The following is a 70,820-nucleotide window of genomic DNA, read 5'->3' on the forward strand; positions in this document are numbered from 1 at the left end:
TACAAGAAATAATATAATAGACCACCAAGGCAAAGCAACGAAAATAAACAACGGATCAAATAACTACCAAAGCAAGAAACATAATCTCAATTGTAAACAACATTTAAATTATAGCATTGAAATACGGCAATCCGCAATATTTGAGAATTTAAATGTCTTACATTGCTCTAGTTGCCAACTACTAAAGGTTCAAAGCACAAATGATTTAGCTAATTTATCAAAACATGTCTAAGCTCAAGGCATCACCATACATGAGGGCGTGTCAATGAGATTTAACTAGGCTCATAAACTATTGTTGTGGTATCATGACACCGTCGATTCACCTTTCTTCGATGCTAGTGGTTGACCTTATCGAGCTATGATACAAATCGCATTAGTTTCAGACATGTCATTGATGACAAGATATACGAAAACAATGACGAACACATAAACTAAAGGTTGTTAGGATATATTGAAAATCATGTTGTAGGTGCCATTAGGCAGCGGGCGGGGTAGATCCATATCCAAGGCAGCTAGGGTTTGGGTTGGCGCGATAGAAGATAGCCGGTCGCACCTTAGTATCTTTTAAAATTCATTTTCATTAATTACAAATTAAATCCACACTTATACGAGCAAATCGACAATGAGTTATTCTACAATCTATTGTAATTCTTCTGGTTTGGCAACATGTCGAATTCAAACAAATCGAATTAGATGCACCAAATTGCATGCCATTATCAACTCTAACGATGATATTAATAATTTAGAAAAAGAGATTAATATGAAGAAACTGATAGTAGTTAGATAGATTCGAATTAATTTGAAGTTCTAGGGGGCCTCTATTATTCTTGTTTCCACTTTGATTAACCAAAGCACGTGCTCATGTTTTAATAAACAATTTATGTGAAAGTTTAAACAATCGTCTGAGAAATTTCTGTCATGATTAAATATAACACCTCAATTTCAACATACATTGTATTTGAAATTTTTTCCCTCGAGAATCTTGAATTAGTTATTAATAATACTACGAAATAAAAGGCTCTCAAACGCAAATAAGGGGCGCAGTGAGAAAGAGATTTAATTTAAGTGCTGAAATATAAATGACAATATTGGATCGAACTAAATATGAATAAGAGTTGAATTAGTTATCATCTAAGGATTCTTAATCGAATCATTTAAAAGAATAATTTTTGAGGCAATTTAGTAGTAGCATTTAAAAGATATGGCATTTTTACTTTTTTGTGCCACTTGCGCGCATCATGTAATTAAAATTAATTTGTGAGGTAATTAGTACTGTATTTGAAAGTATAATTTAAGAATATTTACTATTGTTTTACCTCCTCTACCATTGCCTAACCGGAATAACTTTTAACCAATATAAATACTAGTTGTGCTGTAGTAATAGATTGAATTACAAAAATGGTCCATGGACTATGAGTTTATCTCGCCAATGGTCCATGGACTTTAAAAATATCACCAGACATCCATGGACTAAGGGGTTATCTCGAAAATGGTCCCTTTTCATTGTTTTCGGTCGAAAATACCCTTTTGGGGGATTAGGCCAATTTGGTCTTTTTACACTTTTAACATTTTAAATCTGATATTATTTCAATTATGTACTAAATCTGATATTATTTCAAAATTATCATTCTTCTTCCCTTTTGTCATCCTTCACTTTGTTTCTTTATTTCAATATTAGATTTAATTTTACAAAATTAAATTTTAAATTTCAATTTTTAAATATCAATAAATTTTTTTAATTATAAAAATTATTAAATAACAAAAGTTAATAGTCATAATCAATATTTGATAGTGTCTAATATTTAATCAATAAGGTATGACAACGCCTTAGTTTTAATCAATATTTAATAGCTTTAATTATAAAGAGATCATATAACACGATTTATTCTTAAATAAATATGCATTTAATGTAAGACTAATATAATTTTCGTTTATTAATTTGAAAACAATCCAAATTTACTAGAAAATTTCAACAAAAATATTCCTATATAAAATTTTTAGTAGGATTAAATTTTTAGTCCAACTTGATAATATTCAATCACAAGCAATTATAACAGCCGAACGAAGGCTAATTAGAATAACTCTTATTTTTCCTTCATGATAAATATTATTTTTCTGTGCTTCTTCAATTCAGCTAAATATTATATTAAATAACAAAAATTTATAGTTTTAATCAATATTTATAGTGTCCATGAATTAATTGTTTTAATTAAAAAATTTATTGATATTTAAAATTAAAATTCAAAATTTAATTTTATAAAATTAAATCTAATATTGAAATAAAGAAACAGAGTGAAGGATGACAAAATGGAAGAAGAATGATAATTTTGAAATAATATCAGATTTAGTACATAACTGAAATAATATCATATTTAAAATGTTAAAAGTGTAAAAAGACCAAATTGCCCAAACCCCAAAACCCCCGAAAGGGGTATTTTCGACCGAAAACAGTGAAAATGACCATTTTCAAAATAAACTCTTAGTCCAGGGATGCCTCGCGATATTTTTAAAGTCCAGGAACTATGGACGAGATAAAACCATAGTGAATGGACCATTTTTATAGTTCACACTAGATTGAAATAGATTAGTACTTTGATGTGTTTATTAGTACATACTAATATGGAGTCCTACCACATAATCTTTGACACATGTCGATATGATCACTCAAATAAACCTACCCCTACATGTCCTCAAAGCTTCATTTTCCACACATTATTAAACTATATTCAATGTAATCGGAAATAAAATACTGACACATTTTCGTACTATTATTCATCAATTCAAATATATGCTAATTTCAAACATATATTATGTTCAGCTATATTGTTGAAAATGATGGTTTAGACTATGCTTTTATATATGAAGTATTCTTAATGAAATAAGAGACTATTTATAAAATGTATGGAGAAAAAAAAAGTAAAGTCAAGGATATATATATTTATTTATTTTCCCTCATTTATTATGGGTAAGCGGTCCACATAAGATCATCAATTTTCTTATATCAAATTGTCAATCTCCATCTCCTCTATCAACATCAAAATTTGGTCATATCTCAATCTTCTGCGTATTATTTTCTTTATTAGTGACACATAAGTAACATTTACCACATTTTTAGGTCGCCATGTACAACTTTGATCAAGAACAATAATATTATTCGAAAACACAATATACATAACTATCACTTACAATATATGTATAGCACACAATCACAAACTCAACCTCTCATTACATTCCCTTCACCATAATGTACTTCGATTTTGAGTTGCTACCACAACTCATTCGACTACTTCAAAAACTTCGACCTTTGATCCTCGATTCCTGCAGATGCCAACAGCTTCCGATAATCGGAAATCAAACGGCATATATACGAATAATCTGATCAATCCTGGATCGACACACAGGACAACCCCAGCTCTTTGCCTTAATTTCGTTCAAACACCTCATGCATCCGGCCATGTGGCCACACGGGACGCATGCTCCCTCGAGCGGGGCGTCGAGGCATATAGTACAAGACGAATTCGTTTCCTCGCCTTCCTTTGCATTGGCTTCAACAGTCGAGGCATCCACAGTGGACGAAGATAGATCAATTGGGCTAGTGTCGATAGACGGGTAAATAATGGGACCGGTGCCTATATCAGCATCTGAAGCGGGAGGAGCTGATGGAACAGCAACGGACAACGGAGCCTCGGGAGTTGGTTGGACAACAGATGGGCCACTGTGGTCGTTTTCTAGGACGTGAGATGGACCAGCTATAGATCCAGCTTGCTGAGTTTCTGATTTGACCCTGCTTGCTGCTCCCTTGTTGTGAGGCTCAATATGGTTGGAGCTATTGCTTGAGCTGGCTGTGCTTGTGCATTGACTGGCTTCGGATCCAAGATATGTGTCAGCATTTGATGCCCCCTCGTGTGTGACCGACTGAAGAGAAGCACTGATTGCCATAGCCAGTAGCTCGTCGTCTTCTGCACTTGATGCAGCTGCAGTCGGTGGAGCAGTGGGGGGTTGGTTGCCAAAAGGAAATGACGGGTGCATCACCTGATTTTCAATCCATTCATTCAGTTCAAGAATTCAATAACAACACATGAATGTGTGAGAGAGAATGTGAATACCTGAGGAATTCCTTTACAGGCATTGCAAAACCTTTGCAATTGGTGCTTTTCACTTTCAATAGCAGGTGCCAGTTTGATTCGAGTACCTGAAAATGCAGGAGACACAAAAATGATTCCGCCTTCAACGACACATGTTTGCAACTATTTTCATGAAGAACGACATAAATCCCTGACACCGAGGATTAGTTCAAACTTTAAAGTATCAATAACACATTTTAGCAGCACTTCCTCAACTCTGTGTCATAATTTTAGATTCCCTTATCGAAAGTGAGAGTGAACGAATTAAAGCAGTAAGTATACAAAATTTCGCACCACTGGTTGGCCAAGGAATAGAAACAAGGGCAAAAATCCATTAACATGGGTAATCATAAAAAAGAATAAATGTAAAAACTTACTTTTAGATATATCAGATATGACTGCTGCTGGATCTGGCTGGTTGAAATTTGGTTCTTCTAAGTTGGCCTTCCATAGTTGAATAGTCATGCTTGGTTGAGCATCCTGATAATTACCACGACAACACATCACCAGGTTGTTGCAAAGTACTAGTACTATATTCTTACCAATGAAACTATCTGTAACCTCTCTAAACCCTTGAGTTTGTTCGTGTATGAGATATGAACTTGTGGAAAGCATCTACGACAGATAAGCACACACTACAGTTGATTGGCACAGAAGAAATATAATAAGGTACCTGTGGACCGGCATATATAGCAAGCTCCAACTTGAAAGGCCTTGCAAGATTACGGGAACCGCATGGCAAGACAACCACCCATCTGCAAAGATATTAGAGAAAGAAGTCAAGGTAGGTGTTAACAAGAACATAAATCTATGTAACTTGAAAAGCAAATTGGAAGGCAAAGAAGACCATTTTCGAGTCAAAGGGACAGATCATAAGAAAGTTAATGGCTCCTACTTCTTAATCAAATCAAATGATATGTGGTATATGAACATTGGTCTGTAATCCAGCAAGAGAATTGAATGAAATGAGAGCCAAGCTATATTCGAGAGGTATCATCCGAAGGACCAACTCCAACATGAATACTCTACACTAAACAATATAAACAGAAATACCAATTTTATACTCACACTTTTCTTGAGAGCAGTTGAGGCGCAAAACGTTCCAGAAATCCAGGTCCGTAATGTTCCCGCAGCCAACCAGCGAACAAGCAAAGATGGCTCTGAGCAGCATACGGAAAGAGGTGAGCTATCAGAATCACCATTAGCAAAGAAACTAAACCAGAATGAGTTACGAGTATACCTCAATAGCTCGTACAACATTGCCAAACCCTTTGGCTCTAGCAAGATCAAGTGGGGTATTACAATCGTCATTCATTATTAGGGCATTTGCTGAAGTTTCAATGGAAAATCAAAATAAGAAGATATAATAAACACGTTTAATCTACTCGACTATAAAATCATGGCAAATTGAGGGTGTGGGAATGCTCACCTCCGTGTGAAAGAAGTAATTTAACAGTCTGATCCAGCCCTCTTTTGGCAGCATGATGTAAAGGAGTTCCTGCATGGCGACCTTCAAGAGAAAAAGAAAATTTTGGAAGATAAAGAAACATGCTAGAGATTCAAATAAAAACTGGGATAGACAATGATAATTTGAATCACAAGGTTCCATAGCATGTACTTGAAGCGCAAAATCATGTTTTGCCATCCGAGAAACAGAGAGAAGCTAATGATGATTTATGTGATTATAGTAGCATGAACACAATCAACTGACAATCAATTTTCTTTTCTAAATGAATTAACAACCAATAATTTATTGACAATTTCCAGTTTCGCGCATTGCAGTTGCAGATAGGGATAGGCACTATCAGAAACGAGAAGGTAGGCAGGTTAAATCATGAACACTACATATAATGGAATGGAAGGAAGAAACAAACTCAAATACCTGGACGGTATACATTGACATTGGCACCCAATTCAATCAAAGTTTTTGCTACGTTATAAAGCTGTGGGTTCATGCAAGCTACAATCAACGCAGTCTTGCCCTCGCTGTCAATCCACTGCCACCATAAGAAGAATTCAGCACACAAAAAGTAAATTCATGGGACTCGGATATTATATATATATATATATATATATATATATATATATATATATATATATATATAGATACGGATTTAGCATAATAACATCAAACAAACTACCCCATTCCCGACCCTGTGAACTATGGATTCATACTAGTTAAGCTTTTACTTGCAATCAAGTTTAATTCGTTACGATTCAAGCTTGGAGCATCATCAAGTGATATAGGATTAATGTGTATGATGCACCCATAAAACAACAGCATAAATAAAACACCAAACATCAATTTAGCTACTAAAACAAAATGAATTATTTTGCTACCGATCACACTCAAAACTTGTTAAAACAAAAGCAACACAAACCCAGCTTCACATATAAGCCAATTGTGCCATTTAATATGTAATCGGATTGGGATAGGCATTGACTAACATCAACAGCATAAACACATAAAACCTATAAATATAAAACACGGGAAATTTTGCAAGAACAATTAGATGGGATACCTCAAGACCAGCACCTTGAGTTCTGAGAGCTTTGATGCCCTCAATATTCCCATAATTCACCTGCTGAAACAGCAATTGATCTTTAGATGTTTGCTGCCCCATTGATTTTCTTCCTTCTTGGAATAATCAAAAAGGAAGGAAAATACGAAGAAAAATTGATCGCCCAATTCGTTATCCCAAAAAAGGGATTAGAGAAAGAAAAATAAAAATGGAATTATATAATCGAAGAATTTGGTGAATTGGGGGCGACGCGGGTCTGGATATGGAGAAGAAGTTTCATGAGGTTGGTTCCTTACTCAATAAGAGATGAAAATCAAATGCAAGATTCACATTTCCATGATTTAATTTTAATCAAAGTGACCGAATTTTAATAATTTAGCCTCTTTAATTTCCACGAACTTACTTATTCCAAAACAATAATTGTTGTCTTCCTACGATAAATCAAAGAAAATTGCCGAACAAAAAAATAATAAAAATAGGCAATTTTTTTTTATAAAGATACAAATAATTTATGTAAAATATATTTCAACAAATATTGCGATAGTGAGGTCGTTACACTGTTTCAGTAAAAAGTTTTTTTTTTTTTAAATTTAACAGGTAATTTAATAGTAGTATATATTTATTCGAGACTAAGTTTAAATGGATGAAATTATAAATCCAGGCGCCGCTCGAAGCTAATCACCTTCCGATATTATTGTTTCTAATTAATTTGTGTAACTTTAGGTGGAGGGGTTACCAGTAGTAATTTATTGTCTTATTTACTCTTTTACCAATATAATAGTCGTCGTACTACATAGATTTCAAATTTATACGGAGTAGTTTAAAAAGGAAGACGAAACTTCACTACATCAATGGATGACATGTAGAGAAAAGTAGAAATAAGATGATATGTACATTGCCGGATAGTGGGATCTTCATCTTTGCACAAATGGATGACTGAGGGTCCGTGGTGGAAAACGTCGGGGCATCCTCCGGGTTAGGCCTATATGAGATCAGGTCCGACCCGGAGATGCATTGAAGGATTATCAAGGCCTACAATACCGCTACCTTTCAAGTTTTATACCGTTTTTCTTTTCTTTTTTCTTTTTAATTTAGTAAAGGCTTTGCCATTTTGGAACGATGAGGATCGAAGCATGAATCTCACTCTTTACACAAGATATTTACTATTTGGATGTCCCTGAACTGAACGAAGATATTATAGATACAGTTAATATTATTATACCGACAATACATATGAAAACTTTAATAATTCGGGGCAGGTGGTCTAGCCGTTGCTAATAATGGCATTATCTCAATTGCTAGATAGTGCTGGGGAATAATTTCATGCAACTTATAAGAAAAATACTTATTCAAGGTCACTTCAAGGGTACTGCTCTTATTTTATAGTAGTTGTATATGTCACATTTACGTATAAAAATATAGAGTAACACAAAAAAAGTATCTCACATTTTGAAGGTTCCCTCAAAAAAGAAAAGAATCTCAAGTCACACCCAATACATACAATCTTCTCTATTGTCTTCTCCCACATGTTGACATGCATACATGTGAATAGTGAAGATTATTGATGACAGTATTTTTTTTCACTAAAATCTGAGATAAAATATTCAGAGAAACACAAGGGGTTATAGTGTGGATTCACTAGCCTAATCAATTGCAGGATCTTTGAATTTTTTGAAAACAGATTCAATATCCTGTGTCACCTCAGGGGGCAGAGGCCTCTCAGTTGTCAAAAATGCATCCATATTTTCTCTTAGTTGGTCCATAGTAGTGGCGCCTATGATTGAGCTGGTTACAAATGGTCGGTCTCGTGCAAATGCAAGAGCTAACTCAACTAGACTCAGCCCATGTTTCTTTGCCACCTCTAGGTACTTGGTCGTAACTTCCTGGAGATTTATATTAGATACAGTTAGATCAGTGCCATCTCATAATGTCTGAGGGTATCTAGACTGATAGTACATGTGATAGAGTAAGTTTTTACAGGATTAGATGATCAAACAACTGAAATTGGACAGCATGTGGTGGATTAGCCTATATAAGTTTTATCTAACTTATCGCCCAAAGCAAACACTCCTTTACAGGATTCAATAGCATGAAATGCCAAATGTTTTTATTCATGTAGTATATGTGAAGGATGTAGACAATAATGATCTTGGAATAAAGTATTTGATGATAGTGCTCATAAAAAGTGGAGTAGCATCTTTCCTTACCTTAGCGAAAGACTTATTGTATCTTTCCATGTAGCCAGGAAATAGGTTAAACCTGCCTTTCTTTGCAGCTTCCGAGTTGATGTCTAGATACTTCCCGCTTAATGATCCACCGGCAAGGGGAGAATACGCAAGCAAACCAATGTTGTAATTTTTTGGATGGCACACTTCAACCAGGTCGACTGCACGTTATTACAGTATGTTAGTTTACTGACTCGACTTGCTGTATGGTAAAATTAGGACATGAGTGTCATGATAGAACTTTCTTCAAGTTCTTCTTGGGTGTGCTGAAGTATAACTTACTTTCGAATTTGCACCTAACCAGCATACTATAATTATTTTGGATGCTGACGATTTTTGGTAGTCCTTCAACTTTTGCAGCATGAACAAACTCCATGACTCCATATGATGTTTCATTGGAAACGCCAATGTACCTCACCTGTTTAAATTTCGGTAAGTGGCAACCATTATTGAGTTGTAGTTATAATAAACTGCTTGGCATTGACTTGTTCATTATTTACTTATTTATTTGAGAGAATTTGAGTTAAGCAATGTAATATCAGACTAAGCAATGTAATATCAGACCAAGCAATGTGTTCTCCTAGATAAAATTTTACATGAGATCTGTGGAAGCGTGTAATAATGCATCTTAACAAACAGACTCAAAAGAGCAGCCCAATCCGAACCACAGTCATTCAACTGATCAGAAACTCATGAATTTCATTTCCATAGAGTCAAGAAACGACATATACACCCAAAATCTGAATAGCTACGAGTCTTATCTGCTATCATCTTTTCACGGTGAGGTTTTTTTCTTGCTTTTGTGATATAGTAATTAAAAAATATCAAAACAAGTGTATTAGTAAACGGCCCTATAATGTGCTTGATATATGAGGTCTTTGTTCATACTATCCAGATTAGTGAGGTCATAATATTATTAGTATGATTATATCTTTGCGAAAAGAAACTTAGTAAATAAGGTATGCCATCAATGAATAAAATAATCTGAATCTGATCAATTTGGTCAACATATTCAGTTAATAAGGTAAAAATTTTCCGGAAACAACCTGTTCCCTTCTACTTTTGACTATTGCAAATGCCAAAAACATTACAGAAACAACAGAAGTGTACCTTCCCCTCATCAATGAGTTCTTGGAATCCCCTCAGCTGCTCAGCAAACGGTACACTTTCCCTCCACTTTGAAGAATCATACAGATATTCCCCAAATAATGGAACATACCGATCTGGCCTGGAATGTCAAGTAGTTGTTTATGAGCAGAGTTGCAAGGATACCTGGCTTAGTGTGTTCATGTGTAGACTGCAGAGTCTATGATGCCATTTCTTTGTTATCTCAATTGTTCTAAAAGCTAAACCGGCTACAGCTGCATCATTATCGATGAGGATATTTTGTGCAAATGAATGATATATAGACAAGACAAGTAGAATTTCCTAGCACAACAACTCCACACAAATACCTCCTTTGAGAGGAAGCTACAAGTCTCAAACCTATAAAGAGTCGAACCTATATCTTTAAAACAAAGTAAAAATTTCATTTACCCAGGATAACTGCTTCTATATGGAAGCTGATCTGATATTTATAAGCTTCTTTTTACAAGCAATGACCTAAACTTAAAATGTACAGTACTGCACCGAACAAGAAGAATAAATTTTGTATTACCAATCGAAGAATTATATGAACCACCAAAACCTGAACAAACAAATGGTAACGGTGGGCATTAATAGTTGAGGAGTCCATAATTAGTATCAGATGGCAAAACCAAATACCTTCAGGGACTTTTATGAGTCAACAAAATATTTTCTGAATAAATCAAGCAATGTTAAATTCAAGTAAACACATCCCCTTTACCCTAACATTCCAAAAAATAAGAACTGAATATGGTATAACTTATAAGATGTAATGGGTGTTACCAGTGAATCTGGAGTAAGTCGATGTAATCGGTATTAAGACGTTTAAGACTTTTCTCCACACTTTCCCTGATATTAGCAGCATCAACTCGCGGAGCCTCTCTACTGTCACGCAAATAACGGGATCGCTCTGAGTAACCAGACACTTTTGTTGCCAGAATAACCTAGTTTGAAGAAAAGAGATCTTGAGATGTCTCACAACTCTGCCATAATGCAAAACCATAAGAGGACTATTATATCTGATGCATTATATGTTGATGATCCAATGAAGGCATACGGAGTACATTATTTCTGTAAGTTCTATACCACACATTGTGACACAGTAATGACATTAAATCTTGGTCATTTGGAGTAAGCTGGGGGCTCCCACAAGTTACATTTCGGGAGACTTATCAGAAGGATCCACATTGAGTATGAAATTGAAAATTATATGAATTCTCACTATCACCAGTATAGCAGCAGAAAGAATGATCGAGCTATGGTTTAAGACAATGGATTTTGTAATTTGCGCCTGGATTGAGGTTCTACCTGGGGTATCTCATTAAGTTATGTGTTTTGTCATTGATTAATTTTGGTAGGATTGCATTAGGGTATAAATTAAGGCTGGTCACCATTAAATATGTTGTCTAGAGTTTCTAAATTTCAGCAGCCGTTAGCTTGGATGGCACTTCATGCTGAGGAAGTCATCTAGAGTTCATATTCAGTTTGATTTGTTTGTGGACAGTAATGCATTCCTCCTTCTTTTGTTGTTTCCATAAAAAAATGAACAACTTTCAACAATTAATGGAATAACAAATTCATTAGTATTTGACAGTCCGTAGCCTTATTTGTCAAGTTCTTTGGCCTAAAATTATCAAAAATATCTAGGCTACAGCCATGAGATTATCACAAGTAAGATTTACGAGTTACAGATGTGGCCATTGATATTGTAAAAAGTCTATGACAGTGACACCCCAAGAAATCCTGGATCATGGGTTATAGATAGATCGTACAAAAACATTAAATCCTTCTGACTCTCAAGGTTTTGCAACAGTGAGAAGAGGAAGGAAAAAATGGTCAAAACTCAATGAAGATACCAATCAAGCATGAAAGTGAAAGTCCAAAACAAAACTAGAGTTAATATAACTCCACACCTTGTCTCGGGGTTGAGTCTTCAGCCAGCTACTGATATACAGGTCTGTCCTCCCCTGGGTTTCTTCTCGCGGGGGTATTGGATACTTAAAAAGGGCAAGAAAAACAGAATCTCTTATTAACAAGAAATGGCAAACAAAAAATGTGCTTAGAAGATAGTACTGCTATTTTGCAGAAAATGTGAACCTTCCTAATCCGTCTGCTAAAACAGAAAAGCTGTTCAAACAGGCAGTTTTAAACTTATGCAACTTCAGTTGCGAAGCATCACAGCCAGACCAAAAAACTTGAAAATAATTAATAAAAAACAATGGACTTAACATGATTGATTCAATGTGCAAAGACAGTGCAGGAAAAATTGGTAGTCTCCATCCAAACATAACTAGCAAACCCATCCCATTGCAGGGTTATTTATAATAAATTCATCACATTCTAATTCGCAGTGGCACGTATAGTTTGGTGAATTGTGATTGAGCTTTACCATTTCCGCAGTGTCTAGAACATTAATTCCACGCCCAAACGCGTAGCTGAGCTGCTCGTGAGCCTCTTTCTCTGTGTTCTGCTGGCCGTAAGTCATCTGCAATATGCATAACCACACAATTCCATCACTCTATTAGCATAACTAAAACCTCCAGATACCCTAGGCATTACAAATTTACAATGTGACTGAAAATTCTGCCATAAAAATACGAATAATTTCAAAACGCAGCAATTCGAATCAAAATCGAGAGAGAACTCACAGTGCCGAGAGTGATTTCGCTGATTACGAGGTCGGAGTCCCCGAGCTTTCTGTACTGCAACGAGTTCTCCGGCTGCTTTTTGCTGAAAACAACGAAGCTGTTGCTGCTCTTCTTCTTCCTCTTCCACCTCCAAAGCACCGCGAGGTTCCTGCCGCCTACCGGCGGCGGCGCCTGGTGTAACGGGAAACAAGTCACGGCGGAAGTGGAACATCTAGCGTCGATGAGAGACGCGAGAATTACAGAGGAGTTGAGCGATGAAGCCATGGATTCGTTGATGACACGGTAGCTGCCTTTGAGCCTATATAGCTATTCTAACCAGTGCTCTAGATTATTACTACATTGCGCTTAGGCCCTCCATCTACTAGGTTATTATTTGTCACACCCTTTACTTTTTGAATGGGTGTCGTTGTAGTCACATTGCCTCATTTCCCAATATTGAATTTGCCAAAATTCATTTCTCGTGAAAGATTAAGATTCATTAAGTCAAGACTACTCTTATAGTATGTCATTATCCTTATTAAATATCGATTCATTATATTCACTCAACCTAATAAATAATACTAATATTCATATAATTCATCAAATCAATAATCCCTACCTAATTCCATTTAAATAGTAGTACTAGTAGTAGTAGCATGAAAAACAATTATCCCCATCTCTATCTCTATGCGCTCATGAAGCAACTATGCGCAAGGTAACACTAATATCATGCTAGATGCAACTATGGAAGTAAATATAGACAGTATTTATGTGACTTCAAAAAATTAATCGTCAATTTTCTGTAACATAAACATTTAAATTAATCGTCAATTTTCTGCAACATAAAAATTCAATCTGTGAAATTGGAAGCATGTAATAAAATGGTCTGAACCATATTCACTAGCATATTTTTTAAGCTGCATAATTTCCACATTTATGCAAAGTACTACTAACTCATGACATTCATCCTATTCCTATCATTATATTGAAAAGTTGATCAAGACTAACAACACCAGAGCACAAGAAAAACTAATAGGTCAAAAATATTTTATGTATGAAAGGTATGGATTTGCTCAACTCAAATCGGTCCTTTCATGTGAGTTACACTAGTCATTATCACATAGTCAAGAAGAAAAATCAATACATATGTTACAATATAATCTCTCGATGCCAAACAAATAAGCTCATGTCATTAGATTCATTAGGCTGAGACCAACACTATGATCTCTACTTATATTTGGCAAAACTTCAACACAACAGCACAAAGGCCATCCTATTCTCAAGCATGTCTTCTTGTCTCAGTGCCTCCTGATATCTCCTCGACTCAATGCTTTCTCTGTAAAAGAAGGCATTCACAGTGCTTTCTGTTGTTAGGAGATTTTCTAGGCAAAATAAATCAAATTAATGAGGTAAGAAAATGAGATTTGCTTTGAGCAGCAGCAGCAGTTTCAATCTCATGATATCAAGATCCTGTCCCTAGAATTGAATGGTGGATCCATAAAAAACCATATACGACAATTTTCAGCTAATTCGTGGGATGGCAACTAAGTAGAGATATAAGAATACAGAGCCATACCTTGCGCCTCTTAAATTTCCTATCTCCGCTGCCAGCATTGTTAAAACTGGTCATTTCTTCCGGGGCACTACCATCAAGGGGTAAACTTTTTATCTCGTCAAAGAAACTTTCAGTGAGACCAAGCAACCTGGCACAACAAAAAAGAAAGCAGCACTTGATTGATTAGAATAGCACAGGAGAAACAATATTGTCATGGCAGATGACTCATCCAATGCAGCTTTGGTCTATGGTCCCCAGGAACTTACCCGTTTCTAGACTTAGTTAAGTGTTTCATCTTCTGTTTCTCAGCCTTGGTTATAGGTGCACGAGTAAAGAGTTCCTCTTCTTGCCGTGCACGTTCTTCCATCTTTTCAATGTACCTCCTTGCTTCTCTACTCTCTGCTCCCACACTTTCTCTAATCTGCATTCAGTATGACCAACCACATATAATCCAATAATGAAAAAATGTATATATTGTTAATGGTTTACCATAAACTCACCTCTTCGGGTCTTCCCTCAAGATCATCCATTAACTCTCTAACATAAGCACTCTGTTTCGCTTGTCGCATCATTTGTTTTTCTTTCCTCAAAGCGTTTTTCTCTTGTTTTGACATCTTATCTTCCTCCATAGCAGTTGGGGCGAATTTGGGGGGACGATATACACCAGAACCATCCTGTAAAACAATCTCATTTTATTCTTTAAAGGAAATGATGGGAGGATAACCCACAAAGACTAGCAAGAAATAATTATACTAATAACTAATAGCTGCTGAATTATGGTACTATTAATCACCTCTGAAGTTGCTTTGGTTTTGCTGATAAGCAAATCTGGATTTGGGCGATATTTTAACAAGTCCTCCTGCTTCTCACTTTTAGCTGTTCCCTTCTGAGCAAGAGTTGGTTCTTCCGTTGTCGTAGTGGTATTTGTTAGCTTCTGAATTTGGTATTGCATTTTCCTGTCTACAGGGCGAATCTGCAAGAAAACCAAGAGATGTGGAAACGATTTCCTAAACGAACTGAATTGAATTGAAAACCACAGTGCACCACTACCAGTCATCTAAGCTTCAAATCTTTGATATACAAATGTGAGCATAGATTAACACGTGCTACCCTAAGTAATTGGTTCGCTATTTATTCTCGTCTCTTTTCATTCTATTTCTACAGTCAATGTGATGGGAGATATAAAGAGATACCTTCTCCAAGAATAATCTAATCTCAACAAGACTCCTCACAACTGGATGCCCCTGAATCGATAATCCTTTAGCCTTACGAAGCATAAAATAGACAAGAGACTGACAATAGTTGAACAGAAGCAAGTGCTTGGCCTCAAGATAGGTTATCCCATCTGATGTTGGGAAATTTCCTGCTTTCACCTGTAATTAAAACAGTTTAAGTGAACATTGAAACACTTCAATTTCATCATCCAATAATCATCACTATTATGCTAGAGATGAGAAGTTCATAACATAAATCGCATCAAATCAAATAACAGCTGATCCAAAAGATATCAAGACACACCTTAGAAGTCAAAACTTTGATTTTATTCGTCACATTATCCAAACCTTCCTTCATTTCCTTCAACAGAGCTACCAACTGTGGAGATTCCCTGGACCGTTCATTTCATATAAAATTAAGTTTTTTTTTGACAAAATGGAAAAAAAAAATCGCATGATAACAAAAATAATACTGATAACCTTACCTACTAATTCGTTCATCGCTAGGCATAGAACTAAGTACCTCGGTCATTCTTTCTGCTGCTCAATTGATTTCACAAACTATCAATGTTTATGGCTTCCTGAGCATATAAGAAGTAGAGATTCAATAAATTTACACTTTGCATTCACTCAAAATGCAGAATTTGGTTGAATTGACTAACAAAAGAAATATTATGCACAACAAAGTACAAATAAAACTTACTCGTTATGATAAATTTACTCTGGCGGCAAGGCGGTGAGGCAGGCGCGGCGATTGAAACTGGCTGGGCGGGTTTCGCCGGTGAGGGGAAGAGAGAAGGATATGTAGGGTTTGAGGAAATATATTGGTGTATGTATGTATACCGTTTGGACTAACTAGTTTGGGCTTTTAATTTGTTGACTTATTATACGATGTTAAAATTAAATTCTTTTTTATATCAGTAAATAACTTTTAAGTATGTATAAATTAATTCACTTTTTATTATTCTTAGTATTCTGCATATTGAAATTATTTAAGGTTTGTGTTTATAAATAAATTTAGTTATTTATGTTTGATATTCAAGTTGTATAATTTATAAAAATATTTATATTTAAATTACTAAATGGTGTATACTTGATTTTGATCTCTAATATTGAAATGTGTAAATATATTATTACGTGTTGAAATTAATTACACAAAAGTGAATATATTAATTGTGAAAATTTATAGTATATTTTGGTATTTGCTTGATAATCTCAATATTTTCTGCTAACAATTTAAGAGAAAATTGAATGTTGAATATCTCTCCACATTATCCTAAGATTGAGACATTTCACTTAAAAGATTTAACAAAGACTCATCCATTCATAACTAAAAGTAGATGGATTGATCATTAACTTTGGATAAGCAATTTTAAAATCCTTATGAATGTCCTAATTTATAATTATTTTATGATTTTGGTCCTAGACTTTATCTTTTGAACATATGAAAAACTTTGGTTTATTATTCACTTCTATCTCTCAAACCAAAACTTTTTCTTATCAAAGATGCTTATAGTTCTACCTGTATCAAGGTTCCTAGAAAATTTTGATTTACAATTAATATAAATTATAAACAATACTATTTCGATTGTTGTCAAATTCCATCTATTTAACTCAAAATAATTAAACTCTCGTGTCGTGTGAATGATATCCAGGAGGACTACCCAGTATACACTGCTTTACATGTTCATTGTTCAAGTCTTTAAAAAAAATTTAATGAAACTAGTTGAATCAGCGTTTGGTTTATTCGCATGCAATTGTGATAGTCGAATTTGAAATGCACAAAATGATTAATACTACTATACAATGTACGCAATTTCTTTTTATGGAAGTTATGAAAACGAATATCATTATAGAAGAGGCCAATGCCATTATTAATGCTGCAACTAGATCAAAACTATTGAAGGCAAGAATACGCCAAAGATTTCTCCTCACTCAGTTCTTGAGCAGTTGCATCCAACTTCTTCCGCGAAAACTCATCAATTGACAGACCTAAACACGCAAATAAATTAGTGACGCGAAACTAAGATGATATGTCCGAAAACTCATATGCAGTAAGATAGTAAGAAGCAGAAATATAATGGAGTAATTGTATTCTAACCTTGAACAATTGACCACTCTTCATTCTTGCAGGTAACTGGAAATGAATAGATGAGACCAGCTGGGACATGGTATGATCCATCAGAGTATACACCCATTGAAACCCAACTACCCTATAAAATATCCAACAAAATATAATATAAAATATAAAATCCACATAAAAGGAAGCTGAATCAACAAGTAAGCAAAAACAACCTCCGGAGTGCCAAGGACCCAGTCGCGGATATGATCACAAGCAGAACTCGCAGCAGATAGCGCACTAGAAAACTTTCTAGCTTTGATTATAGCAGCCCCGCGCTGCTGCAAAGTTGTAATGAACTCCCCTTTCAGCCTGACAATATACAAAAGAATTTAAATTTCTAAGACGATGATAAGTTTTATTTGTCTTTGTTTGTTCAACCAAACTAACTCATGTAGTACCATTCATCATTGGCAACGAGCTCGCGCACAGGCTTTGCTCCGGATGAAGTCTTGACGGATGCATGGTTGACATCGGGATACTGTGTTGAGGAGTGATTCCCCCAAATGATCACATTCTTGACATCTGCTACTTGCACCTTCAATCTCTCTGAAACCTGCCCGAGGGCCCTGTTGTGGTCCAATCTAGTCAAGCAAGTAATGTTCTTCTGAGGAATTGATGGAGCAAATTCCTTAAGAATTAACGCGTTTGTATTGGCAGGATTAGCAACAACCAGAACCTGCAAGTGCAAACTAAACACAGTAAGAATGAAAGAGGTAAAAGGTTTATTGTATGTAAACACACAAACTATGACTAAATTTTGGTTTCTAACTAGTGATCACTGAAACCAGAAAACTAATTTAACCTTGCAGTTAGGTGCAGCATGCTTTTCAAGAGCAGAGGCTTGAGACTTGTAGATGGACACATTCTTTGACATCACATCTTTCCTCTCCATGCCCTCTTTCCTTGGGAAGCCACCAACCATGACAGCAACGTTGACACCGGTGCAAGCTTCAACTACATCGGTGGTGGCTACAACGCCTGATTTTCAACAGCATAATCAAACATGTCTCAGTTAATAAGCATACATACAGGTAGTCAAGACAAGTATATATGCTACCTTTAAGAAGAGGGAATGCTGCATCGACCAATTCCATTTTGACGCCATTGAGCGCCTCAGCTGCAGGCGCAATGTCGAGCATGTGGAGGATCACAGGCTGATCAGGTCCCAACATAGCTCCACGAGCTACCATAGGCACTAAAGCATATCCAATTTGTCCTATAAAAAACGAACAAGCCCTTAGTAACAAGATGCTGCTGCTGCTAATAGTGAAATTTACAACCACTTAAAGCAAACTAAACAATCATGAAATTGTAGATCGAGTTCAGTTTAATTTCGAAATGCAGCGTTGTGGTTCAAACACCACAGGCACAGAAGCAATATCGCAGATCCAATCATGTTATAAGCCCTAGATTCCAGTGTCAAATGATAGAACTGAAACAATTAAAATTCAGGCTAATAACATAAATCTCATAAACCTCTGGAAATGACGATAAAAATTTCCACATTTTTAACACACAGCTGAGCTACTCCTTTCAATAAGCATCAATCGTTTAAACAGAAAAACCTCACTCACACAAGCATCCGTTAGAAAGCACTCACCACATAATATCAACGGATTTATCATCTACTATTTCGCTAATTAAAAACTGATCCAAAATCATTAGATTAAAAATAAAAAAATCTCACCTGCGGCGCCGGTGACGAGAACGCGTAGTGGTTCCTTCGCCATTGCTTCGTACTGAATTGTGATGTGAGATCGATTCTGCTTAAAATCTGCGGTGAAAGCGATGGTTTGGGTGCGTCAAGTATTTATATGCAAAAATTGTTGAGGAAAACTCGATTAGCATTAACAAACTACTGTGATTAGGAATGAGAAAAAAAACGAACCCGCTAAATATTTGTGTTCAAACCGTGGACTGCACTTGGTTTTCACTAATTAAATACAGTAGTTTGACTCGCTAAGTTGTGAGGACAAATGATGCCTTTAGAATACATGACAAATTAGGGGGGAAAATTGGTCAAATTCACGTGTTTAAATTTATGATGTATATGCGTTATTGAGTTTAGTCATTTTTTGAATATCACATTAGATACAATTTTATCTAAATTAGATTCAGTTGAAAATTAGATAAACATATTAAAATTAATTATTTATATGGTTGATTTTTTAAGTTGCATAATGAATCAGAATTTGACAAAAATACATGGTTTTTCTAACATAAAATAAACATTGGGTAATGTTTGTTTAATTATGAGATTGATGCTTTTTTCATTTTTGCTTGAGATATTTGTGTTTAGAATGGTAAAAAGAATTCATAGCCTTATCATTATTTAAAACCTGAAATAGACATAGGATAGGAATTAGGAATGGAGTAACATTTATTATAAATTACACCTTACTCCAACAGGAATGTAAGATGCAAACTGCTTTGCCACTTTGAATAGATTGGAATGTGACATTTATAGTGCTCCCTCCGTCCCAAGATAACTGAGCACAAACTTTTCGACATGAGATTTAAAAAAAATGAAGTTTTGTTAGTAAAGTGGAAAGTGAATAAAGTAAAAGAGTTAATAAAGTAGAGAGAAAAAATATCAAAAAAGCAAATGGCTCACTTATTTTGAAACGGAAGGAATATTAAATTCACAACTGATCACTCTGATGAATCCGCGAATTTCTGATGTTAGTAAATGCTGGTAGAGAATAAAGACTACGACACAATGAATTTACGTGGTTCGATTTACTGAAGTAAATCTACGTCCACGGGAAGAAGGGAAGGCAAGACTGTATTGCTTGATCTGGGATTACAGCTTACAACACAGACTTGCTATATGATATTTTATCTCTAGAGAGCCTAACCCTGTCTATCTGATCTAAGTCCTATTTATACATCGAATTAAGATCGTGGTTTGCAGCCCCACTAACTAGATCGTGGAAGGGTAATAACTGCTTAATAACTGCTTAACACCACTAAATAGATCGTGGGTGTAACGGAAGTCGTGGAGATCCTGCATGGGTCCATTATCTCCCAGTTCGGTCGAATACTGAGACCGAACTGCTGAACTATTGCCGAGCAGCTTTTGCCGATACTGAGACCGAACTGCTGAACTATTGCCGAGCAGCTTTTGCCGATCTAAAAGTAGAGCTTGATTGGTCGGCTTTTACCGAGCTGTAGGCTGGGGCCGAACTCTTTGGTAATGCCGAACTGATTGGTCGGCTTTTACCGAGCTGTAGGCTGGGGCCGAACTCTTTGGTAATGCCGAACTGATTGGTCGGCTTTTACCGAGCTGTAGGCTGGGGCCGAACTCTTTGGTAATGCCGAACTGATACTCTTCCTTGGGCTTTGGGCTGATGGGCTGTCACTGCTATTGGGCTTGTTTAGTCCGTACTCCATCACTACCCCCCCGAAAAGCGAAGTGAATCACTTCGGCGAAGCGAGTCACTTCGGCATTCTGGATAAAGGTACGGGGGAGGCTGACGTTAGAGGACGTGCCTTGCGCGTGACTGCATTAAATGCGACAGTAAAAACCGGCCGTTGAATCCTGAAAAGGTGGGATTCGAAACGGTGCGATGATTTTGAAATCTTCTCCGAATCTGATAAATACGTCTTTTCTTCATCAGTTGAACACTTTTGCTATTGCTTCTTCTGCAATCTCTTTTTTGCGTAAAAAATTTCCTTCCGCTTTCAAGAATTTCTTCAGAATTTCTTCAGATTTTGCAAAGAGTAAGAACCATGTCTTCTTCTTCTTCTTCTGAGTCGGGTAGCGGTAGGAGAGGCGGTAAGGGGTCTTCTGGCCGGAAAGAGTCCGGGGAGAAGACCGTAGAGTATTTCCATAGTATTTTGAGTAAGGATACTGTGATATCCCTACCCGAAAAATACTTTTTTCCTGGGGGGAAGGCGGTGGTACCTGACGGTGATCATAGGGCTGACTCCCCGCCGGAGGGTTACGCCACCGTGTACGAGGCCTGCTTAGAATGCGGGCTTCGTTTCCCCCTCCCTTCTGCCTTTATAGATTTACTAGATTTTTTTCAGCTTCCTTTAGGCCAGGTGACTCCGAACTCTTGGAGGCACTTGTCGGCCTTCGCTGCCGAACTCCGTAAGTTAGGAAGGGATTTGTCTTTGAAGGCGATCCTTAAATTCTTTCAATTTAAGAGGAAGGGGTCTTGGTTTTACTTGATCCCTGTACAGCCCTTTAGGGCCTTTTGTAAAACGAAGTGGCCGAAGTGGCAAAACCGCTTCTTCTACTATGATAGGACCGCGGCTCCCAGTTTTCCCTGGAGAGGGCCGAAGTCCGTTATCCGTCATCCTCGGCCTGAACCGTTGGACGAGCTCGATGGCGAGCTCAACAAGATTCCCATAGTTAGGAAACAATACACGGAGTCTGAGCTCGTCAAGGGCGACGTCGTGTTCGACATCTCGTCTTTGGACGAAGAGGCCGAGGGTGAGGATTTCTCTTTATCTTTATGCTCTACTGCTTTAACGAAGAAAATCTGACTTTGTTGTTTTTTTTTTTTTTTTTTTTTTTTTTTTTTTTTGACAGTGAACTTGCTGAATAAGGCTATCCGAAAGTCCTCCGAGCTTGTGGAGCCGGAGAGGCAGAGAGCCCCTCGCTCGGCGTCTGAAGCCGAGAAGAATCCGAAGAGGCAAAAAACCTCTTCTTCGGATCCGAAAGAGCCGGAGCCGTGTTCGGCTAAAGGGAAGGGGAAATTTCATGAGTCCCCAAGAGTGCCGGGGAAAGGCCTGGTCATCTCCGAGGTGGTTGCAGACATCCCGGAACACGTCCCTGAGCCTTTTCAATGGCCGACGAATTTTGTGGAGGTAAGCTTTCTGACTTGGCTTCTTTTCCACATTTTTTGATGGCCATTCTGTTGAGTTTTTTCCTTGTTCCTCTTCAGAGAGCCAAGCTCGTCTCCGTGGAGCTCTCCAAAGCATCCCACGACTACGAGGAGATGCAGAAGAAGTTGCATCTTGCTCGTAGTCTGGCCGAACAGGCTGAGGCCAAATTTGAGAGGGCCCGAGCTGCTAGGATCTCGGCTCAGGATGAAGCCCGGTCAGCCAAAAACCAGCTCATCATCCTGCAAGAGCAGACGAAGCACCGGGAGGCTCAGAAGGAGGCTGCCGCCGTGGCTGCCCAGGGGGAGGCTCTCCGTGTTTACACGGAGAAACTCTTTTTGAGCGGCCAGTTCTCGGCCTTTGTCGGTAGTCTGGTAAGGCTAATTACCGATAAGGGCGAGCAGGGGGCCGACGTCGTGCTGCCTCTGTACAGCCGAGAGATAGCAGCTCGGCTTCAGAATCTGCCGCTCCTTGAGGAGCTCGCTTCATCCTCGGTCCTGCTTTCTGCAGACCGAGTCCGGAGTTGTCGAGCTGATCGGGACGAGAACCTGGAGGCTATCTTTGCCTCCGTGGGACCCGTTTCACCCGCTTCGACTTACAACGGAGAGGGTGAGGCCGAGCCGCTGGAGCAGGAGACCGAAGTCGAGCGGGCCGGGCATCCGGAGAAGGAAGCCGATCAGGAGGCGGAGGCGAGGCCGGCAGGATGCGAGGCCGAGGCTGAGGTAGCTCAGGAGAAAGAAGCTGAACCAGACCGAGGAGCCGGAGACGAAGCTGGCGGAGTATGATTTCGTCTCCCTTCTCTTAGTCTAGTTTCTTCCTTGTAAAATGGCCTTGAAGCCCTCCTAGTGTAAAAAATTTTCCTTGTGAATGAAAAATTCTCTACACTTGTCTTCGTATAGCTTTTCGTACTCGCCTTTATTCCTGTTGTATTTTACTATCTGCTCGGTACAGCTGCCGAACTAATATAGCTGCTTTGTACTCAAGGAGATGGAGATACTTCACTGGAAACGGCTGTACTCTTCGGCTTTAGACGAAGCTGAGAAAAGAGCTATAGCCGATCAGACGAAGAATGACGAGCTTCTGGCTCGTTTAGTGAAGCTGGAGGCCGATAATAAGGACTTAGAGTCCGACAAGAAGGATCTGGAGGCCGAGCTGAATACGACCATTGCTGAGAGGACTGCGTACGAGGATTACATCCGTGTGCGCGGGGGAGTGACCATATCAGATGTTCAGAGTCGAGTTGACGAACTGTGGGAGGAATATCATGTACTCCGGAGGAACAATGCGCTGGAGAGCTCGGCTTGCCAACAAGTTGTGAAATCATTGCGGCGCTGGGCTTCTCGGTACGACATCATTCTTTCCCGGCGTCCCTCAATCGAGAGATTCCTTAGGCATTTCCCGTCAACAGATGGTCACACTCCAGCTCAAACCCCTGATTCACTTGCTCAAAACCTTACTCCAAGTCAGCAACGAACTCAGGAACAGCCGGAAACGTCAAGACAAGGACGGACTGAAGTTCGTAGAGGAGCTGTGATTATGAGTGAGCAAGATCAACAAATGCTTCGTGAAGAGACTCTTCGCCGCCGAGGTGCTAGAGCTTCCCGGGCTCAGGGAAGAGGTGGTAGGTCGATTAGAGCATCTCGTCGACCTGCTTATTCTTCAGCTGCCGAGAACGCCCGAACTCGGCTTCACGAGGATTTTGTGAATAGGTGGCTCAACTTTAGCAACCCCGGACAGTAGAAAAGTCCTTTGTAATAGCGTAACGCCATTTTGTAGGGTAGCGGAGTTGTATGCCGAACAAGATTTGAAAAATGAAATTTTGTTTTCGCTTCTAACACTGTATTTACAGCTTAGCGAAAAAATTTCATCGTACTTGTCCTCGGTCTTATGAAGTAAACTTCTTTGACCGGACTTGGTCCTTGGTCTTATGAAGTAAACTTCTTTGACCGGACTTGGTCCTTGGTCTGATGAAATAAACATCTTTGACCGGACTCGTCTTTGGTCTGATGAAATAAACATCTTTGACCGGACTCGTCTTTGGTCTGATGAAATAAACATCTTTGACCGGACTCGTCTTTGGTCCGATGAAATAAACATCTTTGACCGGACTCGTCTTTGGTCTGATGAAATAAACATCTTTGACCGGACTCGTCTTTGGTCTGATGAAATAAACATCTTTGACCGGACTCGTCTTTGGTCTGATGAAATAAACATCTTTGACCGGACTCGTCTTTGGTCTGATGAAATAAACATCTTTGACCGGACTCGTCTTTGGTCTGATGAAATAAACATCTTTGACCGGATTCATCTTTGGTCTGATGAAATAAACATCTTTGACCGGACTAAGCTTGTGTCCTAATTTGGCGAGTTTTATCGCTTGGATCGGACTTTCCCTTGTCCTAATTCGGCGAGTTTTATCGCGTGGATCGGACTTTCCCTTGTCCTAATTCAGGCAAGTTTTATCGCGTGAATCGGACTTTTGTTGCAGTTCGTTTCAGACGAAGTGCTTGATTCTTAAGCTGAATTGTGGTCTTGTATCCTCTTTAGAAGCTTGGACTTCACAATCGTTGGCTTATTGCAGTTCGTTTCAGACGAACTGCTTGTTTAAGCTGAATTGTGGTCTTGTATCCTCTTTAGAAGCTTTGACTTCACAATCGTTGGCTTATTGCAGTTCGTTTCAGACGAACTGCTTGTTTAAGCTGAATTGTGGTCTTGTATCCTCTTTAGAAGCTTTGACTCACAATCGTTGGCTTGTATATGTTCTAAAAAGGGGATCAGCCTTCGAAGAACAAGATACCTCAGCAACATTTGTAAGAGACGACACGCACATAGACAGACAAAACGCATATAGACAAACAAAACGCAAGTAAAAAACAAAGAAAGCACATACCCCTAGGACCGAACTAGACACAAGACTGACAGACCGGACTGTCTCTTACAAATGGAACTTTTTGAGGTTGGAAACGTACCATGTTCGGGGTACTTGTGCTCCTGACACGTGAGTCAATTTGTAAGACCCTTTGCCGAGGACTTCTGACACCCGATATGGACCTTCCCATGTGGGTTCGAGTTCGCCCAGCTTTTCTGCTCGGCTTACTTAGATCTCCCACTTGAAATTGCAGCTTTTTCACCCTTTGGTTATAATACCGGGCTACTTGCTCCTTGTACTTGGCTGCTTTTATGCAGGCCAATTCTCTTCTTTCTTCGGCAAGATCTAGTTCGGCTCTCAGTCCGTCACCATTCATTTCTGAGGAGAAATTGAGTTCGGGGACTGGGTATGCCGATCTCAACCGGAATCACGGCTTCAGTGCCGTACACCATCGAGTTCGGCTCCGGTGTGACTTCGGTCATTTCGCCTGCCTCTGACTCCGGCTGCTTTGATTGCTATGCTTGATGGTGCCGATCTGATTGCTCGGCACTTTTAAGCGCAATCTGCAGTCTTGCTCTTTTTTGATCACCTCGGATGACCGCTATCCCTCCTTTAGTGGGGAAGGAGTTCGGCGAGGAAGCCTCTGATCGCTATGATCGGGCTTCTTTTTGTCTTCTCTAGATGAGCTGTCTAAAGACCGTTTTCGACGGTCTGCCTCATCGGCACGAGAAAACTGGTCTGCAATGTCCCACATCTCTTGAGCTGTTTGCGGACTGCATTCCACGAGCTTTCTGTAGAGAGCTCCGGGCAGGATTCCATTTTGGAATGCCGAAATGACAAGTAGATCATTGAGATAATCTACTTGTAGGCATTCCTTGTGGAACCTTGTCATAAAGTCGCTGATCTTTTCGTCGCGACCTTGACGTGTAGAAAGCAGCTGAGCCGAAGTGATTCGGGCTTCCGCTTTCTGAAAGAAACTCCCGTCATAAGTCATTGACGGAGTTCGGTAGTTCTGTGGCAGGGGAGTTCGGGTGATATCGTCCGAGAACGGAGTCTTCAATGCTCTGTACATGGCGAACCCGACATCTCTTCGGTATGGAGGAGAAGGAGTTCTCCTGTGATTCCGGTACCGAGGAGGAACAGGAACATGTCGGGGTTGAGGATTCTTCTTCCTGGAAGACACGGCACTACTGCGGTAGTGACTTTCATGTCTGGATGAGGAAGGAGAATCCACCGCTTTCGTCTCCGGTTTTTGGCCTGTTTGCAGGAATGCTAAGAATTCATCCTGCTTCTCGGCCAAAAATAACTTGACAGCCTCGTTCAAATCGGGCTGCTGGGAAGACTCGGTGCGACGACTTCTGGAGTGGCTTGTTCCTTCACCGCGAGAACTGGAGACAGATTTCTCACGAGGCTGCTTTCCAGGCCTATGGGCTGCTGGATTAGCTTCCTCATGGTTATCACGGACGGAGGCACGGGTGTTATGTGATCTGATATGCATTTTTTTTTTTGTGGTGGAAAAAGGGTCAAAAATTCGCTTTATCACAGATTTGGTTCTCTGGTTCCCACAGACGGCGCCAGTGATGAATCCGCGAATTTCTGATGTTAGTAAATGCTGGTAGAGAATAAAGACTACGACACAATGAATTTACGTGGTTCGATTTACTGAAGTAAATCTACGTCCACGGGAAGAAGGGAAGGCAAGACTGTATTGCTTGATCTGGGATTACAGCTTACAACACAGACTTGCTATATGATATTTTATCTCTAGAGAGCCTAACCCTGTCTATCTGATCTAAGTCCTATTTATACATCGAATTAAGATCGTGGTTTGCAGCCCCACTAACTAGATCGTGGAAGGGTAATAACTGCTTAATAACTGCTTAACACCACTAAATAGATCGTGGGTGTAACGGAAGTCGTGGAGATCCTGCATGGGTCCATTATCTCCCAGTTCGGTCGAATACTGAGACCGAACTGCTGAACTATTGCCGAGCAGCTTTTGCCGATACTGAGACCGAACTGCTGAACTATTGCCGAGCAGCTTTTGCCGATACTGAGACCGAACTGCTGAACTATTGCCGAGCAGCTTTTGCCGATCTAAAAGTAGAGCTTGATTGGTCGGCTTTTACCGAGCTGTAGGCTGGGGCCGAACTCTTTGGTAATGCCGAACTGATTGGTCGGCTTTTACCGAGCTGTAGGCTGGGGCCGAACTCTTTGGTAATGCCGAACTGATACTCTTCCTTGGGCTTTGGGCTGATGGGCTGTCACTGCTATTGGGCTTGTTTAGTCCGTACTCCATCACACTCCAATAGGAATGTAGTAAGATGTAGCTTTGCCACTTTGAATAAATTTCTCTCGTCATAATATTATGACTATGTGGCTTACTTTGTTCGTTACGATACAACAAGTTGAATAAAAAACTAAAATAAACAACTATAAAGATCAACAAATGCGTAATTTCTCTATTATATTCGAAGTTTGATGAATGACTTAATTATACGAGCATGAACAATAATTTAAAGTTTAGTTTTTGATATGTAATGACAACAAAATCACCGAATAATCAATCCATCCAAATACGATGGAAATTTCTTCACATAACAGTAACGGATCGGGGAAGCAAAATTTGTCGGGTTGAAATTCGTTGGGTGAAGAAGAAGGTCGTCGCCTAAAAATATAACGTTTTAAAAAATCTTCAAATAAACAACCTTGAACAACAACGTATGCTCATCTTTTGAAGATGAACATATATTGGCTCATTATGTTCATTATGTCTCAACCATCTATGTTCGATAATATGTTTCCAAAATTGGGTCGTGGAGTCAAGAGTGTGTGTATCTTACTATGGTATCTCAATATCCTTTCACGAATTAGGGAAAATGTGGGGTTGTCGTGTGGTTGGAGCACAAAGTTTTATTGCAATACTTAAGGAGCAACAACAAAGTCGACCTCGACTCCATCTGAGATCGTACCTGATTATCAACATTAAAGTATTAAAGTAGATATCAACCAAAACATAAATTTCCTAACCATTTTTTTGAAATAAAGAAAAAGAAAATAGTTTCGACTTTAGACAAACAATCAATCCCCTTATCATTAAGGAAGAAGATAATGTTGTATAGCCCGCCAAGAATATAAAAATATTGTTATTATTTTTATGCATTTTTTATTTCGACACGAAAGGAATTGAACAAGTACTAATATGTACAAAAAGAATTCCAAGGAATAATTAAGAAATGTGAGCTGTCAAATAAGACATGCTAAGAAAAGTCTTCACGTCCCTATATATGTGTCGTTTATATTAACAATGAAATAATTAAATTGTTGTCTTTGTCTAGAAGAAATATTGTCACATTCAACTTTTTATTGTGATTGTTTTGTGTCTTGTATCTTCGAAATGTCTATATTTGAAAAAAAGTGGGGAAAAAATCTGATTTCCACATGGAAGTATGATCAACCCTTGCTTCCATTGAAAAGGCACTGAAATAAGCCCTCAAATTTACAAGTTGCGATATGTATGGTTGTGGAATGTACTTCATATTTCATATCTATATATTGATCTGAAGACCTTGAATTATAATTATTATATTTATATCAATATGCCATGAATAGTATTCTAATACACACACACACACACACATTCGGATATATATAATAAAGACAACTCAAATATATGGAGCATAAGATATCAACCATATAGGTAGGGGGTTACTCTCTCTCTCTCTCTCTCTCACACATCACATACACTAGTACTTATAAGTTATCAACCATAAGATCTGTCAAATGCACTAGCCTTTTCTATCATGATATTTTTCTCTGATTAATTATATATAGAATTATATCATATTGTATTCATTTTATAAAACATTACATTGCCACAAATTGCTTGAAAGAAAGAGTTGTCCATAATTAGCATAATTTTGATATCGATTTAAAACTTTAATGAGTAATTAATACTCATATAACTGATGATTTGATTTGATTTGATTTTTTTACTTTCGAGTTACACTGGATCTAAGTGATAAGTGAATATGCAAAGTATGTGACGTCTATAAAAGCCAGACTTATATTTTAGTACTAATCTTTTCATCTATGTTCTCTAACATTTGTTAAAGCTTATAGCTATCCTAATTGTGAACTGTGCTATTCAAACCAGACCTGATGATCAAAATTATAGTAACATTAGGCAATTTTCCACGAATGGAATCATGCAAATCATATAATACTCCATTATTCTTGGTAAAATAATGGTGTTGGATATATAGTCAGCCGCACTAAGAGTTGGGTGTTACAAAAGCAAACATTAATTTATAATAAACCAGCCATTCAGAGCAGCGAAGGGGCGTGGGTGGGCCTGTGCTGCTCGCCCATTGGGGTACACCACCCGCTTACTATAGACCCCATGTAGACAATAATAACCCGCCCCTATCTATAAATATGCGGATCATGATTCTTATCTGGATTCCAAATCCAACCGCCTACGTACGGAGTCGTCCCACTTGATTCCTAAGTTACGCCGTTTATTTTTTAAAGCAGATTCCATCTTGAAAAATCTATTACTATACCTAAGCATATACCCCTATTATTATTATTGTATACACAATAGTACAACTTCGAAGCTATAATTCAAGTTGCACAAAGACATTTTGCCTACGTGTGTTTGTTGGGACGACACTGAGAACTCTTTGACATGTGTTATAATATCATATTTGTCTTCGTACATCATAAGTTACGTAACTTATGTTGGATAAGTAGTAATTTTTTATAGCAAACAAATGAAAATTAGATTCCTAAGTCCTAATCGAACAAAAATAGAAGGAATATATTTGTTAGATTGACATATATGAAAATAAGTCATTGATTATCTAATTTTAACATGAGGGGAAAGTTTGTTCAACCAATATGACCGTTATGCTCACATTATAACTATACATATGATCAAATTCATGATGTTCCAAAATATAATTATATCCGACCTACTAGTGGTGATATCCCATCACAATATCTAAGATAGTATGTACACTACTTTATTAATTACTACCACGTCACTTGTGTTTCCTTGGATCAAGCAGCATGGTATTTATTTAAATCTTACTACTATATAGTATAATTGTATTGTTGATGTTTACATGAAATAGAGCAAATTTCCTATAGATATATCTTCTAGATATTTTGAGTTTTCTCGTTTTTAAAGTAATCGAATATCACATATATCCTATACCTTACATATCTCCTGATTAATATGAACTCCTTTTTACTAAAGTATTACTCCCTCTGTCCCAGATAATTCATCTCAATTTGACCGGACACGGGTTTTAAAAATGTAATAAAATGTGAGTTGAAAATTTTAGTGGAATATGAGTTCAACTTTTATATATTAGTTTTATAATAAAATGAGAGTATGAATAAGTTAGTGGAATATATGGTCCACTACTAAAAATGGTAAAAAGTGAAATGTGACAAATTATGTGGGACAGACTGAAATGGAAAAATGGAACAAATTATATGGGATGGAGGGAGTACAAATCTTATACTAGTACTCATATTACGATTACAATAATATAGTTGATATTAACATGAAATAGAGAAAATTCCCTGTATATATCTTCTAGATCTTTTAAGTTTTCTCTATTTTTAAAGTAATCGAATATCACAATTACCCTCTAGTTCTACGTATCTCATGATTAATATGAAATCCTTTAAATCTAACAACAAATTCCTGAATTGGAGTGATCTTATCCACATTATGTGTCTGTTCGGTATGTACTATTAATCAGTATTAAGTGTCACCCTTTAAATTGGTGTTCCGTTGAAAAAATTGGTGTCACCCTTTAAATTGAAGCCGGCATAACTAATGCAATTTGACTATTTTAATTAGACTATTCATCTAGCCTTACCCCCTCCTACTAAATCAATCCTAGATAAAGTCCATTCTATCAAAAAAGTCCATCTCTATTGTATCCTATATTGTTATCCACCATTATTTTATATGGTTAACCGAACGGGACCTATATGAGGTAAATCCCTTACCGATCATCTTAATATCTTGATTACCACATGAAGAACATTCCATCTTTAATACTTTACAGCAATCAACATGAATAAAAATTATTAAATGACGGTGTAGAAAAAACTTTTATTCATAAAAATACAATATCGTTTCATTAAAAAACATTAATAATAGTATGTTACATGTAGACAATCTGATATATTCGACATAGGATATTCGCAGCTAAATCCCAAATTCATGATTTTCCCACAATTAATCGTTATATTTACTTCTATCTATTCCTATAATGAAGGGATATTTCCTTGAGGAGGAGGAATTATTACAATTTTATATTTCAATTCTTATCTATAAATCCTAAATAGACTTGGAATCACGATTATAAATAGAGTATTTTAATCAATATAAGGTAAGTTATGTTGAAGCAAAAATAAAATATTCATCTATTACCACGCAACAAGGAAACACCTGATCGAAAACCGTCAAACCTCCGTCAACTCGCATAACACGTGTGCTCATCTAATTGGCTTCCTATTTTAACCGAATATTCCTCTCCGAAATTCCAACTACCAAACTCTCTCTCTCTCCTCTCTCATAAATATACCCCACCCACCGTACGAACAGTTTATCCTCTGTAGAGAAAAACAAAACAAAAAAGTGATGAGTGGAGAGCTAGAGAGAGACTACACAGTGGGCGACGAGATCGGTAGGGGCAGATACGGCGTCGTTTCGAGGTGTCACTCCGCCCTCACCGGAGAGTGCTTCGCCGTCAAGTCCATCGACAAGCGCCTCATCCAGGACGACGCCGTCGACAGCCTCTGCCTCCAAAACGAGGCCAAGCTCATGCAGCTCGTCTCCGGCCACCCCAATGTCGTCGGAGTTTTCGATGTGTACGAGGATGACGACTTCCTGCATGTTATTTTGGAGTATTGCGGTGGCGGCGATCTTTTCCAGCGGATCACGGCCCGCCCCGCTCTCGCCGAGTCGGAAGCCCGCCGATTCCTGGTTAGTTCTTCTTTTCTGTGACTTTGATTTTTTATTCTTCTACTGATTGCGATTTTGTTGGCACATTATGCTTAGCTTCTGGAATTTTGTTTTTTTTAAAAATAATTTAGAATGTTTTTTTATCCCCCAATTTGTTATGTTTTTGTGTTCTTTACCAGAAAACCTTTTTTTTTTGTTGAAGCTGTTAATAATCAGTTTCTCAAAAATTAAAAATCAGAGGAATTCTGGTAAAAATCATGGTTGAGCTTGAACATAACAATATCTTACTGCAATTTTTGGAGAAATTTGACAAGGTGTTCATTGTAGTTATAATCCGGTAATTTTTCTTATACAACCCTAAATTGAAGTTAGGAATTATATGATTATTATTTACTTGAAATGGACTGTGGACATTGGAAAGATTTACACGAGATTGTCATTGACCATTCTTGTGTTAAATAATGTGGGATTTGAGCACATGTAAAGTTTCTCCTTGTTTGAGATATGAATTAGGGAAATATCTGTTTTTGCAATCAATTTTCTTCATTAGTTGATAGGTGTAACTCTCTGTAGTAACGAATTCCCAACTATAGTAAAAGTAGAGGAGTTGCCTTCTTCAAAGATGGTTTTGTTGTATGATAATTATGCTAACTTACTTGATCATGACACACTTATGCAGTTGCCACTAATGGAGGCCATAGCACACTGCCACAACCACGGAATAGCCCATCGTGACATCAAACCCGACAACATTCTCTTCAACAGCTACAACGAGCTAAAGCTTGCAGATTTTGGTTCAGCTGAGTGTTTTGGCGGTGGAGGGCTGATGTCTGGGATTGTCGGGACCCCCTACTACGTTGCCCCGGAGGTAATAGCAGGCAGGGACTACAACGAAACGGTGGATGTGTGGAGTGCAGGTGTCATATTGTACATAATGCTAGCCGGGATCCCTCCTTTCTATGGAGAGTCAGCACAGGAGATTTTTGAGGCTGTGCTTAGGGCGAATCTGAGATTCCCGAGGAAGGTTTTCAGCTCAGTTTCAGCAGAAGCTAAGGATCTGCTGAGACGAATGCTTTGCAAGGATGTGTCTCGAAGGTTCTCAGCTGACCAAGTCTTGAGTAAGCATATATGCCAGCTAATAACTGTCTTGTTTTCTCTGTTTTGGTGAATACTATGCTGCAGTGACTGAATGATTGTCATGCTTGTTGTTTCTTAGTGAGTAGAAGCTGCATATCCTCTCCTTTTGCTTTTATATACAATCAACAATGTGATACTAAACTAGATTTCACAATCTGTTTGTGAAGGGCACCCGTGGATGACAAATGGTGGCGACTCCATAGACGTGGGTCTTCTTGCTTGAGTACGTTGTTTTTAATGCAGCCAAGAACCGAGTAAATGGATATGAACCCGTTTTATAGGCACCGTGTCCATAAACTTAGCTAGATATATAGTAGTAGAAGAATGTTCTGCACCGTGGTCTTGTACAAAGTTCGTGCAGAAATCGGAACTAGTAGCATCAAATGGCGAGTGCCTTCCTTTCAATGGAAGTGTTTGTATAAGCATTAGCCTTTGTTTTTCCCTTCTTTGATTCTCAATTTATTACTAGTATGTTGAAGAGAAATCACCTGTAAATTTGGCTGATGGAATCAAGTCTTCTTTTTATAAGATTTTGAACTTCCATTTGCATCAGGTTATGTTTGTCCATATAGTAATGCTATAAGTTCCAAATTTCACTTTCTACTTTTAAGTTTTGGTTAATTAATCTGAGATCAAGAACAAGGGCCAATGTTTTTGTAATAATTTATCTTCTAGTTCTTCAAGAAAACAATCTCCCACAGCTAGAACATGAAACTACCGAGTCTTATTGTATCGACACGATAAGGCTTAACACTCGCCCATCAGTTTCATTAAGTCTCAAGTGATTTAGTGTTGGTATCATGGTATGAAAATTATCACTTTTAAATATACATGACAGACAATCAACCAAACTATTGAGTAAAATTGTATACAGATCAGCCGAATATTATGGCAAAATTGTTGGAATGGTAGTGATTTGAATCTTCACAGTTGACTTCCGATTAGAATATTATCGATCTAGTTCTGGTCCTAGATCATCATCTTCCTCTTCTTCGATTTTATAACAAAAAATAAACAATGTTTCATAACTGGCTCCGACTTATTAGCAGAAAAAAAAGGAGTTGACCAATCAAATGTGCAAATTAAGCACATTTCCATGTCCTAGTTTGACATAGCAAAATGAGAGCCAGTTTGTATCATAATCTGTTGTTGGTTGATCAGAAAACGTTTTACGACTTAATCCATAATATTGGTTAATCAATTCCGTTATCGTACCACACACATCCAAAACCGACTCGTACAATACAAGATGGCTTAAAAATAGCAGTACTCCATCATCTCATCTAAGATATCGACCCCTTACACACACAACCATATCATATTACACAAACAAACTATGGCCAAATTCTATCTCAATCACACCGGCACTGTCCTCGAATCTCTCACACCCATTTCCGTAATCTCGTTTCCATTCCCATCTTCATTCTCATTCTCGTTCTCCCTCGCCATCTCCTCCAGCGACTTCCCATTCGACTCGGGCACCAAGAAAGTAAACAACACCCCCAATGCATTCACACACCCGAGCACCAGCAGCGAGTTCCTCACCCCAATCCCGGGCCGGTACCCCGCGTCCACCTTCGCCGGATCCTTCGACTGAGCCGCGTACAGGAACCCAAACGCCCCCACAATCGCCCCGGCCTTCCCCGCCGCCGACGAAATCCCGTGGCACGTCGACCGGAGCCTCGCCGGAAATATCTCCGCCGGGACTACAAACGTCGTCGCATTGGGGCCGAAATTCGCGAAGAAGAACGTTAGCGAGTACATGGCCACGAACCCGATCCGGTTGTCCCGGTGAGTCCAGTGGTCGTAGGGGATCGCTAAAGCGAACATGAAGATTGTCATCATTGTGAACCCCATGATTTGGATGAAAAACCTTCCGATTCTGTCGATGAAGAACACGGTGAACCAGTAGCCGGGGACGGTGCTGCATAGAGCGATCAGCGTTTGAGCCCTTGCAATTTTGTACACTTCTTCAAGAGCGTTCATCGTTTTGGCGGCCGGAATCCAGCCGATCGCGCTGAAGATGTCTTTCTGGAAGAGGTTCTGGCTGTAGAAGGCGATGTCGAGGAGGAACCACGTGCTCGTGGTCCCGAGGAGGTGGAGCCCGTGTCGCCGGAGGAATTCTTTCGAAAACAACCCGAATTGTTTTCGATTTTCCTCACTGACCCGCTCGGGCTCCGCTTCCAAATCCACTTGCAAAACCCGAGACATGTCGGCCGCCGCCTGTTTCGCGTTTTTCGCGATAAGGGCGGTGTACCGGGCGGTCTCGGGCATCTTCATCCGCCAGTAGTAGGTAAGGGCCGCAGGGAGCGCACCGAACATAACAATTAGCCGCCACACGTAGTCTGATGCGGGCGGGAGGGAGGCGGCAGCGTTGAACGCGTAGGCTGGGGCGGGGTAGGCCGCCTTAAATGCGGCCGACATAATGATTGCCACCATCCCGCCTGCCAGGATGCCAAATCCCTGCATGGCGAAAACCGCGGCGATAAATGCGCCGCGGGTTTTTTTATTGGCATACTCAGACATAATAGTGGCGGAGAGAGGGTAGTCACCGCCGATGCCAAAGCCAAGCCAGAAGCGGAAAAAGCAGAGGGTGGCCATGACCGCCTTCGGCTGGCTCCCCAGGGAGAGGCCGGAGGCGATGGAGCAGATGACCATCATCATGAGGGTCATGCCGTAGACTTTTTTGCGGCCGAGCTTGTCGCCGAGCCAGCCGAAGAAGAGCTGCCCGGTGAGGGTGCCGCAGAAGGCGACGCCGTTGACTGCGGCGGCCACGTTAGGGGGGAGGGTGCCGGGCTTCTCGGCGCCTGGGACGGTGTAGTAGAGGCGGCCGAGGAGCTTCGTGACGAGAGAGATGCAGAAGAGATCGTACGCGTCGGTGAAGAATCCCATTCCGGCGATCACGATCGCCGTGAAATGGTACCATTGTGTTTTGGCAACGTCTAGTGCGTTTAGCACTTCTAATTGTTTCTTAGCCATAACTACCTGAAAAATTAATCCAAGATACAATTAAATTAATGATGCGAATCAAGATAAACGTGTTTCAATTAAGATGCATTGTTTTGGAAGATTCTGACTATAAAAAAATATGTCAAATTTTGAAATGATTTTAAAGAATTTAGAAATATTATTCTTTTTCTGAATTAGTAGTAGTACATGAGATAAATCATATTGGAAAATGATATATTTCCAAGCATACTACTTCTATATATTTAAGATATTTATTGAACAGAAGAGTTGAATGGTTGTTTAGATAGGACATGGAAATGGGGAAAACTCTACTTCTGAAGTCAATAATGGTAGTATAAGTGAATATATGGATTAAAACCAAGGACCAGATTTTAGAATGAATGCCCACAGCTGTTTCTATATAGCACAGATCCCTATAGTTATTTTTATTGAATGTTGAAATTTCAATACTTATCGTTATCGAACATGCTCATTCCGCAATTTACGTATGTGCCCACGCCGTCAAATAGACAATATACATTTATTAATTATTATATAAATATTTTTATATATACCATTAAGTACAAGATTTTGAGTATGATAATTACATTAACCAAAGTTGTAAAATAAATTTTTATGTTGTATAATGAAATTTATTGGGTTCATAAGTATATCATAAATGTGTGGTTCACAATAACAAAAGGTTGGCAGTTGGCACTTTCCCAGAAACTTTGGAAAGGCCGTTTGAAAAGAGAGCAAACTAAATAATACTCCTACTACTACTACTCCTAATTTCATTATTAGAACTTACAAGCATAAAATAAGAAGGAATTGTAATAATCTACGTGATTCTTCAAACTCAAATTCACAATCAATTCAAGAGATATATAATTAGATGAAATTCTCTTTTAAATAAGGTGAAAAAAGTCCTCTATTCACATATTCATTCTTCAAGCAGCAAATGCATTTGAACCTCATATATAATCATGATGCGATTCAGATATAAACTAATAAAAGAAGAAAACATAAATATTTAAAAACACTGACCTCAGCTGTGCTTCAGAATCGAAGAGTCTTGATTTTATACTCTTCCTTCAAATATTTTTCAGTAGAAAAAAAGCAACACGAGGAGAGAGAGGGAAACAGTTTCGATGTGGAAGTAGTGAAAATACGAAGATGGTTTTGTTCGTATTTATATACGAGGTGAAGAATCTAAGTGGCATATTCGGGTTCGGGTCCCATATTCAAACAGCCTGCCTTTTTGGGTTTGACACGTGTGATCTTGGGTGGGCCTCCCTTTGAATGCAATTTGCCCTTGGTTAGACTTCATACTCTTTTGATCAATGGTTGGATAAGTTAAGCCATCCGCAACGCTATCTTTTATCCATTCTTAACCGTCTCATATCTTAACTATTTATGATCCCCACTGTACTTTTCATTCCATCTCTTAACTAAGAGACAATATCTGCAACCCTATATCTCTTAACCATCTCTTAATCATCTCATCTCTTAACTATTCATTCAATTTCATTTTTTATTTTTATTTCCAACAAATTTAATTAATAAAAACACACTTCATTAAATAACATAAAATTACAACTTAAAATTCAAAAAATAAAAAAAAACACTTAATTAAAATTCTAAAAAAATATTAAAAATATATAATTTAATTTCTTCCGCGCACTCTATTGGTTGCCAAAGTTTGCCCAAATGTGCTCCATTAGATCATCTTGGAGTTGGGCGTGGGCGGTAGAATCACGTGTCCTTGCCCGAATAGACAACCGATCTTGCATAGACGGATGCACTCCACTGCGAGGCGGACTACTTACGGTAGAGCTTCCCGGGGTTTCAGGGTCGAACCAATTTCCCGCCTCAGGTCCTTCGTCGTCGACAATCATGTTGTGCAAGATTATGCACGTATACATAATGTCGACCATATTCTCCATAAACCACGTACGAGCTGGGGCTTTGATAATGTTGAAGCGAGCTTGGAGAACCCCGAACGCTCTTTCGTTCACCGGCCCGTTGAACGTCTTCACGAAGGTTGGCCACTTCGGGTAGATGCCGTCGGCAAGATAGTACCCCATTTTATACTGCCAGTTGTTAGCGATGAAGTTGATGGTCGGCGCTTTACCATTCAAAACATCGGTGAAGAGGTCGGATTGGTTGAGCACGTTGATGTCGTTGTTCGATCCGGGGACCCCGAAATACGCATGCCAAATCCATAGCCGGTAGTCGGCAACGACCTCGAGTATAATGGTGGGGTGGGTGCCTTTGTGGCCGCTCGTGTATGACCCCCTCCATGCCACAGGGCAATTCTTCCATTGCCAATGCATGCAATCGACGCTGCCAAGCATCCCGGGGAATCCGTGCACTTCTTGGTGAAGTCGGAGTAGAAACTGACAATCTGCCGTGCTTGGCCTCCGGAGAAATCGTCGGTGAAGGCTGCTCGGATGCCTTTGCAGAAGATAATCAGACACATTCTCCCTGTGCTTTCCCTAATGTGCAGATATTCGTCGAACACATTCGCCGTTTGTCCAGTAGCAAGCTGACGGATTGCTGCAATACATTTCTGCAGAGTCGTGTGACTATGACAGCCAACGGCGTCGAACCCTTCTTGGAAAAACTCTTCCCGGGCTGCCAACGTATTTGCGATGTGCATAAATAGCCGTTTCCGCATGCGGAAATGGTGACGGAAGTAGGTCTCTCCCCATACCGGGTTGTCACAAAAGTAGTCGCGTACCAACCTTGAGGCGGCTTCCTCCTCCTCCCAACGTCGATCTTCTGCTAGCGACTCTTCCATTATGCGACGCATTTGCTCAAATGGATCCATAAATGATTTAAATTTGGGAGAAGAATAATGTTTTGAGATGAAGAATGTAGAGTGTTTGAGTGAGAATAGAGAGTTTTTTTTGGTGGATTAATTTGTGGGAATGATTTAATATTTATAGAAGTGATTGGAGGCTTAAAAAAATTTCAAAAAAAAAGTAAAAAAATTGTAAAAAACGGCTATAAATGGCTAGTATAATTTTGACCTTTTTTTCAAAAAAATTTTCTGAATTAAAAAAAACAATAAAAAATACATTTTCAATGGAAATAAACGACGCCCACTCGCGGGCCGGCGTGTGGGCGTCACGGACGAGCCGCGCCACGTCGCCAATGCGCGTGGCGAGACAGCTCGCCGAGTGTCTCTCCGAGACGAGTTACGGGACGGGATGGGGACGAGACGGAGCCCGCAAGGCTGTCTCGCTGCCGTCTTGTCTCTCCAAGACGAGATAGGGACCGCAACGAGACGCGTTGCGGATGCCCTTAAATATTTACTTTACCTTATGAGATTCTTTTCTCAAATCTATCTTTTCTTTGGAAAGGGTATTTTTAAAAGAATATCCTTGTTATCTAACATGGGAAAGGTATAATTCAGAGTATTAAGATGAGGTAGTAGTATTAGAGCATCCACAGTGGGGCGCTCTAAAGCCCGTTCTATGCACCGCCCTGTCCTCCTGCCATTCCACCTGCAGTGGGACGCCCTAAGCATTTTCTTCTATTTGAATATTCAAATAACTACAAAAATTTGGAAAAAACTTCATTTCATTTATAAAATTAATACATTAAAATACGAATTAAAAAAAATACGCAAGGCCGTCGCCTCCGCCTCCTCGCGTTGCATTATGGCTAAGCATTCCGCCATTGCGTCTTGCACGACTGCATTTAAGGCTCGAGTCAAGGTCGGACTACCGTCATCCGATGAACTCCGGTCGTCGCCGTGGTTCATTTTGGTTTGTGAGAGATGGAGAAACGTGAGAGATGAGAGAAATGAGAGATGCAAGAAATGTTCGTATGAAAAATAAAATGACAATTGAGGTTTAAATAGACAAATTTTGAAAAAAAAAATAAAAACGCGTTGCATCGTCCGCCCCATCGTCCGCGTCGCCCACAGTGGGCGGACGATGCCCTGTCGTCCGCGCTTCGTCCGCGGACTAATCTTAGGGCGCGGACGACGCATCGTCCGTCGTCCGCTCACCCACAGTAGCGGACGATGGCGCGCCCGAAGCATCGGGCGACTTATCGTTCGCCCCACTATGGATGCCCTTAGTATGCTATGCGTACCGAACATCAAATACAAATTGGTATTCACAAAAATTAAAAACTTTTGACAATTTTTGCCTGTTTATAATTTCGGTTAAATTTGAGAGCAAATTTGTGAATTTTCGTGACCAAGGAAAGGCAAATTTTGTATTCACAAAGGTGATGAACTTTAAACAATTTTTGCCTATTTGTAATTTCGTCTAAACTTGAGAGAAAATTTGTGTTTTAATTTTTGTGACCAAGGAAAATCAAATTTGATATTCGCAAAAATTATGAACTTTAAAGAATTTTTGCCTATTTGTAATTTCGGCTAAATTTGAGAGAAAATTAATTTTTGTTTTAATTTTCGTGACCAAGGAAAATCAAATTTTGTATTCACAAAAATTATGAACTTTAAAGAATTTTTGCCTGTTTGTAATTTCGGCTAAATTTGAAAGAAAACTTGTGTTTTAATTTTCGTGACCAAGGAAAGTCAAATGTGGTATTTATAAAAATTATGAACTGTAAACAATTGGGTAATAGAATCATTCTTATTCAATATATTCAATGTGTAGAGATTGTACAACTTATATAGGCTACACGAATACACAAAAAAGGTAAACCTAATTACATTGAATGCATTCTATAATTTGGTAAATATTCTCGCCTATCAATTCCATATATCCTCCTTGATTTCTTCCTTAATTCTCGTTAATCTTGCTAACACTCCCCCTCAAGTTAAGTAACGGGATTTCCGATACTCAACTTGCACAATACGTCTCGGAACGACTTTGAGTTCACGGCCTTTGTTAGAATGTCTGCCAGCTGATCTTCAGATTTGACAAATGGCATTTCCACCACCTTAGCTTCAATGTTCTCCTTGATGAAATGTCTATCAACTTCTACGTGCTTGGTTCGATCATGTTGGACGGGGTTCTCGGATATACTGATTGCCGCCTTGTTATCACAAAATAGCCTACACGGCTGTATCGGGCGCATGTCCAATTCTGTCATAAGTCTTCTCAGCCACAGTATCTCGGTCAACCCACTTTTAATTCCTCGGAACTCTGCCTCTGCACTGGACAATGCCACTACCTTCTGCTTCTTACTTCTCCATGTCACAAGGTTTCCCCCTACAAACGTAAAGTAGCCTGCAGTCGATTTTCTGTCATTCGGATTCCCAGCCCAATCAGCGTCAGTGAAACCATGGACCTCCATGTGACCATGTTTCTCGAACATAATCCCGTGCTCCGCTGTCCCTTTCAAGTATCGAACGATTCGGAGCACTGCCTCCCAATGCTCTTCTTGGGGTGCATGCATGAATTGACTTACCACTCCCACTGCATATGCTATATCTGGTCTAGTGTGTGAAAGATAGATCAATTTTCCGACTAACCTCTGATATCTCCCCCTGTCCGTTTGTTTTGCTCCTTTCTTTAACTGCAGCCCGTGATTTTGAATTATGGGGGTATCTGCTGGTTTGCAATCTATCATCCCAATTTCTGCCAATAGGTCTAATATGTACTTCCTTTGGTTAATGAAGATTCCCTTCTTCGACCGTAGCACCTCTATTCCCAAGAAGTACTTGAGCAGTCCCAAATCTTTCATCTCAAACTCTTTGAACAAGTTCTTCCTTAGTTCGCCAATTTCCTCTTCATCATCTCCTGTAATGATCATGTCATCCACATATATAATCAGACATGTAATCTTATCTTTTTTCTTCTTGAGAAACAAAGTGTGATCTGAGTTGCTCTGCTTGTATCCATATTTCTTCATTACTTCCGTAAATGTTCCAAACCAAGCCCGTGGAGACTGTTTTAATCCGTAGAGAGTTTTCTTCAACCGACAAACTTCACCATTCTGGAATTCTTGAGCAAATCCTGGAGGAGGTTCCATGAATACAGGTTTTGGCAACTCTCCATGGAGGAACGCATTAGTTACATCGAACTGATGAAGTGGCCAGTCCTTGTTAGCTGCAATGGAAAATAGGACCCTCACTGTGTTGATTTTGGCTACGGGGGAGAACGTCTCTGCATAATCTACACCATACGTCTGAGTATACCCCTTTGCCACGAGTCGAGCTTTGTACCTTTCTATCGATCCGTCCGGTCTTCTCTTGATTGTGAATACCCATCTGCATCCAACGGTTCTTGCCCCTGCAGGTAATTTACCTTTTTCCCACGTGTTGCTCTTCATCAGGGCCTTCATTTCGGTTAACATTGCTTCTCTCCAGTGTTTATGTTCCATTGCTTCTTCGGCCGTTCTAGGAATCTCTTCCTCCTGGTACAACGCAGCGGAAAAAGCCCTTGCCATTTTGGACAGATTTCCCTGCGCAAAATTTGCCACTCCATATCGGCTTTTCTTCCCTATCTTCTCGGGGGAATATCTTTTCGGCGGTATCCCCCTGGTACTCCGTTCAGGAAGTATATATCGTCCTGTGTCCCCGTCGATTACATTATCCTCCACTTGAGTTTCTGTATCAACTTGGTCAGTGGGAATAGGTATAGAAGATTGTTCTGAGTCGGGTGTTACCTCGGATATCGTCGGAGGGGGGTCTTGGGTTAGTGGTTGAGATGACTCTTGCGGCGAGACCTGCTCGGCGGTAGTGTCAACTGGTTCTGTTGAGTCCTCAATCGAAGAGCTTGACAATGGCACAACCCAACTTAGGTAGTCATTGTGACCTGGATCACTCTCCCCCTGGCTACGAAGGTGGGTTTGGTAAAAGAATTCGGTCTCCAAGAAGTTACAATTCATAGAAGTGATGACCTTTTTGGTGTGGGGATCAAAGCATCGGTACCCTGTTTGGTTTATCCCATACCCCACGAAGACACATTTAGTTGCATAGGGGGACAATTTAGTTCTTTCATATTTTGGAATGTGTACATAAACACTACAACCGAAGACTTTGGGTGCGAGGTTTAGGTGTTCTGGGATATTGGCAATTTTGGACAAGGTATCAAGTGGTGTTTTCATTCGGAGGATTTTGGTAGGGAGACGGTTCATGAGGAAAACAGAAGTGGAGATTGCCTCGGGCCAGAAAGAGGTCGGGACTTTGGATTCTATCATCAGGGCTCGGGTCATTTCAAGTATTGTTCTGTTTTTTCTTTCGGCTACTCCATTTTGTTCGGGAGTATAGGGACAGGAGGTTTGGTGGATAATGCCTTTTTCAGTGCAGAATTGGGTCATAACACTATTTACGAATTCCCTCCCATTGTCAGATCTAAGAGTTTTAATGGTAGTGTGGAACTGTGTTTGGATAAGTTTGAAAAAAGATGTGAACCTATCGAATACTTCAGACTTATGTTTCAGAAAATAAACCCACGTCATTCTAGTGCAATCATCAACAAATATCACGAAATACTTAAAACCATTTCCACCAATAATCGGTGCTGGACCCCATACATCAGAATGCACTAAGGAAAACATGGAATTCATTCTAGTATTCGTAGGTTTAAAAGACTGTCTGTGGCTCTTAGCCAAAACACAAGTTGCACAAGAAAAATCAACAGGAATAGAGAGTTTCGGAAAAAGTAGCTTAAAATAACCCGGGGAGGGGTGTCCCAGTCTTCGGTGCCAAAGCCAAGTTTCTTGTTTCGTGGACCCGTGAGCCAGCATCGCACTACCATGTTGAGCTATCTCGTCCACGTAGTAGAGTCCTTGCTTCTCAGTGCCACGCCCAAGAATCCTCCTCGTCTGAATATCCTGCAAGATACAAAAGTCGGGGTGCATCAGGAGGGTGCAGTTCAATTCCTTAGTAACATGACTAATAGACATCAGCCTCTGAGACAGTGTAGGGACATATAAGCAGTTCTTTAGACGAAGAGTAGGAGAAATCTCAATAGTTCCAGATCCCACTACAGTAATCAATTCCCCATTAGCCGTTCTGATATAAGATTTACCCACTTCACAACTTAGATCAACAAAATCATTTTTCTCGGGGGTCATTGTATCAGTTGCCCCACAGTCAAAAATCCACCCTTTCGCATGTGTATCAGTCATACTATCAACATGAAATGCAGCGGAAATTTTTTCAAGTGGTGAAAACGGGTTTTCAGAAATATAATCACACAAAACAGGGGTGGATTCGCGAATTCCGGAAGTATAGGGGTCCATATAACACTTATTACTACAGCTGGGGTCAGATTCGAATTTATATGGATCAGGAGGGGCAATATAAATTTTTCGGGGTCTATTCCGCAAATTCTGAAACTTATGTGGGTGAAATTGAGAATTAGGCAAATAACTAGGGTTTGGCTCGGTGCCAAACCCTTTACCTCCATTTGTGATTCCGCCTCTCTTCTCGTCCGATCCACCCGCCGATTCTGTGCGTCCGGCGAAATTGCCGCTCCCCCGCACGCTGCCGCCTCCAGGTTGAGCCCCTGAGCTCACGGCTTGTCCCTGTCCACCGTTTCCCCCTTGGTTGTTGGACCCGCCTTGCTTCGGTACTCCTTCATCGTTCACTCCGATGGCCAATTTGGCCTGAAATTGGGGGGTTCTGGCCTTCTGTCGTTCTTCCCACCACTCTGGATAGCCCAATCTTTTGAAGCACGTCTCGTACGTGTGCTTCTGCTTGCCACAGTGCGAGCACCACAGCTTTGACGTGTCTTGTCGGTGGCTCCCTGGTCGGCTGGTAGCGGTGGGTCTTGGTGGTGGTCCTTGTCGCGGACGTTGATTATGGGCAGCGAACCCACTTCCGATTCCCCCAGGTGATGCATCCCCGGTGTAATTGCCGATGGCTTCGGGTGGAGGGGACGATGCCGGTGGCATGAGATTTCTTCGAGCCGCCTCCGTCTTCACCCACCCGTAAGCAGCTTCGACTGATGGGTACGGGTCCTCCTTGAGGATTTCCCGTTTGATGGAATCATATTCCGGGTTTAGTCCGGTCAGAAATTTGATCAGCCTCTTCTCGTTTGAATGGATTCTGTATTGGTTTACACCCTTATCGCAGCAGGTGATGGGTTGTTTCTGGCATCGGTCAATGTTGATCCATAGCCCATTGATCCTTCGGTAATATGTTTCCAAATCAAGCTCTCCCTGCCTAATGGTTATTGCCTTTTCCTCCAAATCATATATTAGATACTTATCTGCTTTATTCTCGAATGTGATTGCGAGGCTGTCCCATAATGCTTTGGCTGTCAAGTGGTGTGCGAAGTCGGCAATTATCCCGTCTTCGATGTTGTCGACGATCCACGAAAACACCACCAAGTCGTCTTCCTCCCAATCGTCATAACCCTTGCTCCCGGGTTCTGGCGATTCGTTCCAGATATGTGGGTAGGCCCCTCGGCCTCCGATCTTGACTTTCATAAGTCGAGACCACAACGGGTAGTTCTTTCCATTGAGCTTGAATGCCACGGTGACATTCTTGCTGTTCTTTAATCTTCCTGGCTGATCTGGTTCCGGGTTCTTCTTCACGTCCTCTGTTTCTGACATGATTTGTTTGTAGGTTTCTGGTTCGGTTTCTTCTGGTTCGGGTAAGTTCGGTCTTATGCCGGGGTCGGGTTTGGTATATTGGCTATGATGAGGAAATTTCTGAGCCGCCTAAGAGCTTCTTCCTGCTCTGGTACCATGTAAACAATTGGGTAATAGAATCATTCTTATTCAATATATTCAATGTGTAGAGATTGTACAACTTATATAGGCTACACGAATACACAAAAAAGGTAAAACTAATTACATTGAATGCATTCTATAATTTGGTAAATATTCTCGCCTATCAATTCCATATATCCTCCTTGATTTCTTCCTTAATTCTCGTTAATCTTGCTAACATGAACCTTAAAGAATGTTTGCCAATTTGTAATTTCAGCTAAATTTGAAAGAAAATATGTGTTTTAATTTTCGTGACCATGGAAATTCTTGACTTACATCCTTTGTCACTTTATTTGGTTGATTTCCATGAAATTTCCATAGCAACGTAACCGACACACCGTCAGTAGAAATAAATACAGCATGGAAAAATTGCATAAAAAAGTCATTTTCTCTTTGTTTCAATAGATACGTCTTGATAAGTTCAATCCATACATTATATGAATGGATACGTCTTGATATGTTCAATCCATTATCCATACATACACTTAAAAAAGCTAATCTTTTAATAATACAAAAAAGTAATACAAGTATTACTTGTATTGAAAATTTTAAAAATTAACTGCAATTTAGGACACAAAAGAAAGTGTTCCAAAGGTGAGGACAAATTATCTTAATCTTTTATTTTACTAGAATGTTTTCATTTATGTCCCTTAAATTTTAGTTGAAATACTAAGAATTGAAACAACTTTAAAGCGTTGGTTATATAGTTAGAAACACAAATTAATATTTTTTTTGTGTTAAAAAAGTGTCTTTAGTAATTTTTTTCTAGTAGTAATATTAAGTGAGAAATTTATCAATTGCTTTTTATGTAGGAATAATAGTTAAATGGGTGCAGTTTTCTATAATTTGGACCTAACAACACGCCTTCATAAAATAATCGATTGCCGTTATTTTTATATATATAGTTAAATTTTTGTAATGATTTAGTATGTGCCTGAGACCCTAATGTAACCTTAATTCATTGTTAAGGTTTTTTATAGTACAAAAAATCACTCAAAGTTTAAACAACTTAATCATGCAATCGAGTTTATTTCCATATAATTAAGTTTTGTCATATTCAATCACAAAGTGGAGTACTTTTTCCACATAAAAATATAAAAACGAGGTCTTATTTTTTTGTTTGCAAGGCGATGTAATTCAGTAGGACATCAAAAGTCGACGATGAGTAAACGATGCTGGACCGTATGAAGTAATCACCAATAAATGATATGCACACAAATTACTCATTACATAAATATAGTAGTATAAATTTTAGGATAAGAAGTGGTGACGTGACTCCAATTTTACGACAAAAACAAATTTAAACTATGTGGTTGATTAAGATGACAGCGTACAAGCTGCTGAGTTTACATTGATCATATAATATACTCCTGAAAATATGAGATGGCGTTGGTTACACAAAAATTATTAAACCTACTGAATGATTACAACTAGATTAAAAATTTTGATATTAAATTGTTATTTGACGTTAGGAATTCTGCCCCCTATATGTATTCTTATATTAATTTCATGCATAGTAGTACTATTAAATTATTATTGTTCCCCAACTACATGCTTGCAGCTGGCCCATTCACACTTAATTATCATTTATTCAACTTTATTTTTTTTTGGCACATATGAGAAAAGTCCAAGTCAACTGTCACAGACACACTAGTAGTTATCATGAATTGAATACATCAATTGCAACGTTTTTATCTATAATACCAATACGTATGGTGTGCGTCATATAAACAAATATATTATTGTTCCGATTTTTTTGTGTGATCGATAGTAGTATATAATGATGATTAATGAGCTCCTAGGAAACTTCCGAATATAATTTGGAAAATTTAAAAATAGAATGATTGATTCCTGCAACAAATCCAAACACGAATGATGAGAATCATGGGATAGTAACTCTTTTAATATTTTTTACATGTGGAGGAATTATTTTGAGGAATATCCTCGCATGTGTTTGATCAGTCCTTACTTAAATTGCATCAATTCTTATGATTCAATGATGAATCCAACACTATAACTTATTTATCAAACTAATTAATCTCGTTTCTAAGCTAGTGGGTCGGTAAAATTTATTCCTATGTATATTTTGATAAGATTATTGAACATCTAGAATGGACTGAATGAAGCAATTAGAATTGGTTAAAGGCTCAATTTTACCAATTATTACAAGTTTGAAAGATATATGAGATCCTCTGTTTTATAATTTTGGCTGTCACACCAGTAATTTTTCTATATTTATAGATTTTATTAAAAATAAGTATTATCACAACACAAATCTTAACTGATTTTTATCACCAAAAAATAAATTATACTAGTAAAAGTAATATTTTATCTGGCTTCTTTTAGTTGGAAACTAGGCTAGCTTTCATCAAACTTACTCTCAATTCCAAAGAAACAATCATTTTCCAAACAAGTATAGTGAAAAAGCGGTTTAAATATGGTTGATCTTTTACATAGATACACTTTTTGAATTTATAATATTTTCTAAAAAAATAGTAAAAAGGAAAGAAAATGCATGTAGAAGAGAACCACTTATTACTTTAGAAGAATAAATGGAACTCCTAGTTTGACTTTAGTAATTAAATTATTCAGGTTTCGCGGCGTACAAGGTAGTCCAATTATTGTCTCAATCGATAATATTCTATATACGTTTACTTACAACTTAGATATATTATTTGATGAATCGGCGAATTTTTGATGATGATAAATGCTCGTAAAAATAAATTACGACACAGAGAATTTTACGTGGTTCGATTTACTGAGGTAAATCTACGTCCACGGGGAGAAATGGGGGCAGGTTTGTATTGCTTGATCTGCGAATTACAGCTTACAACACAGACTTGCTATGTGATTATTTCTCTAGAGAGATTCTAACCCTTTTCTACCAGATCTAAGTTCTATTTATACATTGAACTAAGATCGTGGCTTACATCATCACTCTAGGTCGTGGATGTCGTGTAGGTCATGGCCTAAGATCGTGGCCTGAGTTGACGCCACGTGGTAGTGGGTGTGTTGGAAGTTGTGGAAATCCTGCATGGGTCCACTAACTCCTTGTTCGGTCGAATACTGAGACCGAACTGCTTTGGTTGCCGATCTGAGAGTAGAGCTTGATGCCGACCTGAGAGCAGAGCTTGATTGGTTGGCTTTTACCGAGCTGTAGGCTGAGGCCGAACTCTTTGGTAATGCCGAACTCATCCGAACTCTTTGGTCATGCCGAACTCATACTCTTCCTTGGGCTTCGGGCTGATGGGCCGTCATTGCTGTTGGGCTTGTTTAGTCCGTACCCCATCACTACCCCCCCCCGAAAGACGAAGTGAATCACTTCGGCGAAGCGAGTCACTTCGGCATTCTGGATAAAGGTACGGGGGAGGCTGACGTCAGGGGACGTGCCTTGCATGTGACTGCATTAAATGCGACAGTAAAATCCGGCCGTTGAATCCTGAAAAGGTGGGATTCGAAACGGCGCGACGATTTTGAAATCTTCGCCGAATCTGATAAATATGCTCTTTCTTCCTCATTTGAACATCTTTGCTGTTGCGTCTTCTATACTCTCTCTTTCTCGAGAAATTTTCTTCCGCTTTCAAGAGCTTCTTCAGACTTTCTTCACTTTCAAAAAGTAAGAAAAATGTCTTCTTCTTCTTCTTCGGTGTCGGGTAGCGGTAGGAAAGGGGATAAGGGGTCTTCTAGCCGGAAAGAATCCGGGGAGAAGACCGTAGAGTATTTTCACAGTATCTTGAGTAAGGATACTGTGATATCCCTTCACGAGAAATATTTTTTTCCTGGGGGGAAGGCGGTGGTTCCCGACGATGATCATAGGGCTAACGACCCGCCGGAGGGTTATGCCACCGTTTACGAAGCCTGCTTAGAATGCGGGCTTCGTTTTCCTCTTCCCCCACCTTTTGTAGAGCTTCTTGATTTTTTTCAACTCCCTTTAGGTCAGGTGACTCCGAACTCTTGGAGGCACTTATCGGCTTTTGCTGCCGAACTGCGTAGGCTAGATAAGGATCTGTCTCTGAGGGCAATCCTTAATTTTTTCCAGTTTAAAAGGAAGGGATCTTGGTTCTACTTGATCCCCTTACAGCCTTTTAGGGCCTTCTGCAAAACCAAGTGGCCGAAATGGCAAAACCGTTTCTTTTTTTATAATAGGACTTCGGCTCCGGGCTTTCCTTGGAGAAGGCCGAAGTCCGTGATTCCCCATCCTCGGTTAGAACCGTTGGCCGAGCTCGAGGGCGAGCTCAATAAGATTCCTATGATTAGGAAACAGTATTCGGAAACTGAGCTCGTCAAGGGCGACCTCGTGTTCAATATCTCGTCTTCGGACGAAGAGGCCGAGGGTGAGGATTTCTCTTTATCTTTATGCTCTACTGCTTTAACGAAGAAAACTAACCTTGTTTTCTTGCTTTTTGGCAGTGTTCATGCTGAATAAGGCTATCCGAAAGTCCTCCGAGCTTGAGGAGCCGGAGAAAGAGAAGGCTACCAGCTCGGCGCCTGATGCCGAGAAGAATCCGAAGAGGCAAAAGACCTCTTCGGGTCCAAAGAAGCCGGAGTCGACTTCGGCAAGTAGGAAGGGGAGGACCCAGAAGCCCCCGAGAGCGCCAGAGAAAGACGTGGTCTTGGCGCCTCCTTCGGAGCATATCTGTGAGCCATTTTTATGGCCCACGGACTTCGCCGAGGTGAATTGTCTTCTTGATTCTTTGGCCTGGCTTCTGTCCTGTATTTTTGGTGCCCTCTGTTGACTTTTTTCCTTATCCATTTTCAGAGGAACGATATGCTCTCCAAGCTCGTCGCCGTCGAACTCTCCAAAGCGTCCAATGACTATGCCGAGATGCAGAGGAAGTTGGCGGCTGCTTGTCATCGGGCCGAACAGGCTGAGGCTAAATTTGAGAAGGCCAGAGCTGCTAGGATTTCGGCCCAGGATGAAGCTCAGTTTGCCAAAAACCAGCTCGTCATCCAGCGAGAGCAGGCGAAGCGGAGCGATGCTGCTGCCGTGGTTGCCCAAGGGGAGGCTCTCCGTGTTTACACGGAGAAACTCTTTTTGAGCAGCCAGTTCTCGGCCTTTGTCGGTAGCCTGGTAAGGCTAATTGCCGATAAGGGCGAGCAGGGGGCCGATGTCGTGCTGCCTCTGTACAGCCGAGAGATAGCAGCTCGGCTTCAGAATCTGCCGCTCCTTGAGGAGCTCGCTTCATCCTCGGTCCTGCTTTCTGCAGACCGAGTCCGGAGTTGTCGAGCTGATCGGGACGAGAACCTGGAGGCTATCTTTGCCTCCGTGGGACCCGTTTCACCCGCTTCGACTTACAACGGAGAGGGTGAGGCCGAGCCGCTGGAGCGGGAGGCCGAAGTCGAGCGAGCCGGGCATCTGGAGAAGGAAGCCGATCAGGAGACGCAGCAGATCGGCTACGGTGGCGCCGAGCAGGCTGAGGAGAGCAAGGAGGCAGAGGCTGAAGCTGAAGCAGATGAGAAGGAAGCTGAACCTCACCGAGAAGGTGGAGACGAAGCTAGCGAAGTATGATTTCGTCTCCCTTCTCTTAGTTTAGTTTCTTCCTTTATGTAAAATGGCCTTGAAGCCCTCCTTGTATAGAAAAATTTTTTTCTTATGAATGAAAAAATTCTTCTTTCTGCTCTTGTGTCTTCGTATAGCCTTTCGTACTCTCTTACTCCTGTTGTGGTTTACTACCTGCTCGGTAAGCTGAAATGCCGAACTGACGTAGCTGCTTTGTATTCTTAACTCTCAAGGAGCTGGAGATACTTCACTGGAAACGGCTGTACTCTTCGGCTTTAGACGAAGCTGAGAAAAGAGCTATAGCCGATCAGACGAAGAATGACGAGCTTCTGGCTCGTTTAGTGAAGCTGGAGGCCGATAATAAGGACTTAGAGTCCGATAAGAATGATCTGGAGGCCGAGCTGAATACGACCATTGCTGAGAGGACTGCGTACGAGGATTACATCCGTGTGCGCGGGGGAATGACCATATCAGATGCTCAGAGTCGAGTTGACGAACTGTGGGAGGAATATAATGTACTCCGGAGGAACAATGCGCTGGAGAGCTCGGCTTGCCAACAAGTCGTGACATCATTGCGGCGCTGGGCTTCTCGGTACAACATTGTTCTTTCTCGGCGCCCCTCCATAGAAAGATTCCTTCGGCATATCGCGCCAACAGATGCTCGCACTCCAGATCAAACCTCTGGTTCCCTTGTTCAAAATCCTACTCCCAGCCAACAACGAACTCCGGAACAGCCGGAAACGTCAAGACGAGAACGGGCTCAGGAGCAACCGGAATCGTCAAGACAGGGACGGACTGAAATTCGCCGAGGAGTTGTGACTATGAGCGAGCAAGATCAGCAGATGCTTATTGCAGAGACTCTTCATCGCCGAGGTGTTAGGACTTCTCGAGCTCGGGGAAGAGGCGTTGGGTCGAGGATAGCATCTCGTCGACCTGCTTATTCTTCATCTGCTCGGAACAACCGAAATCGGCTTCCAGAGGATTTTGCAGATAGGTGGCTTAACTTCAGCAACCCTGGACAGTAGAATAGTCCTTTGTAATAGCGTAACGCCATTTTGTAGGGTAGCGGAGTTGTGTGCCGAACAAGATTTGAAAATGAAATTTTGTTTTTGTTTTCGCTTCTAACACTGTGTATTTACAGCTTAGCGAAAAAATTTCATCGTACTTGTCCTCGGTCTTATGAAGTAAACTTCTTTGACCGGACTTGTCTTTGGTCTGATGAAATAAACATCTTTGACCGGACTCGTCTTTGGTCTGATGAAATAAACATCTTTGACCGGACTCGTCTTTTGGTCTGATGAAATAAACATCTTTGACCGGACTCGTCTTTGGTCTGATGAAATAAACATCTTTGACCGGACTCGTCTTTGGTCTGATGAAATAAACATCTTTGACCGGACTCGTCTTTGGTCTGATGAAATAAACATCTTTGACCGGACTCGTCTTTGGTCTGATGAAATAAACATCTTTGACCGGACTCGTCTTTGGTCTGATGAAATAAACATCTTTGACCGGACTCGTCTTTGGTCTGATGAAATAAACATCTTTGACCGGACTCGTCTTTGTGTTCTAATTTGGCGATTTTCGTCGCCGGGATCGAACTTTCCCTTGTCCTAATTCGGCGAGTTTTATCGCGTGGATCGGACTTTCCCAGTTAACCGAAGTGGTCTTATGCAGTAAACCTCTTTGACTAGACATGGTCGTCCTCGGTCTTATGAGGTAAACTGCTTTGACCGAACTTGGTCGTCCTAATTCGGCGAGTTTTATCGCGTGGATTGGACTTTCCCTTGTCCTAATTCAGGCAAGTTTTATCGCGAGAATCGGACTTTCCCAGTTAACCGAAGTGGTCTTATGCAGTAAACCTCTTTGACTAGACATGGTCGTCCTCGGTCTTATGAGGTAAACTGCTTTGACCGAACTTGGTCGTCCTAATTCGGCGAGTTTTATCGCGTGGATTGGACTTTCCCTTGTCCTAATTCAGGCAAGTTTTATCGCGAGAATCGGACTTTTGTTGCAGTTCGTTTCAGACGAAGTGCTTGATTCTTAAGCAGAATTGTGGTCTTGTATCCTCTTTAGAAGCTTTGACACACAATCGTGGGCTTGTTGCAGCTCGTTTCAGATTCCCACAGACGGCGCCAGTGATGAATCGGCGAATTTTTGATGATGATAAATGCTCGTAAAAATAAATTACGACACAGAGAATTTTACGTGGTTCGATTTACTGAGGTAAATCTACGTCCACGGGGAGAAATGGGGGCAGGTTTGTATTGCTTGATCTGCGAATTACAGCTTACAACACAGACTTGCTATGTGATTATTTCTCTAGAGAGATTCTAACCCTTTTCTACCAGATCTAAGTTCTATTTATACATTGAACTAAGATCGTGGCTTACATCATCACTCTAGGTCGTGGATGTCGTGTAGGTCATGGCCTAAGATCGTGGCCTGAGTTGACGCCACGTGGTAGTGGGTGTGTTGGAAGTTGTGGAAATCCTGCATGGGTCCACTAACTCCTTGTTCGGTCGAATACTGAGACCGAACTGCTTTGGTTGCCGATCTGAGAGTAGAGCTTGATGCCGACCTGAGAGCAGAGCTTGATTGGTTGGCTTTTACCGAGCTGTAGGCTGAGGCCGAACTCTTTGGTAATGCCGAACTCATCCGAACTCTTTGGTCATGCCGAACTCATACTCTTCCTTGGGCTTCGGGCTGATGGGCCGTCATTGCTGTTGGGCTTGTTTAGTCCGTACCCCATCATTATTCATCTTTCATTAACTTGTGAAAAATAACTTCCATTAGTTATTGTTTACTTCCATAAATTTTCTATTTTTTCATTACACATATATAATTGATATGAGATCAGATTAATTGTCGCTCATGACTTTATACTGTCTCATTAGTATTTTTTTTTCGTCTGTTTCGTATGAACTTTGATCTTACGCGATTGAAATTTTATAGATCTAATAGCTTTAAGTTTTCAATTGTTGTCACGATATTTTTCTTTTCTCGTAGTGGTTATTCCCTTATTTTAGGCTATCTTCTTATTTTACGGTTTGAATTCTTATTTGTATAATGAAATCTAGCTCGTCGTTTTTTGACTCAAGTGTTCAATAAGTTTATAAAAGAAGTCCCATTAGAAAACAAATAAACTACACAAAAACACTTAGTATGCCATTAATTGTGGGAATTCCACCGATCCACATTGAGAGGACAAAATTTGGAAGAGGTAAATCCCCCACTTTAGAGTTTAATCAATCATTGCATATTCATTTTTTTTAATATTTTAATGTCAAACAACGTTTCTCCGCCGCACACCGCAGCGGCGGCGGCGATTACTAATTAAAAAGTGTGACACGTTTCAAATATTGACCGTCATTAGTGACTTATGCTTAAATTTAAATAACGAAGCAATGATATCAATAGTGACGGAACTAAGATTTTAGTTTAGGGATTGAATTAATAATAATCTCGGAGTAGAAAAAGTTACTGTGTGTTGAATTCAAAAATTATTTTAAGTATAGCTAATGCGTCATGAATAATACTCCATCTATACTTTGCTTGTATATGATCATATAGTAGGAGTGTACTTTTCTTCTATGTATAGTATATAGAAAATTCAGCGGTAATAATTAGACAGATATGTCTCTTTCTATGTGACATATTAATTCAGATTAATCAAATATCAATATTTCATATGTTCATATTAATAGTCCTATATTTAATGTTTGCTATTCACAAAACCAGTCTTCTATTTTTGGTCAATTTATCTATACAAGTATAGGTCAGCCTCAATTTCCGTTTACAGTACTTTAAAAATATTTCAACTATTTTTTCACTCTATATCTCTTGTAAGTACGGTACTAATTTTACATTAAAATTTATATGAGTTTAAATATATATGATAGGACTTAGGAGTAGAGACTAAAACTAACAGTTCGTTATATCGTGGTGTGATCAATTGCTAACTCATCGTTTAATTGCTAACTACAATTAATTTAAGATCATAGGATTTTAGAAAACTTGTGGTCTACAATTTGTCACGTGTAATTTTTATTTTTATTAATTAAATAAAAAAATAAAAAACTACCAAATTAGGGTTTTGGATGGAAATGTCAATATAGTGTTTCGAAATATCAACACAATACTTTGAGAATGTCAACACAATGCTTTGAGAATGTTAACACATTGCTTATATTGACATTCTTCATGTATTATATTGACATATTTTATATATCATGTTGACACCTGTTGTTGTACGAAAAAATTGAAAATTTTTGAAAAAAATTCAAATTTTGACATCGGAACATATGCAAGCGAGATCTCGTTAAAATCCTTATGAAATTATCTTTAATTTGATATATGTTGTGCGAAAAAATAATTTAAATCGAGAAAGTTATATGCCTTTTAAAGTTATGAGATATTTTTCAAAAGTTAGTTACAACTAATTTATTGTAAATTAATTTTTTTATTGATCGTATTGACATTCCGAGACTAATGATCTATGCCCTTAATTTAAATATCTAATGACTATTATTTAGTTATAATTAATAATTAAATATTGAATTAGCAATATAACACTCCCAATAATTATTATAAAAGTCTAACCTAAAGAAATTGCAAGTGTTACTTCATTTATTAAAAAATTCAATATATATACTACTCTTTTCAAAAAAGTGCAATGGGGTCATACTCATAATAAAAATTACGCGGAAGACGACTTTCAGCAAGATGGCGTTTAATATCAGCCATATAATACAGTACAATAATGAAAGAAAATTTATTATATAATTATGTAGAAATATCATAGAAACCTTTAATATTTATTGATTATGGTTGAATAGTCAATGGGCAGAGCACATGGAGTAATTGATATAAGGGCTATTACTAAAAATAGCTTTAATCTTGATCTATATAAAATATACAGTATAATAAGTAGTACTCGTATGTTTTATTTTGTAAGCATAAAACAGAAACAAATGAAGAAAGGGACATCCACATGGCGAATTTATTTGGGGACATACTATAATTTAAGAAAATTGAATTTAGTTAAATGGATAAAAATAGAGTGTGCGAGAGGGAATTACTTGGATAAATGGATAATAGAATAAGTGAAATTAATTATATATATTTTTTAATCAAAAAATGAAATAACTCGATTATAATGAGACAACTACAAGAGTAATAGTATGTTTCAAGATTCAAGTAGTGGACGGAGAAAGAGTATTATGTTGGGAAATGGGAATATTTGCTATATTCATTCGCCGGAAAGTGCCAAATTAAAGTGTGTGAACTAAATTGTGTCAAATTTTGAAAATTGTTACTTTAATTATTATTTTTGTGTAGTCAATAATAGTCATGAATATTATACTGTACCACAAGTTTCTCAAGCTTAGCCCCTCAATGCGAGAAAGAAAAACATATTAGCCGCTAATTTTGAATTTTATATATACAAGACAACTAGACAATATAATAGCCCCAAATACCAGGAACAAAACTGATACGAGTATTAGGATTAGTATTAATTAGTTTAGATATATTAGGATTTGCATATCTTTTCTTATATTTGTTTCTTGTTCCCTAAGCTAGTATTCTAGTATTATAAATAGGGCTAGGTTGTTATCGTTTTATTCAGTCAATCAATATATAAAATTATCATTCTTTTGGCTCAATTGAATAGCAAACAAGAAACATCTCCTAAGGTTGCCGACGAGGCTGATCTCGCGCTCAACCGCCCCTTTTTGCCGTCCAAGTCACGACCCAACGTTGGGCGCTCGACAACGACGACATCTCGTTTCTTGATTTTGTGTGGAAATCGACGTTAAGGAGGACGGTCCTTAACAACTGGTGCTTTCATTGAGAGCTCATCCTCCGTCTTCGTTCATCCATAACCCAAATCTCAGCAATCAAAAAAAAAGAAGAAGATATATTCTTCACCAAAAAAAAAGGTACCACCGATCACCTCCCACTGCCGAGCTTCACCGCCGCCGTTATGCGGACTCACCAACAATATCAGCCCCCGCACCAGATACACCCTATTATTGCAAAACTCGATCGCCTATTGGACATGATGGAATATCGTCTGGACGCAGCAGAGCGGCGCATTGACAACCGCCGTCCGCCCACTCAGCCTGAGCCAAAACCACCCTACGTCTTACGCCGCTTGGATCCACCTGATCGTCGCCCACGGACGGGATACTCGCCCATCGGGTACCGCGATTGCGCGCAGGATGCGCGCCCTCGACGCCGTGGTGGCTATGCCGAGAGGGGCCACCTATTTGATCATGGGGATCAACGAAACCAATTAGGGTTCGATCGCCACCCGATTCACGCAATGCGGCCACACCGCCCGACGTGCTGGGACCCACCAACGCAGCAGCAGGACCACAGTTACCCATCCTTAGATCACCGGCCCCGACGCGCGGAGACGTGCTGGGACCGGCCTCACCATCGGGAGGAGGTGCGAGCACCGCGAGGCCATTCTGCCTGCCACCAGCCCCACTACTTGAGCCTTCCACCGCGGGACATGTACGGTCAGCCCGCGCGGGTGACCAATCAGACCCCGTATCAGCCTTTGCGCTCGCCTACCTGTTGGGACCAGTCTGGATTGCACAAGCAGCAGGGATACCCGACAGACGACGGCGAAGATGAGCTTGGTGATTTTGAGGACTCTGTATTAGAGACAGCAACAAAGGAGACCAAGGATAGTGATGCCGACAATTCGGATACAGAATCTGTATTAAATGTTGTCATTCGATTGCCTAGTGAGAATCATGGATCTAGGGAAGGTAGAGATGGCAGACCCGAAGACCAACGAGTTTCATCGTTAGACGATGCAGATGAGGACGCTTCCATTGAGGAAGGGCCAAAGGTCATCGCCTCATTCCCGGTTGTTCAATTGCAATCAAAATCTATTGTTGAGAATTGTTGGGGAAAGAAAGAAGATGGTGCTTACACAGGTTCCCGCATAATTGTTGGTGTCTATGTAGATGTCAGTGTCAGTGATGTTACAAGCATGAAGCCTCGATTACCATCGCTCGACGCCGATGCAAGGTTAATTCCTCTGCAAAATAACCCGCCGTGTTTGAGCATTCATGAATGTGTGGCAGAACTTTCCATTGTAGCGTTGAATTTGGATGACCACATTAGTCTACATTTATTGATTTTTTATGGAGGTGATAAAGGGAGACATTCAGCGGTTCGATACACGTTTGATCCAGGAGGAGACGTCTCGCCAAGCTTTTGCTTTCAACTCTTGTCCTTGGTTCGTGGTTCCCACCTTGAGGACAAGGTGGATTTTAACCGTGGGGGAGTTGATACGAGTATTAGGATTAGTATTAATTAGTTTAGATATATTAGGATTTGCATATCTTTTCTTATATTTGTTTCTTGTTCCCTAAGCTAGTATTCTAGTATTATAAATAGGGCTAGGTTGTTATCGTTTTATTCAGTCAATCAATATATGAAATTATCATTCTTTTGGCTCAATTGAATAGCAAACAAGAAACATCTCCTAAGGTTGCCGACGAGGCTGATCTCGCGCTCAACCGCCCCTTTTTGCCGTCCAAGTCACGACCCAACGTTGGGCGCTCGACAACGACGACATCTCGTTTCTTGATTTTGTGTGGAAATCGACGTTAAGGAGGACGGTCCTTAACAAAAACCAAACAAATTAGTTTACTAATTAACAAAAGAATTTGCCCCTATTTTATTCAACTCATAATCATGATTCATGAACACTGTCATAAGTTTTCATAGAAAAACAATATAGGTGGTTGATGCTTTCATATTGTTGGTTTCATGGTATATGTCACTTCTTTTCTAGTTTGATGGTAACGTTTTATACTAGCGAGGAATCAAAATTGATTTGTTTATGTGAAAATATTGTATACGAAACTGTCACATAATTATATACATTTTCCAATTTTCTCTCACATTACTATAGAGTTTGATTTTTTTTTCTTCCAGAATAAGACCGAATACGTATACAATGTTGAAAATATCTTTTGCATATCTTGCCTAAGAGTGAAAGAGCTCAAAAGTCAAGTTTAATTTTGTAAGAGCTCAAAAGTCAAGCCCTTTTTTGTCGGATACTTTTTGTATTTAGAATTTTTCTAATACTCTCAGATATATTTTCAACATTGCTAGAATATTAAAGAAAATATAAATATAAAAATATATTAACAACAAATTTGTGCACCTATATATAGAATAGAAGTTTCTTCCTAATTTATAGTAAAGGCTATAGGAATTTTTCTTTGCCCCACCCCACGCTGGTATGATGAAAGCCATTAAGAGTGGAATTATGTTTAAGAGTTCATCTAAGAATTGATTGCTGGCTATATTCAAGACCATAAATAATAGATTAAATAATAATATGAAGATTAAGCATGGAATTCATGGCTATGGCCTATGAATAGTGTGGGCGTGTGTGTGTGAAATGTGAATTGTCAAATGATTTGAAATTAGGTGGAAAATTAGACAAGTGAGGAAGACTTGGATTCAAAGAGAGATGTTTAGTGAGTGAGAGAAAGAAAATGGCTGATTGAACAGAAAATCAAAATCGAGTGGAGAAGGCAGAAGAGGAAGAATGTTTTAAGTGATTTTGGGGAAAAAAAATATAAAATGGTAGCATGAAATTGTGAGGATCAAGAACACCATCTGCTCTCACTCTCATACCTCTTTCTCTTATCATCCATGCAACTTTTTAAAGTTACGACTTACGAAGGATAATTTTGTAATTTCATATCGTGTGATGAAATAAGAGGACTTAATTAGCAAAATAGTTAGTGACAGTGATTTTTTTCCTAAACAAAAATTACAGTGGTTGTGGGTGAATAGACTTTTAAGGTGGGAAAAAAAATACTAGTGCACTTCAAACAGCTTTTAACATATCTCAATCTGCATATTTTTCAAATATACGCAGGACTCAGTGAACACATGCCAAAACTAATTTTCACTAAATATTGTGTCAACATTTAAAAGTAAACTCGGAGTTTTACAAAAGGCCAAGTCATCAAAACATTTTCTAGGTTAAAGGTATGGTTGTAGCCCAATTTTCTCTCTCATACCATATCTGAACGACTGAACCTCATATGTGAAACGAGAACCTGACCACATTCTCGATCGTCGGACCGGTCAACTCGAAAGATAGCGCACGATCCCCTCTGTGCACACTAGCTTGAATAGGGATCCAATCCATAATCAAATCTGAATTATATTAAACTCATGATATCTAGTAGGGACTCACTCCCTACTAGGCGATTACATAGGCACATCTTCGAAAACAAAATATGACATGAATCTGAATTCGATTAAACTCATGATATCTAGTAGGGACCCACTCCCTAGTAGGCGATTAGATAGGCACATCTTCGAAAACAAAATATGACATAACACAACATATTTGGAGTTTAAACATATAGCTAATACTTGAAAGATATAACATAAATTTAAAAGCAAGCCGAAACAATAATGTAGGATGGAAAAGCCCACCTAGTTCGGTTAAATCCTCATCTTGTGTTTCCGTTCCATTCTCAAAAAGGGTGCAAAAATCACCCCTTTTATCTTTCTTAGGAAATTCTAAAATTCTCATGTGTTACTCGTAAATTCAGCCCACGTTACTTAATTTAGCTGGCACAAAGAAATCTCCAATCCAGCTATTTATTTCTTTGGCCCAAAGTCAGTATAATTATTAGCCCAATAATTTAAAATTTAGAGATGGACCCAATACGTCAATTAAACCAAAAACCAACCCACTTGTTTCTTTTCTTCTACCTCAAGCGGTTCCAAATTAGAGAAACCCCAAAACCAATTTCCTCTCTTCTTCTTCTTCTTTCCGCGGCAGGAAACTGTTAATTATGGAGCTTAAAATATCTCCTACCATGTTTAGGATTTGTTTCCTTGAAGTATATTTCCTTGTGATAGATTTATTCCTTAAAAGATATTTCCTTATGGAATATGTTTCCTAGTTTGACTAGAATTAGGGCTCTCTAGTTACTTATAAATAGAGGTGCTCCCTCATTGTTAAATCATCCTGAAATTATATAGTGAAATCCCTGACTTGGCATCGCCCCCAGACGTAGATACACATTGTATCGAACTGGGTAAACAATTTCTTGTGTTCATTCTCTTTCATATTCGTGATTGCCTGTGTTTATTTCCCAACAACTGGTATCAGAGCCTAGGGTTTAAGAGGCAGAAATCACGATGGGGATCGACGAGAAAATTGCTGTAGAGAAGTTCGATGGATCTGATTTCGGATTTTGGAAGATGCAGATTGAGGATTACATGTACGGTAAAGAACTCTGGAAGCCTTTAAAAACCAAACCCGAAAAGATGGAACATGAGGAGTGGGAGCTGCTGGACAGAAAAGCGATGAGCGCGATTAGGCTATCGTTGTCCAAGGATGTGGCTTATCACACGACTGCAGCAAAGTCGACAAAGGAGATGATAAAGATCTTGGAGGACATGTATCAGAAACCCTCAACGGCAAACAAGGTACATCTGATTAGACGATTGTTTAATTTTAGAATGCAAGAGGGAAAGCTGGTGCAACAACATCTCAACGAGTTCAACATGATTACTTCGCAACTGAACTCGATTGATATAAAATTCGATGATGAAATTCGTGCCCTGATTTTGCTATCGTCTTTGCCTGAGAGTTGGGCTGGCACAGTGACAGCAGTTACTGCTGCAGAGACAAACTTAACAGTTGACAGAGTAAGAGATCTGATGATTGGTGAGGAAGTTCGCCGGAGAGAATCAGGATCTTCTACTTCGGGATCAGCACTAAATACAGAACAGAGAGGCAGATCGAAGGGAAGGCAAAATCGTGGAAGGTCAAATTCCAGAGGAAGGAGCCAATCCAAGAAGGATTTTGATAAAGTTAAATGCTGGAATTGTGATGAGTTTGGGCATTTTAGAAATCAGTGTGAGGCACCGAAGAAGTATAAGAATAAGGATCAAAAGAACAAGAAGACAGCAAACGCTACCATGTCTGATGACGATGGCGAGGCGTTGGTCTTGAGCGTCAGTAGTCCGATGGAATCGTGGGTATTGGATTCTGGGGCGTCGTTTCACTCCTGCAGCAATGTGGAGATAATGGAAGACTACGTTTCTGGCGATTTTGGGTAGGTACATCTGGCTGATGATGAGCCCTTAGATATCGTGGGAAAGGGAAACGTGAAGGTATTGACGTCCAATGGATCCGTAATAAAACTGAATGGAGTCAGACACATTCCTGGATTGCAGAGAAGTTTGATTTCGATTGGGCAGCTTGATGCAGAAGGGTACACCGTGACGTTTGGCTGCAACAATTGGAAGATTACCAAGGGAGCTATGATAGTAGCTCGAGGTAAGAAGGAGGGTACGTTGTATACCACAACTAACTCCAAAGATTGCATTGATATTGCAAGTGAGGCAAATAATGCAGATTTGTGGCACTGTCGTCTTGGCCACATGAGAGAGAAAGGGATGAAGATAATGTGCTCAAGAGGTTTACTGCCTGGCTTGAAAACTGTTGAAGTTGGCCTGTGCGAGGATTGCGTGTTTGGGAAACAGAAAAGGGTGAGTTTCTCAAGAGGAGGCAGAAAATTGAAGACACAGAAGTTGGAGATGGTCCACACTGATCTATGGGGACCATCACCTGTGAAGTCCCTAGGAGGCTCTGAATATTATATGTCTTTCATCGACGACTCTACTCGAAAGCTATGGGTTTATTTTCTGAAGAGTAAATCCGATGCGTTTGACGCTTTCAGGAAATGGAAAGCCCTTGTTGAAACTGAAACCGGGATGAAGGTGAAGTGTCTAAGATCCGATAATGGAGGAGAATATGAACTTGCAAAGTTCAAGGAATTCTGCGCCGAGAATGGAATCCGCATGGAGAAAACTGTGAAAGGAACTCCACAGCAGAATGGAATCGCAGAGCGCATGAACAGAACGTTGAATGAGCGAGCAAGATGCATGAGGTTGAAAACTGGATTGCCAAAGAGTTTTTGGGCAGATGCAGTCAACACAGCTGCATTCCTAATTAATAGAGGTCCATCAGTTCCCTTGGAGTTTCGGATACCCGAGGAGGTTTGGACAGGAAAAGAGGTAAATCTATCTTTCCTACGCATCTTTGGTTGTGTTGCTTATGCTCATGTTAGTTCCGTTGAGAGAAGTAAGTTGGATGCTAAATCTATTAAGTGTACGTTCATTAGTTATGGAGGCGATGAGTTCGGTTATAGACTCTGGGATGAGCAGAACCGTAAGGTTATTCGCAGTAGAGATGTCATCTTCAATGAACAGGTATTGTACAAGGATAGATTGGAGGCGTCAAGTCCCAGCAGTTCTGAGCCACAAGTGGTCGAGCTAGACATCTCAAACTCGAGTGGAGCAAGGAGAGACAGAATGCTGAAGAGGTGCTTGAAGAAGAACCAAGCACTCCACCACCGACTATTCCGCTGCCTAAATCGACTAGAGAGCGACATGCACCTGATAGGTACTCGCCCTCTAATTTCTATTTGTTACTTACTGATGGTGGTGAGCCCGAGTGTTATGCAGAGGCAGGAGAAGGCCCTGATAAACGAAGGTGGAAAATTGCCATGGATGACGAGTTTGCCTCTCTTCTCCTAAATGGCACATGGGAGCTTGTGGAACTTCCTAAAGGGAAAAAGGCATTGCATTGCAAGTGGGTCTATCGAATCAAAGGTGAAGCTGATGGTAGCAAGCGCTACAAGGCTAGGCTGGTTGTCAAGGGATTTGAGCAACGATACGGTATTGATTATACAGATGTGTTCACTCCTGTTGTGAAACTAACTACTATTCGTTTAGTGTTGAGTATGGTAGTTGCAGAAAATCTATTGTTACATCAGATGGATGTAAAGACGGCATTCCTTCATGGTGATTTGGAGGATGAGTTGTACATGACACAGCCTGAAGGATTCATAGTTAAAGGAATGGAAAACCTTGTATGCAAGTTGAAGAAGAGCTTGTATGGTTTAAAGCAAGCTCCAAAGCAGTGGTACAAGAAGTTTGATGGATTCATGATGGAGATTGGCTATAAAAGATGCTACGCTGACCATTGTTGTTACTACAAGAGGTTTGACAAGAGCTATCTTATTCTGTTATTATATGTTGATGATATGTTGATCGCAGGAGGTGATCAAAAGGAGATGGATAAGTTGAAAAGGCAATTGTCTGAACCATTCTCCATGAAAGATCTTGGAGAGGCTAATCAAATTTTGGGCATGAGAATCGAGCGTGACAAGGCGGCAGGAAAATTGTATCTTTCGCAAGCTGCTTACATTGGTAAGGTTTTGGAAAGATTCAACATGGATAATTCGAAGCCAGTAAGTGTGCCTTTAGGCAGTCACTTTAAGCTGTCGAAGAAGGAGTCGCCGAGTACAAAAGAAGAACGTGCTGAAATGAAGAAAATTCCTTATGCTTCAGCAATTGGCAGTATTATGTATGCAATGGTGTGTACGAGGCCTGATATTGCACAAGCAGTGGGAGTAGTGAGCCGGTTCATGGGTGATCCGGGCAAGCAACATTGGGAAGCAGTTAAATGGATCCTTCGATACTTGAGAGGTACTACAGAAAGCGTCTTATGTTTCAATGGCAAGAATGTCGAGCTGGCAGGTTATGTGGATGCAGACTTGGCGTCCAACGATCTTGATGGGAGAAGAAGCACAACCGGGTATGTATTTACTTATGGTGGTACGGCTATTTCATGGACTTCTAAGTTGCAGAAGACTGTTGCTTTGTCTACTACGGAGGCTGAATATGTAGCTGCGACAGAGGCAAGCAAGGAGATGGTGTGGTTGTAGAGTTTCTTAGATGAACTTGGGAAGGAGAACAAGAGTAGCATACTCTACAGTGATAGTCAGAGTGCTATTTTCTTGGCGAAGAATCCAGCGTTTCATTCTAGGACAAAGCATGTGGAGTTGAAATATCATTACATTCGACACCTAGTGGAGATGAAAATCCTGCAACTTGTGAAGATACTTGGAAGTGAGAATCCTGCAGACATGTTTACTAAGGTGGTGACCTTAGAGAAATTGAAGCTATGCATAGCTTCAATTGGCCTTGGAACTTGAAGAGAAGGTTAGGCGATGCTAAGCGGATGAAGGGATGAGATCACGAAGAAATGGTTGTTTAGGAGTTGTTAGTCTTCAAGTGGGAGATTGTTAATTATGGAGCCTAAAATATCTCCTACCATGTTTAGGATTTGTTTCCTTGAAGTATATTTCCTTGTGATAGATTTATTCCTTAAAAGATATTTTCTTATGGAATATGTTTCCTAATTTGACTAGAATTAGGGCTCTCTAGTTACTTATAAATAGAGGTGCTCCCTCATTGTTAAATCATCCTGAAATTATATAGTGAAATCTCTGGCTTGGCATCGCCCCCAGACGTAGATACACATTGTATCGAACTGGGTAAACAATTTCTTGTATTCATTCTCTTTCATATTCGTGATTGCCTGTGTTTATTTCCCAACAGAAACCCCAATTCAGAGAAGTCTATAACTCCTCATCAATGTCCACTTACTACCTCTGCCAAATTCGTGGGTCTCCTGCCTAGTCGGGGCTGTTCGCGGTTCAAAACAATCGCCTCCTCCTTCTCGAGTCTCACGGTTCAAGAGGTTTTCTCAAGAGAAAGAATTGATAGGCTCAAAAATATTTTTATTTTCCTTCTTCCGACTATAAGAAAGGCGAAAATCAGCTTAAAATAAATTCGACCATCTCTCTAAAAAGGATAGAAAATGTCAGTCCGGGTGTTATCGTTAATTTATTTCTATTATTACTCATTAATATTCATGCTAGTTTACTTCACAATTTTTCATTACTTTGAAAAGTAATACTCGAATTTGCATACATAATCAAACAAGTATTGAATTAAGAGTCACGGTTCTTTCTCCATCCCTTCTCTATTTCTATTTTATTTGCCTGGATAATGTCAAATATAGTATATTGTTATCAAATATATTGTCTGAGACCAGTTATGTACATGAGTTTTCGTCCACGTCAATGCAAATTATGGAATGCTAGAAAATTTAAGACAAACTCTTTTATAGTAGTAATAATTAATAAAGGTAGTAGTACATTTTAGTTAGTTTGACGGAATGAAAATCAGTACTCCAGTATTTAATATGAAATCGATCAAGAATTAAGGTTTATATTTTAAGGAATTTGGTTTTCCAGGCTTTATATGCAACGGGTTCCATCTATCTAGTCACGACGATGAATTTATTTCATCATCGAACACGAAAATTAGCAATAGGAGTCTTGTTACTAAAAAATCCGACTAATTAGAAATAGTAATTGAATAATTAATTGATGAGGACAATGACGTACTGTATAAAGTTGTACGATGATGACGATTGCCAGCGAACATGCAAAACGCAAATTTAATCGACACGTGTTATTGGCACAGATTTAATCCACACGTGTTTGTCTATATCGATCAAAGCCATCTCTCTATCTATTGCATTTTTGTAAATTAATTTAAGACTAAAGTCCCAAAATAGTCCTTAACATATTGTGTTTCTTTTTTTTTGGTCCAAAACATTATCTTTTGAATTATTCGGTCCCTCACATTTGAAATCGGATCACATTTGGTCCATTTTGGAGGGTTCCGTTAAATTTTTGACAGTTTTAATTACCGGGTCACAAATCCGTCACTAATCCGTCACTAACTGGGAGAAACTAATCCGTCACTAATCCGTCACCATTAAATTTCTTGAGATTGAAAAACCCCCTGCTCACTAATCCGTCTTCACATACACCCCAGCCCGCCTCAGATCCTGCGCCAGCCCATACCCAACGCCTGCTCACTAATCCGTCACTAAACGCCTCGCGGCCTCGTTGTACTTCTCGTTCCCGTCGATAAACCTCTCCTTGAAATTCCTCCGCTTCTTCCCCTTCAAGCTCCGCATCCGATTCATCTTCTTCTGCCTCCCGCAGACGGAAATGCTTCTTCAAATCCATGTTGGTCTTGCATTTCCTCCCGCAGACGGGGCAAATGTAGGGCTCCTCCGGCGTCGACAGCCCCCTCCGCTCGAGGGCGTCGAGGCGGCGCTCCTCGCGGCGGCCCTGGACGACCCACTGGGGCAGGTGGATGAAGGCGTGGCGGTTGGCGTAGGCGGCGATGTCGATCACATCGCCGAATTTCTTCGCCATTGATTTCAGGGCCTGCGCCGCCTCGTACGGCGGGCCGCGCGGCGGCTTGTTATCGAGGTCCCACAAGATGACGACTTTCTTCGCCTTGGCGGCGTAGACTCCGTCCTTGGTCTTCACCATGTCGATTTCAAGAATTTGGTTTTTCAATCTCAAGAAATTTAATGGTGACGGATTAGTGACGAATTAGTGACGAATTAGTGACGGATCGGTTTCTCCCAGTTAGTGACGGATTTGAGACCCGGTAATTAAAACAGTCAAAAATTTGACGGAACCGTCCAAAATGGACCAAATGTGATCCGATTTCAAATGTGAGGGACCGAATAATTTAAAAGATAATGTTTTTGACAAAAAAAACGCAATATGTTAAGGACCATTTTGGGCCTTTAGTCTTTATTTAATAAAGAAAAAGACATTGGAGTATAACATAACTCTAGATTCTTAATAATACTAGTAATACATATATGCAAGTGTACAATTTTACGAACAAACTCAAATATTGAATGGTAAATAAATTTTTTTATGAAAATATATATTAATAATAAATAGAAAAGAAGAAAATATAATGATTTTAAAGTAATAATAATTGAAATTTCTGTTAATTATAATAGGACTATGATTTCCCGAAAATGATTAAAAGAATATGATTGATGAAAAATATGATTACTGTATTGTCTAGTTCTGATTTCCCAAGTCCAGTAGTTTAAATACTTGACCCACTTGTTGCGTGGCAGCAGCCAACCTCTCCCAAAACATCTCAAATACAGTTTCGTAGCACGTCTGTCCTCGTGGGATCGATCCTCTATTTCCCTATACTAGCCAATAGTATAGTGGCTTGAGGTTTTTGAAGAAGAAAAAGTGTGTCTAACGACCATTTCTGATAGATTCATGATCCCCTAGACCCTGTGATCTAACGAATCATCTGGACCTGTTGGATTGAGAGTTATCAAGTGCACACTACACTTTCTGAGCTAGCATGCTACTTCACCCACTTTTATTTTTATTCATTTCTCTGCCACTTATTGCACTTTGCTGAATTGTGAAAAGTTTAGAATTTGACACCATGTGCTTGGTGAATTTCTATTCTCCATCATTTGAAAGTCCCCGATGTGTCTAGTGTTGTATATAGAGCTCACAACTTTTTTCCAGCGTTGGCTTATTGCAAATTTCCACCACCATTTAAATAACAACATTGCATTCCCTTCTATAAACTTACTGTGCGACATTTTAACGTGATTTAATTTATTCAAACGAACTTTATGTTCGAACTTCAATATTAATTAGAAATGATTTTGTGGAGAAGACAAAAGTAAAGTTCAATTTAATAGATCGGAAGAAAATCAGGATTGGCCCAAATAGTAATTCATGGAGTAGTTTTTATGCTTTTGTAATAGAATTTCTTGGCATAGCTACGAGTAGGTGCTCGCTTTATTCAGCACAAGTGTTCCAAGCATGAGAAGGTGCTTGGGATGATCGCACAAGGTTGCGTTGACCAGTTTAGTGAGCACTATCGTTGCTCGGATAAATACTCCAAGGAAGCAAATAAAGAGCACTTGAAGTGCTCGGTATTTCCCAATATCCCGAGCACTTTTGGCCTTTCACCGAGCACTTAACTGTCAATTGTTATTAGTTAATTGGATCTTGAACTAGAATAGGTATAATAAAATTACGTGGTTTTCATGTGATTTCTGGTCTACATGGTACAGCTCATTTTAGTTTTGTCACAATCAAATTTACAAAATTACTAGTATTGGTTTAGTAGTCGATTCTCTTTTTCTGTGTAGGTGCGTTAAAATTTATAAAGTTTAATATATGTGCTGTGTTTTATATGACACTGATTTTACATCATGAAACACATAATTTATAGTACTACTAATAAAATGAAGTGTAAGAGATTGAGTTACGTTTATTCATTAATTTTTTTCTGATAAAGTGTTCTCCTACTAAATGTTCCAACACGTATATTCCCATGTCATTAGAAAACAATACTTAGAAAAATCATCTACATCCATTATTGACTTATCAAGCCCATAAGACAAGAGTCGGCCCAACTATATAATAATATCATAACTACCTTAATTTTAATTTCGCTTTATACTTCAGACAAGTACTCCTACTTGCCATTGTATATGCTGACATGAGAAAAAGGAATCTTGCTTAATTAAATTTAATGCATTTATAATATGATATCCTCATTTTCTTTCTCATATTTTTTGTTTTTAATAATGCATAGGGAGAGTTAAGTACTGTGTATATTTGGTTAAAATATAGGGAGTAACTATGGATCGAGTATTTAATTTTATTTGCTGTCTACAAGATTTATGTCAATTTTTATACCAGAAAATGTGTGGTCTATTTTATATCTAAACAATACAAATATGAGTATTATTTTCATGAATGAGAGGACAATAAAGTTTGACATTGACGTGGGAGCTGATTCAGATTTGAGATTGGCCAATATTAAATATAGTAGGAGTAATTGTCATTAATGAACTTTTTCCCCAAAATTTTCTGAATACGGTCTCTTACTTCATTATAGTACTTTTTTTTTAATTTATCAAAATTAGCAAGCAAAATTTGGTAAAATGTTCACATGGGATTAGGTAATGTCAGATGATGAGAAAAATCTAGGTGTAAAACAATAATTTTCAAATTCTTCTTTTAAATTGCCTAACAAATGTAGTACTTTTTTAACGCACATGATGTGCAAGTGGAGGTACCAAAAGTGTATTCGTGAAATTTTATTTACAATATTATTATAAATACAGTAGTCTCCTATCTTTTGCTGAATAGTTCTGCGTTTTCAATAATTGTTCAAATTGTAGCGCACCACTAAATAATCATATACAGTACTATATAATCGGAAAATTGATTTTATTATTATTATTGAATTGAAAAGTAATTTTTAAAATAGTTGAATTTTTAATAGAAGGATGAAAATCGTCGAATATTTAATAAAGTGTAGTGATTATTTCATAGTACGTCCATTTAACAATTTACTACGAATTTGATGCAAGTCATGTTATCAAATCATCATGCCGATAATTGGAGAAGATACCGTACACCGCACCCGGTACCGCACTAGGTGCCTCACCTCTCTCTTCTCCGGCAATGTGGGATACCGTAGACCACACCCCTTAGAACAATCCTCGTCCCTTATTTTTACATGCAATCATTGTTGATTTATAACGTAGACCGCACAAACTTCTACAACAT

At 39.3% G+C, this 70,820-nt stretch overlaps 6 protein-coding genes and 1 pseudogene across 6 annotated transcripts; 1 reads left to right on the forward strand and 6 right to left on the reverse strand.

Moving 5' to 3' along the window:
• Window positions 1–3,130: 3,130 nt before the first annotated feature.
• LOC121803686 (putative E3 ubiquitin-protein ligase XBAT34) lies at window positions 3,131–6,972 on the reverse strand. The gene is made up of 9 exons (XM_042203321.1): window positions 6,647–6,972; window positions 6,007–6,121; window positions 5,554–5,634; window positions 5,365–5,453; window positions 5,193–5,284; window positions 4,798–4,879; window positions 4,502–4,604; window positions 4,107–4,192; window positions 3,131–4,032 (listed from the first exon to the last, which is right to left on the reverse strand). Exons 1-9 carry the CDS (start codon window positions 6,746–6,748, stop codon window positions 3,352–3,354), a joined length of 1,431 nt encoding a protein of 476 aa, XP_042059255.1. The 5' UTR covers window positions 6,749–6,972; the 3' UTR covers window positions 3,131–3,351.
• A 1,098-nt stretch (window positions 6,973–8,070) lies between these two features.
• On the reverse strand, window positions 8,071–12,963 carry LOC121802794 (protein tas-like). Its single transcript, XM_042202498.1, has 8 exons — window positions 12,645–12,963; window positions 12,386–12,481; window positions 11,910–11,993; window positions 10,780–10,940; window positions 9,982–10,099; window positions 9,154–9,289; window positions 8,854–9,032; window positions 8,071–8,529 (listed from the first exon to the last, which is right to left on the reverse strand). The coding sequence occupies exons 1-8, from the start codon at window positions 12,906–12,908 to the stop codon at window positions 8,290–8,292; spliced, it is 1,278 nt and encodes a 425-aa protein (XP_042058432.1). The 5' UTR covers window positions 12,909–12,963; the 3' UTR covers window positions 8,071–8,289.
• A 690-nt stretch (window positions 12,964–13,653) lies between these two features.
• Window positions 13,654–16,235, reverse strand: LOC121801845 (neuroguidin-like). Its single transcript, XM_042201277.1, has 9 exons — window positions 16,096–16,235; window positions 15,878–15,973; window positions 15,697–15,784; window positions 15,372–15,551; window positions 14,972–15,151; window positions 14,679–14,852; window positions 14,445–14,599; window positions 14,200–14,326; window positions 13,654–13,959 (listed from the first exon to the last, which is right to left on the reverse strand). Exons 2-9 carry the CDS (start codon window positions 15,922–15,924, stop codon window positions 13,948–13,950), a joined length of 963 nt encoding a protein of 320 aa, XP_042057211.1. The 5' UTR covers window positions 15,925–15,973; window positions 16,096–16,235; the 3' UTR covers window positions 13,654–13,947.
• An 880-nt stretch (window positions 16,236–17,115) lies between these two features.
• Window positions 17,116–19,421, reverse strand: LOC121802209 (malate dehydrogenase, cytoplasmic-like). The gene is made up of 8 exons (XM_042201809.1): window positions 19,403–19,421; window positions 19,202–19,288; window positions 18,572–18,730; window positions 18,317–18,492; window positions 17,913–18,190; window positions 17,688–17,823; window positions 17,494–17,605; window positions 17,116–17,384 (listed from the first exon to the last, which is right to left on the reverse strand). Exons 2-8 carry the CDS (start codon window positions 19,242–19,244, stop codon window positions 17,290–17,292), a joined length of 999 nt encoding a protein of 332 aa, XP_042057743.1. The 5' UTR covers window positions 19,245–19,288; window positions 19,403–19,421; the 3' UTR covers window positions 17,116–17,289.
• Window positions 19,422–31,848: 12,427 nt separating this feature from the next.
• Window positions 31,849–33,896, forward strand: LOC121804389 (phosphoenolpyruvate carboxylase kinase 2-like). The gene is made up of 3 exons (XM_042203908.1): window positions 31,849–32,228; window positions 32,887–33,325; window positions 33,512–33,896. Exons 1-3 carry the CDS (start codon window positions 31,884–31,886, stop codon window positions 33,565–33,567), a joined length of 840 nt encoding a protein of 279 aa, XP_042059842.1. The 5' UTR covers window positions 31,849–31,883; the 3' UTR covers window positions 33,568–33,896.
• A 615-nt stretch (window positions 33,897–34,511) lies between these two features.
• On the reverse strand, window positions 34,512–37,453 carry LOC121804388 (low affinity inorganic phosphate transporter 1-like). Its single transcript, XM_042203907.1, has 2 exons — window positions 37,341–37,453; window positions 34,512–36,329 (listed from the first exon to the last, which is right to left on the reverse strand). The coding sequence occupies exon 2, from the start codon at window positions 36,321–36,323 to the stop codon at window positions 34,701–34,703; it is 1,623 nt and encodes a 540-aa protein (XP_042059841.1). The 5' UTR covers window positions 36,324–36,329; window positions 37,341–37,453; the 3' UTR covers window positions 34,512–34,700.
• Window positions 37,454–67,192: 29,739 nt separating this feature from the next.
• On the reverse strand, window positions 67,193–67,727 carry LOC121802877 (annotated as a pseudogene).
• Between the last annotated feature and the right edge of the window lie 3,093 nt (window positions 67,728–70,820).

Source organism: Salvia splendens, chromosome 5 (genome assembly GCF_004379255.2).
Source record: "Salvia splendens isolate huo1 chromosome 5, SspV2, whole genome shotgun sequence".
Classification (NCBI taxonomy): domain Eukaryota; kingdom Viridiplantae; phylum Streptophyta; class Magnoliopsida; order Lamiales; family Lamiaceae; genus Salvia; species Salvia splendens.

What these genes read in the sequence shown, in the direction of transcription:
- LOC121804388 (XM_042203907.1), bottom strand. Translation starts at nt 36,323, where the DNA reads ATGGCTAAGAAACAATTAGAAGTGCTAAACGCACTAGACGTTGCCAAA.
- LOC121803686 (XM_042203321.1), bottom strand. Translation starts at nt 6,748, where the DNA reads ATGGGGCAGCAAACATCTAAAGATCAATTGCTGTTTCAGCAGGTGAAT. An exon ending in TGTCAATGTATACCGTCCAG is followed by an intron (nt 5,635 to 6,006) that starts GTATTTGAGTTT and finishes TTTCTCTTGAAG; the next exon opens with GTCGCCATGCAGGAACTCCT. An exon ending in CTATATATGCCGGTCCACAG is followed by an intron (nt 4,605 to 4,797) that starts GTACCTTATTAT and finishes GGTAATTATCAG; the next exon opens with GATGCTCAACCAAGCATGAC.
- LOC121802209 (XM_042201809.1), bottom strand. Translation starts at nt 19,244, where the DNA reads ATGGCGAAGGAACCACTACGCGTTCTCGTCACCGGCGCCGCAG. An exon ending in CTCGTTGCCAATGATGAATG is followed by an intron (nt 17,824 to 17,912) that starts GTACTACATGAG and finishes GTATATTGTCAG; the next exon opens with GCTGAAAGGGGAGTTCATTA. An exon ending in AGAGTGGTCAATTGTTCAAG is followed by an intron (nt 17,385 to 17,493) that starts GTTAGAATACAA and finishes TTGCGTGTTTAG; the next exon opens with GTCTGTCAATTGATGAGTTT.
- LOC121801845 (XM_042201277.1), bottom strand. Translation starts at nt 15,924, where the DNA reads ATGACCGAGGTACTTAGTTCTATGCCTAGCGATGAACGAATTAGTAG. An exon ending in AGCGATGAACGAATTAGTAG is followed by an intron (nt 15,785 to 15,877) that starts GTAAGGTTATCA and finishes TGAACGGTCCAG; the next exon opens with GGAATCTCCACAGTTGGTAG. An exon ending in TTAACTAAGTCTAGAAACGG is followed by an intron (nt 14,327 to 14,444) that starts GTAAGTTCCTGG and finishes TTGTTGTGCCAG; the next exon opens with GTTGCTTGGTCTCACTGAAA.
- LOC121802794 (XM_042202498.1), bottom strand. Translation starts at nt 12,908, where the DNA reads ATGGCTTCATCGCTCAACTCCTCTGTAATTCTCGCGTCTCTCATCGAC. An exon ending in GCGAAATCACTCTCGGCACT is followed by an intron (nt 12,482 to 12,644) that starts GTGAGTTCTCTC and finishes TGCATATTGCAG; the next exon opens with ATGACTTACGGCCAGCAGAA. An exon ending in TTCTAGACACTGCGGAAATG is followed by an intron (nt 11,994 to 12,385) that starts GTAAAGCTCAAT and finishes GCCCTTTTTAAG; the next exon opens with TATCCAATACCCCCGCGAGA.
- LOC121804389 (XM_042203908.1), top strand. Translation starts at nt 31,884, where the DNA reads ATGAGTGGAGAGCTAGAGAGAGACTACACAGTGGGCGACGAGATCGGT. An exon ending in CGGAAGCCCGCCGATTCCTG is followed by an intron (nt 32,229 to 32,886) that starts GTTAGTTCTTCT and finishes ACACTTATGCAG; the next exon opens with TTGCCACTAATGGAGGCCAT. An exon ending in CTCAGCTGACCAAGTCTTGA is followed by an intron (nt 33,326 to 33,511) that starts GTAAGCATATAT and finishes CTGTTTGTGAAG; the next exon opens with GGCACCCGTGGATGACAAAT.